Source organism: Mustela putorius, unplaced genomic scaffold (genome assembly GCF_011764305.1).
Source record: "Mustela putorius furo isolate JIRA1106 unplaced genomic scaffold, ASM1176430v1.1 tig00003836_pilon_pilon_pilon, whole genome shotgun sequence".
Classification (NCBI taxonomy): Eukaryota; Metazoa; Chordata; class Mammalia; order Carnivora; family Mustelidae; genus Mustela; species Mustela putorius.
In genome coordinates this window covers 28,811,317-28,883,405 of record NW_025421989.1, presented here as the reverse complement: position 1 = coordinate 28,883,405, position 72,089 = coordinate 28,811,317, and the positions used below count along the sequence as shown (strand labels likewise).

Sequence of the window (72,089 nt, the reverse complement as noted above, 5' to 3'; positions counted from 1 at the left end):
GAACTTTTTATTTGGGATTATGTTAAGTAATTTTGGACACAGATTTATTTATTACCATGAGTTATTTTGACTTCATAAAACTAAAATACATCGCTGTCTATTTGTAAAGTGATACTTGAGGATAAATTCAGTTTTCTGGCCACATTCTCCTTGATTCTGACTCTAAGACTTATTTATTTTCAGGGTCTATGCTTAGGGAATATTAACAATATTTTGTCCTCTTGAAGTTTAATTTTTTAAAATAATGCCTTAGACTGGCAAAAAAAAATCTGTCTAAAGTCATTATTTTTCTTGTGTATAGTAAATTATAATGAACCACACAATGCTTTTAAAGCTATGTGAGCAGTAACACAGTATAATCTCCTATTATTCGGTTCAAAATAATGTATGCAGCTAATGACATATATTTATGTAGGGATACAATAAATTAGGGCATGAATTTGTTGCCTAGCTCCAAAAACTGGAATGATTGGTAACTTGGTCATTTTCTATCCCTGTAACAGTGAGTTTTAGACAGTTGATGGACCTGTGTGTTTTTCAGTTAAAATGTTCTCTTCTCCACTTACAAGAGAATTCCAACAGGTAAAGTAACATACCTTTTCATAGGGGCATATGGTAACTTAAATGGTTTGGATTTTGTAATAAGGGCTATGCAGTATTCACTTGACCAGGAAGTAGCCAGCCAAGTGTCTAGAGCTCTAATCTAAGATGCTGTGGTTTCTTCTCACTCGCTACTCTCCCCCTAGCACTTTTGTTCATACTCCTAGTCTGTGGCTAGGGAATAGATGTACTACTATATTTTTAAAAAGGAGGATAATCCCCAAAGGTTAAGAACTATTGATTCATGGGTCCATTCAAACTTAATCTACTCACAAATAATGATAATAGACAGCGAGAAATATATTGAGCTATGCATATACAACTTACTAAAATTCTTAGATGTGCATAAATTAGTGAATGATATGCTTCAACTTTTTCTTAGTAATGCTCATAAAAGTCTTTGCTGTATAAAAGTAGATTGGTCTACATGAGCCCTAAATTGAAAACTAACTATACTGGAATTTTCCTTTCAGTTGTGAGGTATATGTACATAGTAAATGGCAGGTTGTTTACCATTTCACATTTGTTTCTTAAGATTAAGAAACACTGAAGCCAGACAGTTGAGTTATTTTAGATTAAGAGGTTACAAAGATGGAATGGGATTGTTATTAAGCAATGATTCACAAAGATACCAAATTGTATAAGCAGTGTGTCAAAACTCAAGTCTAATAGTTATGTTGGTCTGCTTCTAATTGTAAGAAAGAAGCCTAAAATGTGAAATGTAGAATTATTATGATATATTGACATTTTGGTATAATGAGACAGAAGTATTTTGAAAACAAAATTTTCTAGGAATATTGATAGATGGTCTATTTAGCTCTTATTTCAGTGCAATACATTGATAATAGCAAAACCTAAGCAGGATACAAAACCACTGAAGTGGTTAAGAAGGGTGTTCATGGGGGCGCCTGGGTGGCTCAGTGGGTTAAAGCCTCTGCCTTCGGCTCAGGTCATGATCCCAGGTCCTGAGATCGAGCCCCACATCAGGCTCTCTGCTCAGCAGGGAGCCTGCTTCCCTTCCTCTCTCTCTCTGGCTGCCTCTCTGCCTACCTGTGGCTCTCTGTCTGTCAAATAAATAAATAAAATCTTAAAAAAAAGGGTGTTTATGTTCTCTTTTAGTCGTGTAAGATTTCTCTCTTGGTTTATTGTTTTTGTACTCATTTAGCACTAAGATGCTATCTAAGTATTCCCACACCTTCAGATATTTATGTATTATTCTCTTGCATGATATGTAATGAGCATCTTTCAATAGTCTATACCAAGTTATTTTCCTTAATTTTTTCCCTTAATTTTTATGTGTCTGTGAACTAACTTTATTTCTTTAATTCTAATATAATTAACATACAGTTTTATATTAGTTTCAGGCATACAATGCAGTGATTGAACAATTCTATACATTGCTCAGTGCTCATCAAGATAAGTGTACTCTTAGTTCCCTTCACCTATTATATGTGCCCCCCACCCACTCCCCTCTGGCAACCACCAGTTTGTTATCTTTAACATTCTTTTTTTTTTGTTTCTGTTTTTCTTTGTTGATTTGTTTCTTAAATTAAATGTATGAATGAAATCACATGGTATTTGTCTTTTCTCCAGCTGACTGACTCCTTCTAGCATTATGCTTTCTAAATCCATCCATGCTCTTACAAATGGCAAAATGTCATTCTGTTTCCTGGCTTAGTAATATGCCATTGTGCAACTACAATACATCTTCTTTATCTGTTAACCCATTTGTGAACACTCAGGCTGCTTCCATATCTTGACTATTGTAAAGAATGCTGCAGTGAGCATCATGGGCATATGTCTTTTCAAATTAGTGTTTACTCACTTTAGACTGTAGGTTAGGATCAGGTTGGATTCCTCTGTCTTTCAGTTCCAGGCTACAGACTGAAGGGTGAGCTTCAATTCAGAACATAGAAATTTTATGCAGAGGACTAAGAGGAAGAAGATGGGTGGATATTGGTAAGGCCTCTAAAAGTTTCTCTTTGGGTGTTTCAGAACATTGTGTTTCCTTACCATCCCTTGGCCAAAATAAATCTCATTGGTCAAAACAAAGCCAAAGTCAAGAAAGTGAAAAATTGGAACTATTTCTACATGGAAGCAAAAAGTGAATAATTAAAAAAAATTATACCCTATCCTTCTGGTTTCCAGAATTGTTTTACTTATATCTACTTACTAAGATGGATCTTAAAATAGGCCATGCATCATTTTTTTTTCCTTGACTAATCTTCAATTAAGTAGTAGTAGCAGTAATATAAATCAGAGAAAAATAATGAGTAAGTTAAAAAAAGAAAAAGCAACATTGATAGTAAGAACGTTCCACTTATCTGGACCTAAGTTTCACATATCATCTCCTTTCCTGGTGTCACAAACCAAGCAATAAAAAAATGGATACCCTGGGTAGCCCCATATAGGTGCCACCAAGTTTATTCACTACACATGGTGGATTTTATTTTTAAGAAAACAGCAGTTGAGCCTCTGCCGAGAACCTGTCTATTCTTACTTCACATACATTTTTTGGATTTATTTTCCCAGCCTTAATTTTATTGGGAGTACATTAAAAGAAGTAACAAGGACACCAATTTGTATTGACAGCTGAGTTCCTAAAAATGAAGAAAAAACTTGTATTATTAGTCCTAGTGTTTCATCCTTTATTTCCATACCATTTTTATATGACTTTATGGTTCCTCCCTGAAGGCACATTCTCTTCCCTGCCCCCAAGACAGTGCACTTAGCCATATAACTTATGTTAGAAACAGAAGAAAGCAGTTATAAAAGTGTGCCACTTCCAAAAATAGGCTTTAACATGCCTTAGTATTTCTGTTTGTTCCATTTTGCCTCTTCCATCAATATGAAGTGAACTTGTCTCTGCTAACCCATTAGTCTAGAAAGGATAAGAGACTCAAGGAGCCTATCTGATGTATCTTATTCTGAACAAGATCAGTGCAAGCCTAACTAACCTATGTATGGTAATTATTCTATGCCAGTAAGTGTTGAGGTATACTTGTATTTTTTAACTTTTTTTTAAAGATTTTATTTATTTGAGAGAGAGACAGTGAGAGAGAGCATGAGCGAGGAGAAGGTCAGAGGGAGAAGCAGACTTCCCATGGAGCTGGGAGCCTGATGCGGGACTCGATCCCAGGATTCCAGGATCATGACCTGAGCTGAAGGCAGTCGTCCAACCAACTGAGCCACCCAGGTGCCCCTGTATTTTTTAACTTTAAATAATAGTTAATAATCTTCAGAACATGACATTAATTGAAAAAAAAAATACTCCTCAAAACTAGAGCCTCCCTAGTGTTTTAATAAAAGATAATAGTTATTTGGTAAAAGGGGAATCTAAGATCATACATGTTTGAGAATATGTGGGTAAAATAAAATTACATATTATTGACTACTGAGAGACTTTATTAGGTTCTGCTAACCTCAGAGAGTTAGCTTCATTTTTCAAATTGATTTGCTATCAGGAAACTAACATTAATAGAAATAATAGGTAACAAATAACATCATCCGAAATGTAGTTGAAGAACTAAAGATTATCCTGGGTCATTTAGCAGAGTAATTAAAAATCCCATTTGCCTTTGAAAGCATCTTTGTTGGATCCCTCCACATGAGGCTGTCTTGAGGAAAACTAAGAAAACTCAACAAGCTTCAAGATGTATAGTAATCAAATTTTTATAGACTGTTTTTCTTCATCCCTTTAATAAGAAACCAATGGGTAAAGGGGATAATAGGACACAATGAGAAGAAAACAGAACTGTTTTATGCACAAAATGGTGGCTGAAGTAGACTATAGAATATTTGCTTAGCTCTCTGCTGTTTCCACCATTAAATACCTCTTGTCTTCAACACAAGCCCTATCACTGTATTTGTCAGCCTTCCTGATAGACTTTGCAGGGTTTGCAACATCTCAGTTTGGATAAATAGCCAATGTAATTAATTGGTGAAGTCTACAAGTGTTCCAGAATCATATTATGTAAAAGTTATTTAGCAACTCATATTCATGAATAAATCATACAATTTTCAACAGTAACCTATTTACCAATTGGTTGAGTGTTTGAAATCAGTTTATTAGTAAAGATAATTAATGGCCATCTTATTCTAAGACTGAAAAATTTCTTTATTTCCTCTTCTGTAGTTAGTTAAAATAACAGGTTAAGAAAATGCTTAAAGGATGATAATCAATTGATTTCATTTGTATCTTTTTAACTATTGTAAACCTATGAATAATATTATTAGATGACATATTACAATAAAGAAAATTATAATTAATCCTAGAAGCATGGGAATGTAGAGATATCATGTGTGGGCAATTTAAACCTCTTCCCTGTAAGACACTCTCTGATTCGTGCAGAAGTATGAGGTAATTCATGTATTGAAATTAAATTTCATTCCATTGGAAAAGGTTAAAGTAGTATATTTTTATCCTTTGAGTCAATACAGCTCATGTCCTGGCCATTTACCTTTAATCATTTTTATCTCCTTGTACTAATAGTGAGAAAAAAATTAATCATCCCCTAAACTCATTGCTTCATATATTCAGTACTGTATGATATATTATATAAACTTATAACATTACATGAATTACTTACATGATCTTAAAATCTATGTAGAATTAACTTCCTCTTTGCTTACTCTGGTTAAACTCTTCTGAATTGGTAATTAACATATTTATCTCCATTCATGTATATTTACTCAGTGATTGAAGATGCTTTGGTTAGTCTACAGTATCCATGGATACCAGGCAGATCAGGGATTCCAACCTGAGTAACTCCAGAACTGAAAGTCAACACCTCTTATCCAAACTATCATCACTGAAGTGTTTGCAAAGACATGCCAATGTTAACTTAGCAGATTTAACCTAAAGTGTAGGGGAGAAGGTTCAAAAGCTAATTTAACATGCTTTCTAAGAAGTTGGTATTTTCTCACTTTTGGAGAGGTAATTTCATGACAACCTGGAAGAAATGAAAATAGATTTGTCATTATGCATGTATTTGACAAGATTGAATTGGCAAATCTGTCTTATAAAATATAATCCTGAAATCAAAATTTAGAAAAATTCTAAATATTGCAAGATATTATAGAGAAATTTTTCTACCTCAAAAGACCAATATATTTAACACTTTTTGCATAATTAATTGTAAGGCTTTGTGAATAGACACATAAATGTATATGTAAATCTCTATTATAACACTTTGATAAATAATAAATAAGTATCTAGGAAAAAGTACTTACATTTTCTTACACAGTCGAACCAATAAGGTATGAAGAAAGTGGAAAATTAAAGTCATGCACAGGTTGAAGGTAAGCTGGGAATATTTAAATTGAACTATGTTTTCAATAGACTATAGGTAAGGCACTTTAAGATTTCTCACACTGGATTAATAACCTCTGAGAGTTATTGTATTTTGTCCCATTTATTGACAATTGGTGATGACAAAAGCAAGTTAAGGTTTTTTCTCCTATTACAGAAGCTAAAATACTGCTTCACAGCATCCCTTTGAAGTCCAGCAAAGGGAGCAAATGGACTACAACTCTATGTACTGACATGGATGAACTGTACAAACAATACTAACCCAACTACAACAAACTAGATGCATTGTGATTGAATTTACATAAATTTTGGTTTCTTTTCTTAAGATTTATTTACTCATTTGCTTGAGAGAGCACATATATGCACACAAGTGGGGAGAGGGGCAGAGAGAGAGGGAGAAGGTGAGAAGCAGACTCCATGCTAAGTTCAGAACCAACCGGGGCTTGATCCTACCACCTGGAGATCATGACCTGAGCAGAAATAAAGAGCTGGGCACTCAGCCAAGTGAGCCACACAGGGGCCCCTTAAGTAAGTTTTAAGAAAAGCAACCATGATATTTTGGGGTAAAATATACATAATGGAAAATTCACTCATTTATTTTGAAGGGTACACTTCACTGCCAATAAGTAAATTCATCATGTTTTGTAATAGTCACCACTACCCATTTCCAGAACTCTGTACTCATGAAATAAAAACTCCCATGCAGCCCCTAGTAAACTCTATTCTGCTTTTTGGCTTTATGAATTCACCTGTTCTAGGGACCTCATATAAGTGATATCAAACAATATCTGACCTTTTGGGTCTAGCTTATTTCATTTAACATCATGTTCACAAGTTTTATCCGTGCATGGCATGTTATTGGAACTTAATTATTTTTATGGCTAAATAATATTTCATGTTGTCTCTGTATAAATTAAAGTTTTGAGACCTGGTAGGACAAGTTCTCAAACTTTATTTCTGTGGAGGCCTGAGAGCTTGAAGCCTCCTAGTCCACCAGTATCCTGGTATCACTCTACAAGGCAAATATGGTCTTAAATATCAGCCTTCTGATTAAATTTGCAGGAGTTGATGGTTGTTAAGTTTGAGATCCCCTATACTATTGGTATTTCTGTTGTCTTGGTAACAGACTACTTTTTTCCCCTTTGTGATGTTTATGTAGACCTGTAACCCTGCATTAAATTGTACACATTTGTGTGGTTTTGGGGTTTACTTCAATGAATTTTTTTTTCAATTAAATGTTCTGTTATTTCATTTTTATTTTCATTTTATTTCTTTTCTTTTCTTTGTTCCAGAATTCATTGTTTAGCACTACACCCAGTGCTCCATGCAATACGCACCTTCTACAATACCCACCACCAGGCTCACCCGACCCCCCCCAACCCCCTCCTCTCCAAAACCCGCAGTTTGTTTATCAGAGTACACAGTCTCTCATGGTTTGTCTCCCCCTCCAATTTCCACCAACTCCCTTCTCCTCTCCATCTCCCAATGTCCTCCCTGTTATTCCTTATGCTCCACAAGTAAGTGAAACCATATGATAATTGACTTTCTCCACATGGCTTATTTCACTCAGCATATCTCTTCCAGTCCTGTGCATGTTGATACAAAATGTGGGTAGTCATCCTTTCTGATGGAGGCTTAATACTCCATTGTATATATGCAATGTATCTTCTTTATCCATTTGTTCACTGAAGGGCATCTTGGTTCTTTCCATAGGTTGGTGACTGTGGCCATTGCTGCTATAAACACTGGAGTACAGGTGGCCCTTCTTTTCACTACTTCAGTATCTTTGGGGTAAATACCCAGTAGTGCAATTGCAGGGTCATAGGGAATCTCTATTTTTAATTTCTTTAGGAATCTCTGCACTGTTTTCCAAAGTGGCTGCACCAACTTGCATTCCCACCAACAGTGTAAGAGGGTTCCCCTTTATCCACATCCTCTCCAACACATGTTGTTTCCTGTCTTGCTAATTTTGGCCATTGTAACTGGTGTAAAGTGGTATCTTGATGTGGTTTTAATTTGAATCTCCCTCATGGCTAGTGATGATGAACATTTTTTCATGTGTCTGATAGCAATTTGTATGTCTTCATTGGAGAAGTGTCTGTTCATAGAGAAGAGAGAAGAATCACATGGTCCTCTCAATTGATGCAGAAAAAGCATTTGACAAAATCCAGCATCTGTTCCTGATTAAAACACTTCAAAGTATAGGGATAGAAGGAACATTCCTGAACTTCATAAAATCTATCTATGAAAGAACCACAGCAAATATCATCTTCAATGGGAAAAAGCTCGCAGCCTTCCTGTTGAGATCAGGAACATGACAAGGATGCTCACTCTCACCACTCTGTTCAACATAGTATTAGAAGTCAGACAACAGCAATCAGACAACAAAGAGAAATAAAAGGTATCCAAATTGGCAATGAAGAAGTCAAACTCTCTCTCTTCGCAGATGACATGATTCTTTATATGGAAAACCCAAAAGACTCCACCTCCCAAACTATTAGAACTCATACAGCAATTCAGATATGTGGCAGGATACAAGTTCAATGTACAGAAATCAGTTGCTTTCTTATACACTAACAATGAAAATGCAGAAAGGGAAATTAGAAAATCGATTCCATTTACTATAGCACCAAGAACCATAAGATACCTGGGAATAAACCTAACCAAAGAAGTAAAGGATCTGTACTCGAGGAACTACAGAACCCTCATGAAAGAAATTGAAGAAGACACAAAAAGATGGAAGACCATCCCATGCTCATGGATCAGAAGAATAAACATTGTTAAAATGTCTATACTGCCTAGAGTAATCTACACTTTTAATGCCATTCCGATCAAAATTCTACTGGTATTTTTCAAAGAGCTGGAGCAAATAATCCTAAAATGTGTATGGAATCAGAAGAGACCCTGAATCCCTAAGCGAATGTTGAAAAACAAAAATAAAATTGGGGGCATCACGTTACCTGATTTCAAGCTTTACTACAAGCTGTGATCACCAATACAGCATGGTACTGGCATAAAAACAGACACATAGACCAGTGGAACAGAGTAGAGAGCCCAGGTATGGACACTCAACTCTATGGTCAAATAAATTTTGACAAAACAGGAAAAAATATACAGTGGAGAAAAGACAGTCTCTTCAATAAATGGTGCTGGGAAAACTGGACAGCTATATGTAGAAGAATGAAACTCGACCATTCTTGCACCATACACAAAGATAAAACTCAAAATGGATAAAAGACCTCAACATGAGACAGGAATCCATCAGAATCCTAGAGGAGAACATAGGCAGTAACCTCTTCGATATCAGCCACAGCAACTTCTTTTGAGATACATCTCCAAAGGCAAAGGAATCAAAAGCGAAGATGAACTTTTGGGACTTCATCAAGATCAAAAGCTTCTGCACAGCAAAGGAAACAGTCAACAAAACAAAGAGGCAACCCACGGAATAGGAGAAGATATTTGCAAATGACACTACATACAGACAAAGAGCTGATATCCAAGATCTATAAAGAACTCCTCAAGCTCAACACACACAAAACAGATCATATAAAAAAAATGGGCAGAAGTGGTGTCTGGGTGCCTGGGTGGCTCAGGGTTAACCCTTTGCCTTCAGCTCAGGTCATGATCTCAAGGTCCTGTGATCGAGCCCTGCATCTGGCTCTCTGCTCAGACGGGAGCCTGCTTCCCCTCTCTCTCTGCCTATTTGTGATATCTCTCTTAAATAAGTAAATAAAATCTTTTAAACAATTTTTTTAAATGGGCAGAAGACATGAACAGACACTGCTCCAATGAAGACATACAAATGGCTAACACACACATGAAAAAATGTTCATCATCATTAGTTATCAGGGAGATTCAAATCAAAACCACATTGATATATGATTATCTGTTTTGTGTGTGTTGAGTTTGAGGAGTTCGTTATAGATCCTGGATACCAACCTTTTGTCTGTATTGTCATTTGCAAATGTCTTCTCCCATTCCGTGGGTTGCCTCTTTGTTTTGTTGACTGTTTCCTTTGCTGTGCAGAAGCTTTTGATCTTGATGAAGTCCCAAAAGTTCATCTTCGCTTTTGATTCCTTTGCCTTTGGAGATGTATCTCAAAAGAAGTTGCTGTGGCTGATATCGAAGAGGTTACTGCCTATGTTCTCCTCTAGGATTCTGATGGATTCCTGTCTCATGTTGAGGTCTTTTATCCATTTTGAGTTTTATCTTTGTGTATGGTGCAAGAATGGTCGAGTTTCATTCTTCTACATATAGCTGTCCAGTTTTCCCAGCACCATTTATTGAAGAGACTGTCTTTTCTCCACTGTATATTTTTTCCTGTTTTGTCAAAATTTATTTGACCATAGAGTTGAGGGTCCATACCTGGGCTCTCTACTCTGTTCCACTGGTCTATGTGTCTGTTTTTGTGCTAATACCATTCTGTCTTGGTGATCAGAGCTTTGTAGTAAAGCTTGAAATCAGGCAATGTGATTCCCCTAGTTTTGTTTTTATTTTCAGCATTTCATTAGCAATTCGAGGTCTCTTCTGGTTCCATGACCAGGTGGGATTTATGCATGGGATGCAAGGGTGGTTAAACCTTCACAAATCAATCAATGTGATAGAATGAATCAGTAAGAGAAGAGAGAAGAAACACCTGGTCCTCTCAATTGACGCAGAAAAAGCATTTGACAAGATACAGCATTTGTTTCGTATTGATATGCTTCAAAGTATAGGGATAGAGGGAACATTCCTCAACTTCATAAAATCCATCTATGAAAAACCCACAGTGAATATCTTCCTCCATGGTTAAAAGCTGACAACCTTCGCTTTGAGATCAGGAACATGACAAGGATGCACAATCTTACCACTCTTGTTCAACATAGTACTACAAGTCCTATGAACAGCATCAGACAACAAAAAGAAATTAAAAAAAAAACTAGCAAAGAAGTCAATCTCTCCCTCTTTTGGAGATGACATGATGCCTTATATGGAAAACCCAAAAGACTCTATCCCCAAACTACCAGAACTCATACAGCAATTCAGTAATGTGGCAGGATACAAAACCAATGTACAAAAATCACTGGCTTACTTATACACTAACAATGAAAATATAGAAAGGGAAATGAGAGAATTCATTCCATTTACTATAGCACCAAGAACCATAAGATACTTGGGAATAAACCCAACCAAAGAGGTAAAAGATCTGTACTCGAGGAACTATAGAACACTTATGAAAGAAATTGAAGAAGACACAAAAAGATGGAAGACCATTCCATGCTCATGGATCAGAATAATAAAAATTGTTAAAATTTCTATACTGCTGGGGTGCCTGAGTGGCTCAGTGGGTTAAGTCTCTGCCTTTGGCTCAGGTCCTGATCTCAGGGTCTTGGGCTCTCTGCTCAGCAGGGAGCCTTCTCCCCCCCCCCCACCCCGCGTGCCTTTCTCCTACTTGTGATCTGTCAAATAAATAAATAAAATTAAAAAAAATTAAAAATGTCTAAGTTGCCTAGAGCAATATATACTTTCTATACCATCCCAATCAAAATTCCACTGGCATTTTTCAAAGAGCTGGAATAAGCAATCAAACTTTTTAATTTTTAATTTTTTTAAGTAGGCTCCATGCCAGTGTGGGGCCCAATATGAGGCCTGAACTCATGACCCTAAGATCATGAACTCAGCCAAAAAAAAAAAAAAAAAAAGAGTTGGATGACCAACAGACTGAGTCATCCAGGTGACCCAAATGAAACTTCTTTAAAAAGAATTTACCTATGAAGCAATAAAAGAAAGAACAAACTAATGATGATGATTACAATAACATAGATTAATCTGAAAGCATTAGGCTAAATGAAAGGATGTAGATAAAGAAGGATACATAGTATGATTCAATTTATAGAACATTCTTGAAAAGACAAACTTGAAGGAGTAAAGACCAGATCTGTGTCCCTCAAATGTTTAGTATTGTCAAGTGGCATATCATCTGTAATCATCAACAAACTGAGGAGTTTCAGGGCATCAGGTACCAAACTTTAAGAAGAGTAGTGAACCCTTGCTTTTATGACTTGTTTTCTATTTCTTTTACCTGTGTATTTGTTGACCACCTTCTCATAGTAACATCTCATGGATTCTTCAAGATAGAAGTCTCTTCTTTCTCTGTGACACTGCCCCTCCCGGTCAGGGTCCTGAGTCAAGCAGTACTCACATGCCAGGATCTCAGTCTCTCTGGCTAATTCCTACCCCCTTGAACCTACATTGCTCTGTTCACAAATGCAAGAAGCCATAGAGCTGCGGAATTAAAACTCTGGGCAACCTCAACCCAGGATTCTTGTGAGTTCCCTAACAATTCCAGGGCAAATAGAGATGCAAGTTTCACAGGTTTTTCAGAATTTCACACAAGATTAATTTCCATTCTGCGGACATCTTGCTTATTGTCCAGTACTTCTTCTTTCCCTTTTCTCTAACCATTGCCACCCTGGCATTCCCTGTATTTTTCAAATAAACTATGTACACACATTCTTGTTTTAGGTCCACTTAAACCAAGATAGTACTTAGCTCACATATCCCGTTAAGGCCAAGTTCTTCTGAGTTAGTGTCAACTGAAATTGTGATATGTATAGACCAACATCCATTGTAAGATCATAGTGTCTTTTGTCCTTCCTTTTTTACCTTCTAAGCCCCAGAAGCAATTGGCATATGATGGGCACTTGATTAAAAAGTCCTAATCAGTTAATCTCATGTACTTGAAACTGGTTTTCTTGTTTGTTTTTTTAAGAGCCATACTACTTTATGGAGAGGACATTTGATGGTCAAAAGACCAGATGAGAAAGAAGCAAACTTGTTTAAAAGGGCATGCAGAATCTAGGGAGAAGGATAGAAAACAGAAAAGAGGATATTCATTCTAGAGACTGATTTCAACGTGAATTCAGATTTTTAGGAACTTCAAAATGCAATTTCAGATATCTGGATTACACCATTCCCTGAACTGGAGTTTTGATATGGCTATAGTCTAAATGGTTAGTAGCCAGATAAAATGCTTAAGTTATCAGGCATCATCTAGATAGTCATTTCCTGTCAGGGACAATTATCTTCGGAGGTATTCTAACACCATGTTCATGTGATTAACTGGTTGGGAGTATTTACAATTTGTAATAAACTGGGCAACTTAAACATGTTAAGGCAGAAAAATGATGCCATATAGTTTTTTTTTTAATTGCACTGAGAACAAAGAAAATGAACATTTCTCGTTTTTGTTTTTAAAGATTTTATTTATTTATTTGACAGAGGGAGAGAGAGATCACAAGTAGGCAGAGAGGCAGGCAGAGAGAGAGGAGGAAGTAGGCTCCCTGCTGAGCAGAGAACCCAATGCGGGGCTCCATCCCAGGACTCTGGGATCATGACCTGAGCCAAAGGCAGAGGTTTTAACCCACTGAGCCATGCAGGTGCCCCAAATATGAACATTTCTTTAAACACTGTTCTTAAAGGACAATTCACTTTGTTTGAATGAGATTAGGTCAAAGATACAGGAGATGTAAATACCAAGAGACTCAGTGAGGCAAAATACTGGTATGAGAGGCTCTAAAATGAAGGAGTCGTCTTTTAGGATTCAACTGTTTTATCTTGAGAAAATCAGTGGATATTGGATAAGTCTGGTGATCTAGGAGTGGGACAGTGGGAATCCATACTTGTTCAATCTGTTCCACATAACACTTCTTAAAATTGGATCCTGGTTTTAGAGCTAGAAAACAACCACATGTGTTTTGTATCACATGTAGGTACAACTTCCAACTGTTTTTGTCTTCTTAAATGTATGAACTGCTGAGCAGGCCTATGGAAACAAAAAAGCAAAGTCAAAAGATGCATACTTAATTTTTACAATAAAGATGACCAGCTAAATTCTGCTTGTCCAAGCAGTAGAGTTGATACTCTTAAGTTTTGTATTAAATACAGTTCCAGAGAAAAGTCATTTTATGAATCACCCTCTGTACTCCATACCACCCCTCATCCCTACTGCACTCACACACAAGAACTTAATATTTTAAATAATGTGTTCCTAGTGTAACATAGAAAAAGTGATCCTTTTACTATGTTACACCTAGGAACATATTAATTCTGGAACACTGAAAAGAAATTAAAAAAAACAAACATTTTAAAAAAGTGATTTATATTCAAACACGTTTGAGAATGTTATATATTTTTAAAACAGAAATATTTCCCTGCATAACTTTCTGCCCCTTTAGTAAGATTATATCAGGAGCTGGCACACCCTGGCTGGGATGGGCTAAATCCAGCAAATCATCTGTTTTTATAAATGAAGGTTTAGTGTAACAGAGCAATATGTATTTGTCGATAGATTATCTGTAGCTATATTGTTAGAATGACAGAGCTTGTGACACAGACTCTATGGCCTTCAAAGCTGAAAAGATTTACTACCTGATCTCTTTCCAAAAAAAAAAAAATGTATCTGACCCCTGGGCTTAGAGACAGTATGTAATACACACTGTAATATATAGTATACAATTCTCATAATTACTTGAGCAGAGAACCCATTGCTCACATTTTGTAGCTTTAATGTTTTGTGGAATAGCGTATAGAATATAATATTCTAGTATTTGTTCATCTGTTTGTTTTACTCTTTATTTTTAAGTGAGATTTGTCCAACCATAAACATGAAGTTTCAAAGTTATTTTGAAGTGGGAAGAACATAATGCAGCACTTGTAATAGAAAATACCCTTGGAGATCTCACTAGCTTTTCAACAGTAATATAAAATAATAGCTGGTGGTGATTTCTTAGAGAAGAACTCATCAAAAATATCTTTTAAAAATATATTTTATACATTCAGTTTATTTGGTTCTCTTGTAGATTTGCATTGTGATTTTTCATGAGCTGAGCAAAAACCCCTGTTTCATAGGTAATAGTTACATCCATGTGCTTAAATTACTATTTTTATGTTAAAAGATATACTTGAAGAATACATGCTTATCTTGATACTTGATCAATTTTACATTACGTTTTATTTTTATGCCAAACATTCTGTAAAATGAATTACACAAGTAGAAATAAAAATTTGAATTTTACTATTGTTTTGTCTAATAAAATTTATCATTTTGAAGAAATAGCTTATTAAGATTGTTTTCCCTTTTTGAAAACAGAAGAAAAATACATTATGATTGCTTAATATTGGGGGAGGAGTCAAGATGGCGGAGAAGCAGCAGGCTGAGACTACTTCAGCTAGCAGGAGATCAGCTAGATCGCTTATCTAAAGATTGCAAACACCTGAAATTCCATCGGCAGATCGAAGAGAAGAACAGCAATTCTGGAAACAGAAAAATAACCACTTTCTGAAAGGTAGGACCAGCAGAGACGTGAATCCAAAGCCACGGGAAGATAGACCCCGGGGGGAGGGGCCGGAACCCGGCAAGCGGGGGAGCAACGGTGCACAAAATCAGGACTTTTAAAAGTCTGTTCCACTGAGGGACATCGCTCCAGAGGCTAAACCGGGGAAAAGCCCACGCGGGGTCAGCGTGGCCTCAGGTCCCGCAGGGTCACAGAAGGATCAGGGGTGTCTGAGTGTCGCAGAGCTTGCGGGTATTGGAACGGGAAAGCTGGCTACAGAGACAGAGCCGACAGTGAGCTCACAGCTCGGTGTTACCTTGAAGCGGTCGCAGGCTCGGTGAGCTCGGAGCGCGGGCGGAGGTCAGGCAGACGGGAGTAACTGGGCGCTGTTCTCTGAGGGCGCACTGAGGAGTGGGGCCCTTGGCTCTCGGCTCCTCCAGGCTGGAGACCAGGAGGCCGCCATTTGTAGTCCCGTCCTCTGGAACTCTACGGAAAGCACTCAGGGAACAAAAGCGCCTGAAAGCAAACCCAAGCGGATTACTCAGCACGGCCCCTGGTAAGGGTGGTGCAATTCCTCCTGGGGCAAAGACACTTGAGAATCACTACAAGAGGCCCCTCCCCCAGAAGATCAACAAAATCCAGCCTAGACCAAGTTCACCTACCAAGGAGTGCGGTTTCAATACCAAGGAGAGCAGCAGAATTCCAGAGGAGGAGAAAGCAAAGCACGGAACTCATGGCTTTTTCCCTGTGATTTTTTTTAGTCTTGCAGTTAATTTGATTTTTTTCTTTCTCATTTTTTGTTTTTTTTCTCGCCTTCTGGTAATTTTTTTTTAACTTTTACCTTTTTCTTTTTTAACGTTTTTAAACTAGATTATCTAATATATATATTTTTTCTTTTTTATATTATTCTTTATTTGTTTACTTTTTTAAAAATTCTTTTCTTTTCTTGTTTTTTTCTTTTTTCTTTTTTTTTCTTTCTTCCTTTTTGAACCTCTTTTTATCCCCTTTATCCCCCCTCACGATTTGGGATCCCTTCTGATTTAGTTAAAGCATATTTTCCTGGGGTTGTTGCCACCCTTTTAGTATTTTACTTGCTCCTTCATATACTCTTATCTGGACAAAATGAGAAGATGGAAAAATTCAACACAAAAAAAAAGAACATGAGGCAGTACCGAAAGCTAGGGGACTAATCAATACAGACATTGGTAATATGTCAGATCTAGAGTTCAGAATGACAATTCTCAAGGTTCTAGACGGGCTCGAAAAAGGCATGGAAGATATTAGAGAAACCCTCTCCGGAGATATAAAAGCCCTTTCTGGAGAAATAAAAGAACTAAAATCTAACCAAGTTGAAATTGAAAAAGCTATTAATGAGGTGCAATCAAAAATGGAGGCTCTCACTGCTAGGATAAATGAGGCAGAAAAAAGAATTAGTGATATAGAAGACCAAATGACGGAGAATAAAGAAGCTGAACAAAAGAGGGACAAACAGCTACTGGACCATGAGGGGAGAATTCGAGAGATTAGTGACACCATAAGATGAAACAACATTAGAATAATTGGGATTCAAGAAGAAGAAGAAAGAGAGAGGGGAGCAGAAGGTATACTGGAGAGAATTATTGGGGAGAATTTCCCAAATATGGCAAAGGGAATGAGCATCAAAATTCAGGAGGTTCAGAGAATGCCCCTCAAAATCAATAAGAATAGGCCCACAGCCCGTCACCTAATAGTAAAATTGACAAGTCTCAGTGACAAAGAGAAAATCCTGAAAGCAGCCCGGGAAAAGAAGTCTGTAACATACAATGGTAAAAATATTAGATTGGCAGCTGACTTATCCACAGAGACCTGGCAGGCCAGAAAGAGCTGGCATGATATTTTCAGAGCACTAAACGAGAAAAACATGCAGCCAAGAATACTATATCCAGCTAGGCTATCATTGAAAATAGAAGGAGAGATTAAAAGCTTCCAGGACAAACAACAACTGAAAGAATATGCAAACACCAAACCAGCTCTACAGGAAATATTGAAAGGGGTCCTCTAAGCAAAGAAAGAGCCTACAAGTGGTAGATCAGAAAGGAACAGAGACCATATACAGTAACAGTCACCTTACAGGCAATGCAATGGCACTAAATTCATCTCTCTCAATAGTTACCCTGAATGTTAATGGGCTAAATGCCCCTGTCAAAAGAAACAGGGTATCAGACTGAATAAAAATACAAAACCCATCTATATGTTGCCTCCAAGAAACTCATTTTAAGCCCGAAGACACCTCTAGATTTAAAGTGAGGGGGTGGAAAAGAATTTACCATGCTAATGGACATCAGAAGAAAGCAGGAATGGCTATCCTTATATCAGATCAATTAGATTTTAAGCCAAAGACTATAATAAGAGATGAGGAAGGACACTATATCATACTCAAAGGGTCTGTCCAACAAGAAGATTTAACAATTTTAAATATCTATGCCCCCAACGTGGGAGCAGCCAACTATATAAACCAATTAAAAACCAAATCAAAGAAACACATCAACAATAATACAATAATAGTAGGGGACTTTAACACTCCCCTCATTGAAATGGACAGATCATCCGAGCAAAAGATCAGCAAGGAAATAAAGGCCTCAAAGGACACACTGGACCAGATCGACATCACAGATATATTCAGAACATTTCATCCCAAAGCAACAGAATACACATTCTTCTCTAGTGCTCATGGAACATTCTCCAGAATAGATCACATCCTTGGTCCTAAATCAGGACTCAACCAGTATCAAGATTGGGATCATTCCCTGCCTATTTTCAGACCACAATGCTCTAAAGCTAGAACTCAACCACAAAAGGAAGTTTGAAAAGAACCCAAATACATGGAGACTAAACAGCATCCTTCTAAAGAATGAATGGTTCAACCGGGAAATTAAAGTAGAATTGAAAAAAATCATGGAAACAAATAATAATGAAAATACAACGGGTCAAAATCTGTGGGACACAACAAAGGCAGTCCTGAGAGGAAAATATATAGCGGTACAAGCCTTTCTCAAGAAACAAGAAAGGTCTCAGGTACACAACCTAACCCTACACCTAAAGGAGCAGGAGAAAGAACAAGAAAGAAACCCTAAGCCCAGAAGGAGAAGAGAAATCATAAAGATCAGAGCAGAAATCAATGAAATAGAAACAAAAAAACAATAGAACAAATCAACGAAACTAGGAGCTGGTTCTTTGAAAGAATTCATAAAATTGATAAACCCCTGGCCAGACTTATCAAAAAGAAAAGAGAAAGGACCCAAATAAATAAAATCATGAATGAAAGAGGAGAGATCACAACTAACACCAAAGAAATACAAACTATTATAAGAACATACTATGAGCAACTCTACGCCAATAAATTTGACAATCTGGAGGAAATGGATGCATTCCTAGAAACATATAAACTACCACAACTGAACCAGGAAGAAATAGAAAGCCTGAACAGACCCATAACCAGTAAGGAGATTGAAACAGTCATTAAAAATCTCCAAACAAACAAAAGCCCAGGGCCAGATGGCTTCCCGGGGGAATTCTACAAACATTTAAAGAAGAACTAATTCCCATTCTCCTGAAACTTTTCCAAAAAATAGAAATGGAAGGAAAACTTCCAAACTCATTTTATGAGGCCAGCATCACCTTGATCCCAAAACCAGACAAGGATCCCATCAAAAAAGAGAGCTATAGACCAATATCTTTGATGAACCCAGATGCGAAAATACTCAACAAAATACTAGCCAGTAGAATTCAACAGTACATTAAAAGGATTATTCACCACGACCAAGTGGGATTTATTCCAGGGCTGCAAGGTTGGTTCAACATCCGCAAATCAGTCAATGTCCTACAACACATCAATAAAAGAAAGAACAAGAACCATATGATACTCTCAATCGATGCTGAAAAAGCATTTGACAAAGTACAGCATCCCTTCCTGATCAAAACTCTTCAAAGTGTAGGGATAGAGGGCACATACCTCAATATCATCAAAGCCATGTATGAAAAACCCACCGCAAACCTCATTCTCAATGGAGAAAAAGTGAAAGCTTTTCTGCTAAGGTCAGGAACACGGCAGGGATGTCCATTATCACCACTGCTATTCAACATAGTACTAGAGGTCCTAGCCTCAGCAATAAGACAACAAAAGGAAATTAAAGGCATCCAATTCGGCAAAGAACAGGTCAAATTATCACTCTTCGCAGATGATATGATACTATATGTGGAAAACCCAAAAGACTCCACTCCAAAACTGCTAGAACTTGTACAGGAATTCAGTAAAGTGTCAGGATATAAAATCAATGCACAGAAATCAGTTGCATTTCTCTACACCTACAGCAAGACGGAAGAAAGAGAAATTAAGGAGTCAATCCCATTTACAATTGCACCCAAAACCATAAGATACCTAGGACTAAACCTAACCAAAGAGGCACAGTTTCTATACTCAGAAAACTATAAAGTACTCATGAAAGAAATTGAGGAAGACACAAAGAAATGGAAAAATGTTCCATGCTCCTGGATTGGAAGAATAACTATTGTGAAAATGTCTATGCTACCTAAAGCAATCTATACATTTAATGCAATTCCTATCAAAGTACCATCCATCTTTTTCAAAGAAATGGAACAAATAATTCTAAAATTTATATGGAAACAGAAAAGACCTCGAGCAGCCAAAGGGATATTGAAAAAGAAAGCCAACGTTGGTGGCATCACAATTCCGGACTTCAAGCTCTATTACAAAGCTGTCATCATCAAGACAGCATTGTACTGGCACAAAAACAGACACATAGATCAATGGAACAGGATATAGAGCCCAGAAATAGACCATCAACTCTATGGTCAACTAATCTTCGACAAAGCAGGAAAGAATGTCCAATGAAAAAAAAGACAGCCTCTTCAATAACTGGTGCTGGGAAAACTGGACAGCCACATGCAGAAAAATGAAATTGGACCATTTCCTTACACCACACACAAAAATAGACTCAAAATGGATGAAGGACCTCAAAGTGTGAAATGAATCCATCAAAATCCTTGAGGAGAACACAGGAAGTAACCTCTTCGACTTCAGCTGCAGCATCATCTTTCTAGGAACAACGCCAAAGGCAAGGGAAGCAAGGGCAAAAATGAACTATTGAGATTTCATCAGGATCAAAAGCTTTTGCACAGCAAAGGAAACAGTTAACAAAATCAAAAGACAACTGACAGACTGGGAGAAGATATTTGCAAACGACATATCAGTTAAAGGACTAGTGTCCAGAATCTATAAAGAACTTAGCAAACTCAACACCCAAAGAACAAATAATCCAATCAAGAAACGGGCAGAGGACATGAACAGACATTTCTGCAAAGAAGACATCCAGATGGCCAACAGACCCATGAAAAAGTGCTCCATATCACTTGGCATCAGGGAAATACAAATCAAAACCACAATGAGGTATCACCTCACACCAGTCAGAATGGCTAAAATCCACAAGTCAGGAAATGACAGATGCTGGCGAGGATGCAGAGAAAGGGGAACCCTCCTACACTGTTGGTGGGAATGCAAGCTGGTGCAGCCACTCTGGAAAACAGCATGGAGGTTCCTCAAAATGTTGAAAATAGAACTGCCCTATGACCCAGCAATTGCACTATTGGGTATTAACCCTAAAGATACAAACGTAGTGTTCCAAAGGGGCACGTGCACCTGAATGTTTATAGCAGCAATGTCCACAATAGCCAAAGTATGGAAAGAACCTAGATGTCCCTCAACAGATGAATGGATCAAGAAGATGTGGTATATTATACACAATGGAATACTATGCAGCTATCAAAAGAAATGAAATCTTGCCATTTGCGACAACATGGATGGAACTAGAGCGTATCATGCTTAACGAAATAATTCAAGCAGAGAAAGACAACTATCATATGATCTCCCTGATATGAGGAAGTGGTGATGCAACATGGGGGCTTTAGTGGGTAGGAGAAGAATAAATGAAACAAGATGGGAATGGGAGGGACACAAACCATAAGTGACTCTTAATCTCACAAAACAAACTGAGGGTTGCTGGGGGGAGGGGTTTTGGGAGAAGGGGGTGGGATTATGGACATTGGGGTGGGTATGTGCTTTGGTGCGTGCTGTGAAGTGTGTAAACCTGGTGATTCACAGACCTTTACCCCTGGGGACTAAAAATATATGTTTATAAAAAATAAAAAATTTTAAAAAAAGATTGCTTAATATTTTCCTTAAAATATTGTTGAAAAATATAACATTTTAGATAATTAAGAAAAAAACAATCTTACAGGTTTTATGACCTATATATCATCCCCCTCCTTTTTTAATGGACGTAGAATTGAAATAACATGGTTTCAGGTCTATGATGGAAGAATTCAACATGTATATGTATGGCAAAAATGATCACAAAATGTCCAAGTTAACATCCATCATCATAACAGTTAGAGTTTTTTTTTTTCTTGTGATAAGGACTTTCAAGAGCCACTCTCCTACTTTCAAGTATGAAATAGAGTATTATTAACTACAGTTACTCTGCTGCATATTACATTCCCTTGACTTAGTCATTTTATGACTATAAGCTTATAACTTTTGACCCCCTTCACCCATTTTACCCCTCCACCATCAGGCAGCCATCAATCTATTCTATCCATGAGCTCAGTTTTTGTTGGGTTATTTACATTCCATACATAATTGTGATGCTATGGTATTTATCTTTGAGTTGCTTGTAGAATAATGCTCTCAAGGTCTATCCGTGCATCCATGTTTTTGCACATCTCAAGGTTTAATTCTTTATAATGGCTGAATAATAATCAAATGGAGATATGTACATATACACACATATTTATTTTATTCCTCAATCAATGGGTATTTAGGTTGTTTCTGTGTCTTTTCGTTTCCAATGAAATGTGTGTTTCATAAGGCTCTTCCCTATATTAAATTGTAAATATCTTTCTAGATCGAAATATATTCTTCAGTGTTTTTAATAGGATTATTTAGTAGTGCTTATTATGCATTGAACACTGTGTTGTGTGGCTTGTATTGACGTAAAAATCGAGTATTAGTGTTTCATAGATGGGACTATTAAAGGTGAGAAGTTAAGGAAAATATATATCCCTTAGACCTGCTATGTGGTATGGCTGGAAATCAGACATAAGTCTGTGGAACTCTCAGCCACAGTTTTATACTCCCTCTTTATTAATACTCCACTGGGAGTATATATTATAATCTAACAAATGCAGTAAAATTGGGCAATTCAGTTGTTTAAAATTGTCCGTATTATAAATATGAGTGTGTTAAACTTTTGTGATCTCAGCTCATGCATAAGCTAAGATAAATCTGGGATTCATAGAAAATGCATACTTTGATGCCTTGATAAATACTACCAATTGTATTCTGAGCACCTTCTACCAGTTTTTATAACCTCTTCCTCCATATTATGCACAGAATTAGATATGTTTGATAGACAAAAACAGACCTCTCATTATATCTGCATGTTCTTGATAAGTAATTAGGGTGAGCATACTTTTGATATTACCATTAATACTTAAAAATCTCTCTTCATTTTATTTTCTACTGAGTTATTTTTTTAACTTTATTAGTATGAGGTCTTTGTATTAATAAGATTGTTGTGCTTTTCCTTCATGTATATATATTTATAGAGCTTTTTTAATATTTTGTATGTGAGACTTCTGTTCTTATTTTTTGATGTGCACAAGTTTTATGTAGTTAAATTCATTCATCACTTTGTTTTATGGAATTTCCTTTTGTTGTCATTATCATGAAATAGTTCCCTATTGTTAAGATTTTTTTAAAAATTTCTCATTCACAGTTTACTTTAACATTTTCATGGATTTATTATTTACCTTAAAACCTTTAATTAATATGTACTTTATCCCCACAATTGGTTTATGTTGGGCTTTTTTTCCCTAATTGGATAATAATTGTTAAATAATTACTATGTTCCCCACTAATAGGAGATGCCATATTTATCATGTACTAACTCTATTTTGTTATCCTGAATATATGTATCTTGTTATTCAATAGTGAATCCTTTTACTTCAGTTTTTACTCATTTAACAAACATGGTAAACTAATCTCTGTATCTCAGGCATTGTAGTTGGAATGGTGAATTTGAAAGAAAAGGAAGCATGTGACTAAAAGAGAGCATATATAGTATGTCAGACAAATTAGTTCAGAACAGTAATTATTATTTTTTAATGATTGTATTTATTTATTTGAGAGAGAGTGAGTGAGACAGAGAATATGAGCTGGGGCAGAGGCAGAGGGAAAGGGAGAAGCAAACTCCCTGCTAAGCAGGGAGCACGATGTGGGGCTGGGATCATGACCTGATCTGTAGACAGATGCTTAATTACCTGAGCCAAAGTGCCCCAAGAACAGTAATTAATGCTACAATAGAGGTAAACTATGATACAGGTAAGAGGATGCCATCTTACTGGTAGTGTTTGAGGTGTTCTAAAGACTTAGAAGGAGAATTGATGAACCATATGGCAAGTTGAAAATGTCATTTCTGGAAGAAGGAATGGCATATGTGAAGACAGGGATGTTTGAAATACCAGTGTTTACCCGTGGAGCTACAAATAACTATATATCTAGAGTGATGTCCATGTGAGTGTGGAATCTTTAAGGGAGAGATAGAGAACAGGAGCAGGACACTGAATAATTGCCTTTGGTAAGTGCTTTATCCTGAAATTTTTAGGAAACCATTGAGGTTTTTTTCCCCAAAGGATTTATATAATAATACCATTTTAGAAAGGTTAATTTGGGAAAGGGGGGCAGGGGTCTCACCACATGGCTTATCATGGGCTCATTGGCATTTTCTGTTTCTGTGCTCTCCCCGTCTTATGTCTGGAGCTCTGGCATGGAATCCCCAATCTAGGAGTTAAAGATCTAATGTTGTGTAGCCAGATTTTCTTACTTCTTGCTCTTCCTACTTTAATTATTTCTGTGACTGCCTCATGGCTCAATTCATTTAAATTGTCCCAAGTGTATCTGAAAGAAGAGAAGAATGAGAAATGACAAAATCTTGTCAGAAAAAATAAATAAAGAGGCACAGGATGAAAAAGCCAGCAGATACATAGAGAATGTTCTAAAACCTCACCAGGAAATGAAATTGAGAAAACTTAGAGTGTGTGTTTCAGGTTACAGGTAAAACCTGGAAGTTAAGTGGTGTCCATAAACTTAAGGCTGATGAAGATTTGGTGCTTGAAAATAAAAGCCAGACATCTTTTAAAATATCAAACAGAGAAGCAGCAAAGAAAAGGAACTTGCCTCAGCCTTTAACCAAAATTTCACTGTCTGCTGAGAAACCCACTCAGGAGATTTTTTTTTTTTGTATATGTACAAGTTAATTTATTACCACATTGTTTATAATTGTAAAAAAAAATAGAAACAACCTAAATTCCTCTACATAGTATAGTGGTTGAATATGCTATTCTTGATTCACCTGAAGAGCCTCCTGAAACAGCTGAATGAATAGTACTGTTTCTCTCCAATGTCTAAGGGGGAGTGTCCTGAAAAGAATATTTTTTTAAGTATTGAAGATCATAGCTCTTATTTGACTGGGTGATGAAAATCAGGTACTGCACATCCCTATACAGCTTTTCTTCTTCCTTTCCCAGAAGGCCCCTGGAAGTGGTTGGAGGCTGGTCACTGAAGAACATAAGAATAACTGTGGATACTCTACTCAATGTAAAGAAAAAGAGCAGAGCAACTAATTAAGAAAGGAGAACTACCTGTTCTCCATAAAATCAGTTATGCCATGACCTTACAGGACAGTAAATGATTCACTTTAAAATTATGTCATACCTTGGTGAGCTCAAGGCAGTAAACCTTATAATGTTGAGATCCTTAGGAACATATGGATATAAATGGTTAGAAAAGAATTGCTCTCTGCATACAATAATTTGTGGAATGTGCCATTTTATAATGTACCAAATGAAAACTAGATAAAACATATAAAGAAAGACACTCAATGATTTGTACTTTATCCTAGCTGATATCATTTATCACTATGCTGAAAAGTATTAGGACTTTGTTTACTGCCTTTTCAGTCAGCCTTGCCACACTGAACATTTCACAATTCAAACTCTTTAAAGTCTATTAAGTAGGATTTTTTTTTCTGTATTTCTGGAAATTAAACTGTGAAGATATTTCAAAGGATTTTAATATTTTAAAGTTCTTTTTTATACCTGATAAAGGGCAGGTATCCAAAATACATAAAGAACTTAAAAAACTCAACACCCCCCCCCAAATAATCCAATTTAAAATGGGCAGAAGACATGAACAGACATTTCTTCAAAGACCTACAGGTGAAAAACAGTCACATGAAATGATGCTCACCATCACTCATCATTGGAAAAATGCATATAAAAACTACAATGATATATCACCTCACAGCTATCAGAATGGCTAGAATCGAAAACACACACAGATGTTCTTGAGAATGTGGAGAAAAAGAAACACTCTTGCACTGTTGGTGGGAATGCACACTGGTGCAGCCACTGTAAATAACAGTATGGAGGTTCCTCAAAATGTTAAAAATAGAATTATCCTCTGATCTAGCAATTGCACTGCTAGGTATTTATCCAAACAGTACAAGAATATTAATTCAAAATGGCACATGCACTCTTGTATTTAAAGCAACTTTATTTGCAATATCTAAGGTATGGAAATGGCCCAAGTGTCCATCAATTGATGAATGGATAAAAGAGATGTGGATATATATATATATATATATATATATATATATATATATATGAAATCTCCATGCAGTGGAACATTATTCAGCTCTAAAAAAGAATGAAATCTTGTCATTTGCAAATTACATGGATAGAGCTAGAGAGTATAAAGCTAACTGAAATAAGTTGGAGAAAGACAAACACCATACGATTTCACTCATGTGGAATTTAAGAAACAAAACACACTAGCAGAGAAAAAAATGACAAACCAAGAAGAAGACTATTAATTATAGAGAACGAACTGATGGTTGCTAGAGAGAGGGTGGGGGAGGCGATGTGGAAATAGGTGATGGGGATTAAGGAGTGTACTTGTCGTGATGGGCATTGGGTGATTAAAATAAAAATTTTAAAAAGGTTAATTTGGCAGTAGAATAGAGGTTGGATTAGAAGGGCCTAGCTTGTATGTATTGTCCTAAGTATACTAGGATTCTCCAGAGAAACAACCAATAATATATTTTATATGTGTTTATTAGTGCTTCACTCATGAAACTGTTCTTCCCTGCTTGCTTGTTTTCCTATCACCTTCATTTCTGTGGGAAAAAATACACTTAGAGTCTACAGTAGAGACCTGGCACTGTTCTAGGTTTGATGGATCAGTAGTAAACAACATCAGAAGCCAGAAATCCATGTTGGTAGGAAGCTTGCATTCATACAGACATTTGCCAATAAAGAGTGAGCATATCTCGTGTTAATAAGTACTTCAGAGAGGGCTTGGGGTGAAAAGCACATGAGGTGAAAAAGGAATCCAGGGTGATGATGGTCCTATAAATTTTAGAGAAGCTCCATTTCACAAAGGTTTTGTTCAGATACTGACATGAGCAAGTACCTGATGGCAGGGAAATAGAGAATTGTGCAGAGATCAGATGGGAGAAGTTTCTGTGTAGAGGGAACAGCAAGTGAAAGAAAACTCTAATGGAGGAGCTAGCTTGCTGGGTTCAAGGAACAACAATAACGTCTTTGTGCTTTACAGTGAGGCAAGGGAAAGGGAAGAAATGACACTGGGAAGGAATAGGTGAAGTTCTTCATGGCTTTGGGTGGACACTAAAAGATTTTGACTTTTGTTCTGATTCAGTGGATAAATAATTGGAGAGTTAAAGGAGTGACATGATCAGCTTTGGTTTTTCATGAATAACCCTGGACCAGGTTAAGAAAAGATGAAAAGGGACAAGGGAAGAATCAGGAAGTATATTTAGATGGCTGTTGTAGACACTAGACACTCCCTGATGGTAGCTTAGAAGAGGGTAGTAATGATGGAGTTGGGGAAAAATTCTTTGTAGAATTGAGATAGGCTTTTCTAATGTGTGAATAGTTAGTAGTAGCTGAATGCAGCTTTTCCTGTAAAATCCAGGGCCCATGATTTAAAATACCAGTTTGGCATTGGGTAGGTTTTTGGCTGATTTTCTCAGTTCCATCAATATATTATCTATCTTTTAGAATGTTGTAGGTCTTCCAACCATGTGAATCATAATAATAAACATTTGCCTTTTCAGTACATCTAAAATCTTTGAAGATAAGCAGTTACCTGAAAAAAGTATAAAGCTAAGGCATCTTGTATTTGCCAAATGGTTCAATTAAAATTTCTAGCTCTTATTAGAGTAGATTGACAAGTAAATGCATAGGTAGTTCCTTTTCATGTTTGAGTTCCTGGGTAGGAATTGGTGAGGATCAAGGAGTTCTTAGGAGAAGAAAGCACTCACTATCCAATCAAGACCTCTCATTGTGAGTAGGACCCAACGTCCTACCTCCACTTGGATAATTTTACAGATGCACTATTGATCTCTCAAGTAGTTATGTCTCAACACTTTTCTCTATTCCATCTTTTTTCTGACTTTATTGAGATACAGTTGGAATGTAACATTGTCCATTGTTTAAATTATACAGTGTGTTGACTGGAAGCATTTATATGTTGCAAAGTCTAGCCTGGTATGTTCTTTCTTACTGAAAGTCTTCCTCTGCATCACATTTTATTCCCCAAGCTTGCTTTGAATTATCCATCATTTTGCTTCCTTTCTTAGAGTATTCAACAGTAATATAAAAAGTAATTATTATGTGCCGGATGTGAAAGATATATAGAGGTCATGTTTCCTTCCCTTCCGATGCTATTGGAGTGTGATAGAAATACTTGCAAGGACATAAACTTCAAAAAAAATTATAAACACGATGATGAAGATACCCAGAGTGTTCTATTGGGAAATCAAAGGCAGAAACCTAGCCTGACCTGAGGAGGAGTGGTAGAGCATCAGATTGTTGCTGGTAGTATTATAATCTAATCAGAGATAAGAGTGATAAAGAGGAGGTAGGCGTATTGTAGTTGAGATGATTGCAGTGTCCCTTGGGAATTCCATAACCACCCCCCCCCAGGATCTCTTCTAAGAAAAATATATTTAAATGCATAAAATAAAATACAAAGGACTATAAAAGAAGTTGCACAAGAACAGAATATTTTTTAAAGATTTTGTTTATTTATTTGACAGAGAGAAATGCAGCAAGAGGGGAACATAAGCAGGGGGAGTGGGAGAGGGAGACTGATGTGGGGCTCAATCCCAATTCTGGGATCATGCCTGAAGCCAAAGGCAGACCCATAGTGACTGAGCCACCCTGGTGCCCCCACTAATAAAATGTTAAAGCAAACCCTAAAACAGTGGTATATGTGCTTTTGTTGTGTTATATACCTGTATCTTACCAGTCAGATTTACTGACTCATAGTTTTGTGGCCTATAATATGTATTGTATCTATGTTGTTGATAATGATAAAATTGCAATCACTGCTACTACAAAAGTATGTTGTCTGCATTCATAATTTAAGGAAGGGTTAGAGGTTAATATAAACAAAGATACAAATTTTTATCTCCATCTAAGTTTATAGATCCTCCCTTGCAACTTTATCCAGCTTTACGTAGAATTTATGTGATGGATTTAAGGTAAGGAAGGCTGCAGGTGGACAGAGAGAAACTAATCTGTACTTAGTCCTGCAGTGTGATGATGAAACCTTAAAGGTTTTCCAGCAACTCTAGCATATGATGCCCTTTCCTGTCATTGAGTTCATTTTTTTTTTTATTTTACTTGCCCTGAAGGATTTAAGATTTAGTTCATAATGGACTTTCTAATTTTTCATCTAATTTTTAGGACTTACCTTGTTAATAAGATGGTAAACGTTAGTCCTTGCTTGCTATTCAAAGTGTAGTTTAGGGACTGGTAGTTTTGGCATCACTGGGAATGTATTTGAGTACAGAATCTCAGATTTTGATCCCAATCTATGGAATTGGAATATGAAAGTCAATAAGATCACTAGGTGATTTTTATGAACATTGAGGATTGAGAAGCACTGCTCTAAGGGACAGGGTTTCTGAATTAGAATCCATTTGCTTCCTCATAAGACTCTTTTAGAAAATTTAGTCACATAATCTTTCAGTACACACTTAGTTTGACAATTAAACCAAAATTACAGTCATTTTATGTTAAAAGTGCAAACTTTCCTCTCAGATTTAGAAGTAAAGGACATATAAATCTTATTAACAATCCTAAAGTGATCTTTAAAGTAGTGGATGATTTTTCTGGGTCAGTGTATCACTGTGAGCAAATAGACTTACCACAAATGGCCTGCCATTTGAACGGACACCTAAAAACCATGCATCTATCACCTGGCATGAAATCTTACTGCAAATGTGTATATCCTACCTACATTATGATAACAGATCATAAATTAAGAGAGTGCAGTTTCTCATTTCTTTATGGTTGTGAGGCATATCGTTCATATAACCTTTTTTTTTTAAAGATTTTATTTATTTATTTGACAGAGAGAAATCACAAGTAGATGGAGAGGCAGGCAGAGAGAGACAGAGGGAAGCAGGCTCCCTGCAGAGCAGAGAGCCCCATGCGGGGCTCGATCCCAGGACCCTGAGATCATGACCTGAGCCGAAGGCAGCGGCTTAACCCACTGAGCCACCCAGGCGCCCCGTTCATATAACCTTTTAATCATTCAATAAAATGAGTGGCTAGAAAAGGCATACTCAATAATACTTCATCATGGCATTCAGTCCTTGGCATTGGCTTTGAATTCTTTTGAAATGTTTTATTAGGTGTTTAAGTGGTAATGAAGTAAAGAGGAACTTGGAATTGTGGGTTTTAAGAACTGCTGAATACTTCTAATAATACATCTCATGAAGCTTGTGATTCCTGACTCCTAAACTATAAGGTCAAGTAAAGTGAACTAAGTTTTGTACAAAATAATGTAATTTAATGTCACCTACTTTATGTAATAAAGTCACTGGAGCCAAACTGATTGGGAAGGGGCTTTGAGTATGTAGGAAAGAGTCAGAAGTTGGACTGATTAAAGTTTAAGAACTAGAGGTTGCTTAGAGCTAAATCTCTCCCTTGTAAAATGTAGCTTTTTTAATCTTCAAGTTGTATGGAATTGATTTTTTAAAGATAAAAGTCTATTGATATTTATTCTCTACAACAGTGTACTTGAAATTTTCTCTTATATTTAAAGTATCCAGTGACTGTCAAAAACCCTTCAGATAGTTGCAATAGTTAATATTACTTTGGTTAAGAAATTTCTTTTTTAAAAAGGTGGGAAAACAATTTATAATAAGTGACAAGTGGCATTCTTAGGAAAATAATGTATACCAAAAAAGAAATGTATTCATCTCTTCCTGATTAAAATATGTATGTGTGTATATACACACATATGAATGGTGAAAAATCTGTACATTTCACTTACAGGCTTTAAAAAATCATATCTACAAAAGCTTGTGGTCTTAGTACATTAACTTAAAACTATTTTATGTTATCCCTTGTCATTTCAATTAAAAAACCTAGTTTTCAGATTAGTTCTTTCCATATATGTGAAGAATTTCATTGCACACATAAATCATGTGGGGTTTTTTCATTTTATGTGTATTTAGGAAAGTAATATTAAACTTTCAAGTACTTAATTCCTTATAGCATTATAAATATTCCTGAGTAACCATGGATGGATATACTATTATCTATCTATCTATCTATCTATCTATATGTATTTTTGGTACTGAATTTTAGTGAATTCCATGGATAACCCTTCTTTTTTAAAAATTTTTATTTATTTTTTAATTTCTTTTCAGTGTTCCAGAATTCATTATTTATGCACCACACCCAGTTCTCCATGCAATACGTGCCCTCCATAATACTGACCACCCAGGCTCACCCAACCTTCCACCCTCTTCCCCTCTAAAATCCCCAGTTTCTTTCTCAGAGTCCACAGTCTCTCATGGTTCCGCTCCCCCTCCAATTTCCCCTAACACCCTTCTCCTCTCTAACTCCCCATGTCCTCCATGCTATTTGTTATGCTCCACAAATAAGTGAAGCCATATAATAATTGACTCTCTCTGCTTGACTTACTTCACTCAGCATGATCTCTTCCAGTCCCGTCCATGTTGCTACAAAAGTTGGGTATTCATCCTTTCTGATGGAGGCATAATACTCCATAGTATATATGGACAATATCTTCCTTATCCATTCATCTGTTGAAGGGCATCTTGATTCTTTCCAGTTTGGTGACGGTGGCCATTGGTATGAACACTGGGGTACAGATGGCCCTTCTTGTCACTACATCTTTATCTTTGGGGTAAATACCCAGTAGTGCAATTGCAGGGTCATAGGGAAGCTCTATTTTTAATTTCTTAAGGAATCTCCACACTGTTTTCCAAAGTGGCTGCACCAACTTGCATTCCCACCAACAGTGTAAGCAGGTTCCCCTTTCTCCACATCCTTTCCAACACATGTTGTTTAGTGCCTTGTTAATTTTGGCCATTCTAACTGGTGTAAGGTGGTACCTCAATGTGGTTTTGATTTGAATATCCCTGATGGCTAATGATGATGAACATTTTTTCATGTGTCTGTTAGCTATTTGTGTGTCTTCATTGGAGAAGTGTCTGTTCGTGTCTTCTGCCCATTTTTGATGTGATTTTCTGTTTTGTGTGTGTTGAGTTTGAGGAGTTCTTTATCAATCTTGGATATCAGCCCTTTGTCTGTATTGTCATTTGCGAATATCTTCTCCCATTCCATGGGTTGGCTCTCTGTTTTGTTGACTGTTTCCTTCATTGTGCCGACACTTTTGATCTTGATGAAGTCTCAAAAGAGACTTTTGAAGTCTCAAAAGAGGCTTTTGTTTCCTTTGCCTTTGGAGACATATCTTGAAAGAAGGTGCTGTGGCCAATGTCAAAGAGGTTAGTGCCTATGTTCTCCTCTAGGATTCTGTTGGATAATATCAGTCTCAGCTCTATAATATAATGATTAAGCACTTCCATACAACCCCTGGTACTCAACACAAGTGCTCTCCTTAATCCCCATCAGCTATTTCACTCATTTCCCCCATCCACCTCCCCTCTGGTAACCATCAGTTTGTTCTCTTAAGAGTCTGTTTTTTTGTTTGCCTCCCTCTCTCTTTTTCGTTTGCTCATTTGTTTTCTCTCTTAAATTTCACATGTATGAAATCATATGGTATTTATCTTTCCCTGACTGAATTATTTCACTTAGCAGAATACTCTCTAGCTTCACCCATGTCCTTGAAAATGACAAGATTTTATTCTTGTTTATAATTGACTAAAGCTCCATCTATGTGTGTGTAGACACCACATCTTCTTTATCCATTCCTCAGTTGATGGACACTTGGGCTTTTTCCATAACTTTGCTGATGTAGATAATGTAATTGTAAACATTGGAGTGCATGTATCCCTTTGAACTAGTATTTTTGTATTTGCATACTCAGCAGTACAATTGCTGAGACATAGGGAAATTCTATTTTTAATTTTTGAGGAACTTCCATACTATTCCCTAAAGTGGCTTCACCAGTGTGTATCCCCACCAAAAAGAAGAAGAAAGAAGTAGCTATGGTCAGTGTCAGAGAGATTACTGCATTTATTCTTCTCCAGGATTTTGATGGTTTCAAGGTCTCACATTTAGGTCTTTCATACATTTTGAATTTACTTTTGTGTATTCTGTAAGAAAGTGGTCCAGTTCATTCTTTTGTATGTACCTGTCCAGGTTTTCCAGCACCATTTGTTGAAGACACTGTCTTTTTTCCATTGGCTATTCTTTCCTACTTTTTTGAAGCTGACTTAGCCATATAGCTGCAGATTAATTTCTGGGTTTCCTATTCTGTTCCATGGATCTGTGTATCTGTTTTCTTGCCAGTACTATAACTTTTTGTTCACTATAGCTTTATATTATACCTTTAAGTCTGAAGTTGGGATGCCTCTAGCTTTTCTTTATCAAGGTTGCTTTGGCTATTCGGGATCTTTTGTGGTTTCATACACATTTTAGGGTTGTTCATTCTAGGTCTGTAAAAAATGTTGATGGTATTTTGATAAGCATTGCATTAAATGTGTAGATTGCTTTGAATAGTATGGGTATTTTGACAGTATTCTTCCAATCCATGAGCATTGGAATGTCTTTCAACGTGTGTGTGTGTGTGTGTGTGTGTGTGTGTGTGTGTGAGATCAGTTTATTTCATCAGTGTTTTTTAGCCTTTATAGTACAGGTGTTTGACCTCTTTGATTAGGTTTAATCTAGATGTCTTAATATTTTTGGTGCAATTGTAAATAGAATCATTTCCTTGATTTCTCTTTCTGCTGCTTCATTGGTGTATAGAAATGCAATAGATTTCTGTTTGTTGATTTTGTGTCCTGCAACTTAACTGAACTCATTTATCAGCTCTGGCAGGTTTTTGGTGGAGTCTTACAGTTGTGTGTGTGTGTGTGTGTGTGTGTAATATCATCTAGAAATAGTGACAGTTTTACTTCTTTCTTAAGATTCAGATGCCTTTTGTTTCTGTTGTCATATTGCTGTGGCTAGGACTTCCAGTACTATGTTGAATATATGTGCTGAGAGTAAACATCCTTGTCTTGTTTGTGATCTTAAGGGAAAGACTCTCAGTGTTTCCCTATTGAAGATGATGTTAACTGTGGGTTTCTTTTTAGGGTAAAGAAATCAAAATTAAAAAAAGAGATTAGTCCATTGGAATTCCATCAGCTATGCTGAAAATGAAATGTCTATCTCTTGATGGTAAAAGCATATTAACTAAATGAGTGCTTCTAAAATAGTTACTATAATAATAATAATAATGTCGAATTCCAAAGTGAATACATCTGTAAAAAAAGAAGTTACATTAAACAAAGTTATGTTAGCCTGTGAGCTGCTGCTGATGGGAATAATCCTCATTTTGAACAAGTACAGTAGTGGTATTCATTCTTATTTTTAAACTTTTATTGAGGTGTGATTCACATGCCATAAAATTTATTCACATTTGTAAAATTCAGTGATTTTTTGGGGGGGGAAGTTGACCAAGTTATATAGCCATCAACACTATAAAGTGTTAAAATGCTTCCATCATTAGTGGTACACTGTATGTTAGCTAAATGGAAATGAAATAAAAAATATTCAAAATGTAAATAAAGAAAAACTTCCATTACCACATTAAGATCATCTCTCATGTCAATTTATTGTTAATCCCCTCTTCTACCCTAAGTTGTAGACAGTCATGTACTTACTGTCTCTACAGACTTGCCTTTTTTGTGAACATGTCATATAAGTGGATTCATAAACTATGTGATTTTTGGGGTGGCTTTTTTCACTTAGCATGATGTTTTCAAGTTTCCTTAAGTTGTAGTGTGTGCCTGTCCTTCATTCTTGCTATGGTGGACAGTATCTCACTACCTGGATATATCTCAGCTTTGCTTATCCACTCACCAGTCAATGGATGCTTAGGTTGGTTTGATTTCTTGGCTGTTAGGAAGAGTGCTATTGTTACTAGTATTTAATTAGATGTGGCTCTGGTGATGATGACTGGCAGAAACTGAGAACATCTATTAATCATGCTACTGAATGTAAAGAGGGACAAATCACTTTGGTAAGCATTAAGAGGTATGGAAGTTGAGGACCAGGTAGTGTGAATAAAAAAGAATATACTTGGTTAATAGTTAGTGAAGGTTTACTTTGGTACAAGAAAAGATACAAATTAATACATTATTTCCAAAAATCTTTATTAGGTATCTACTCTGTATCAGAGACTGAGCTTAGAAATTATGGTAGGATAATCAGATGCAGGGAAATGATCAAACTACCAAAACCAAATCTGAACTCTGTATCTAGGAACCAGAGGAGATTTTTTTTAAAAAAATATTTTATTTGACAGACAGAGATCATAAGTAGGCAGAGAGGCAGGCAGAGAGAGAGGGGGAAGCAGGTTCCTCGCCAAGCAGAGAGTGTGACACGGGGCTTGATCCCAGGACCCTGGGATCATGACCTGAGCCGAAGGCAGAGGCTTTAACCCACTGAACTACCCAGGCACCCCAAGGAGTTTTTTTTAAGTGAAATACTGTTGAGAAGTTTTAAAAAAAAATAATGGGAGCAAATAATTCATACTTCATTTATAAAATAGAAGCTGCTGATAGGTTTTCTCCTCTTTCTGAAAAGGTGTGCTCCTCTGTATTTGGGTAAGTATCTACTTGAGGTCCTCTAGGGAGTTACTTTTACAGGAATGGTTCATGTAGCTCCTATAATACAGTTGTCAGTTATGTTATTTACAATAAAGCAACCCTAAAATGTGCTCTAATGCTTATTTAATCAATTTATCAGGAAGCTTGTGTTATCTTGTAGGCTTTAAATATGACTCTTTCTTCCTAATATGAAAAAAGCTAAAGACTATCTCAATAATAGAACGTGATAATGTACTTTATTAATAATTTGATTTTCAGATGATTCATTAAGCTCTTCAGGTTACTTTGTAGCTAAGCAACAGGCCTATAGAAAGACACTTGATTTACTCAAGAAAGAGAAATATGAATTCATTCTCTGATCTTGATGATATTCTGAAATTAAATTGAACTTTCCAGAATAGTTTCCTTAAAATGCATCCCATAGAACACCAGGTCCATTAAATGTCCATGAAGAAATAGAAATTCCTTGGTTAAGTAAGTTGGGAATGTGTTGTATAGTATACCATGTCTATAGGAAATTCACAAAGTGTATTAAAGATTCTGAGAAATACTGCTGGGAGGAAGCTTGTGAAACTGATCATTTTTCAGTATTTTCCAAACGTGTTTTATAACACATCTCTATTTTCACATATCCCAATAAATATCCCTTGGAAGTAGTAAGTTGTGGAAGACTCATGGTAAATGCTAGTCTAGGTGATAAGGTATTAGAGGAACATAATGCGGCCTGAATGTTTTTCCTAGATCTGTTAAAAGGTCTGTCGAGATGAAAGGAGGAGAAATGGGAAAAGCCATATCCCTTCTCTCTCTTGTTGGACAAGCAGGGCAAGACATGGCAGTCTGGATTCCCTGTGTAATCAGCTCTGAGCTCAGAAAGCATAGCTTTTGGGATCTGCTTAATTTCTTAAATTTATATTCCCCTGTTTTGGAAAAGATTCTCTGTTGACTAGAGTATTAATCTCATAGTGCTGGAATTGTACTCTGTGATTTTTTAATTCCTGACTCCTTAATCTTCAAGTTGTGAGACTTTGAGCAAGTTATTTGATCAGCTAAGCCTGTTTACTTGTTTGTAACATGAACGTGCTGGGGATACCTCATAGGGCTGTTGTAAGAATCCAGTGAGATAATTACTGACTCAGAAAGGTACCTGGTACATAGTGAGTTCTCAAATATTTATAGGTATCATCCTGTGCTCTCATAGAAATGGCCACATGTTCTGTTTAAAGCCATTAATTGTATCACCTGTGGTCCTCGTTGAAATTCATGTAAGACCTGCCCTGCCTTTAAAACAGAAAACCAAATAAAATCAAATTCATTCATATCCATTAATATGGCATAGAGATATCTTTCTCTGAGTAAACTAAATTGTTTTTTCTTTGCTCCTGTCATATTCACTATATACTTTCTTTCCTTCCCTGTCTTTCCACCTAAATAGTGAGCTATTTAGGTCCTGGGAACAAGTCTTAGGGAACTTTGAAACAGTATGTAGCATAATACCCAGTACATAAAATGTACTCACCATGGATCTTTTTTTTTTAAAGATTTTATTTATTTAAGAGAGAGAGAGTTTGATATCAAGAGTAGCAGGTAGGGGCAGAGGGAATGGGAGAAGTAGGCTCGCCGCTGAGCAGAGAACCCCATGTGGGGCTCAATCCGGGGACCCTGGGATCATGACCTTAACTGAAGGCAACCACTTAACCGACTGAGCCACCCAGGTGGCCCTCATCATGTATCTTAAATAAAACAGAGTTGGTTGGGGTGGGCAGGAGATACCATATGCTAATCTACAGCTTTTCATTACATTTTTATGCTGGTGTTCTTATCAATAGTTGCCAAAAGAATGAAAGTACCCCCACTTCTGTGGGTTTGTTGTTTTGGAAAAAAAGCAATAGATATTATCCTGAAATCAGTATAACTATAATATGTAGAATGCCACCTTTAGGCTGGCATCTCATCAGAGTACGATAATTGAGGGAGAGTGGCAAGGTACCTAATGATACAAACTGGGAAGCTAACAAACCAAAGTGACTTTTCTTCTGTTTTCTTGAAGTATTAAATTAGAGGCCGTGCACTGTACAGCTTGTGATCTTAATATCCATAGTGCTTTTCTTAGATACAAGCTATCCATAATTTTTCTGGTATATAATAATAGCAATAAAAGTGATAATATAACATTTACAGTTTATCATAACTAAACCAGAGTACCTGGCTAGCCACTTGAGAACACATTAATCCAATGAAGAATATTGGTGCATTGGGTAATAATACTTTACTTTGCAGACTAAGCAACTCTTCTTTTTCAACAAATCTATTAGTGTTCTTCCTTAGAGATAAAATTTATGTTAGAACACTTGCATAAGAATAATAAATAGATTATGAGGAGTTCTTCCTGTGTGCCAATAGTTTGCCAAGTGCTTTATATGCATAGGCTTAATCAATACCTAAATACCTTAAAAGGCAAATATTACTCCATTTTCAGATTAGGGAAGTTTAGAGAAGTAACTCCTCCAGAGTCATCCAGATAATAAGTGGCAAAGCTACAATATGAACTTGAATCTGCCTAAACAAATACCAGTGATACACTCAAATGTATTTCAATTAATGTTTAAATGGGTGAAATTCTGACATGGAGTGAATGCGGGGTAGAACAATACACAGAAGGCATAGGGTCTTTGCCTGGCTTCAAAACCTGCTGTCTTTGTAACCCTGGAATAGTAGCCTAGGTGTTCTAAGCTTCAATTCCTGTACTCCTGAGTTGGAGGTAATACAACCTGACATATATCAAATGGGGCTGTTAGAAAGGAAGTTAATAATTCTATGTATATGGATGTGCATTATATATTATGAAATTGTCAAAATTGTTTTTAAACCTTCTTTTACTGCTATAATTTTGCTTTCTGCCAAATGAAGGAAATTTAAAAGAAGATTAGCACTATTAGTAATAAATGCATAATATTTAATGAGCAGTTAGTATGGTCCTGGAACTATCATAATGATCTCAACAACCAATTTAAGTTGATCTATTTACCAGGTAAGACAAAAAAGTGGGACATGCAGAGATAAGATATTAAATCCTAAGTTACAAGATAGTAAGGATATGCTAGTAAAGGATATGCTGATAAACCAGGCAATACAGCCCTGTGTTTGAGCAGACCCTCCACAGTCAGTCTAGATAAATAATGCTAGCTGTTGGGTTGAAATGATGTTTGTCATTAAGGGACAGTTACGTAAGTCTTACCATATAGATTCTGCTGTTCTTGACCTCTGTGGAAGGCCAAACTTTCTTGGGGAAGAAGAGGTTCTTTTTATTCTCATGTACTTACCTCAAAAACTATTTGTGGAAATTAATTTCAGGAAGATAATAAATGTATACTGAATAAAAATGGATGCTCTCTAACATGGAGACACACAAATAGGAGTGAGAAAAATTGAAACACTTATCCAATAAACTTTGTGGCCACTGTAACTGAAACTTTACAACCACTATTCCTGTTGTGTAAATATACTATACTGTCCCTCTATTTTCCTTCAGGTAATTGTAGTACTGTCTACTTGGTAAACCAAATGGGGAAATTCAAAATCCTCTTAAGCTTACTTTTCTCTTCCCTTAGCTTTGCTGCTCCAATTGCCAACAAATTTTATTAAGCTATTAATGAAATGACTCCCAAATCTAGTTTCTTGGTACTACATCCTCTGTAGCTGTCACTCAGAAAGCAGTATAAACTTCCCAATTGAATTCCAGCTTACAGCTGGTTCTCACTTCATCTTCAGTGCCATGGGGGTTATTATCTCTGAAGCACACAAACCTTCCACCTCTGTTTCAGTCTCTCTCTCTAGTCTACTGTTGTCAGGATAAGATCCAAACTCCTTATCATGGCATGCAAAGTTTTTTTGTACTCTAGTCACGCATTTTTTTCTCGACCTCATTTACAGCAGCCTTCACAAATCTGGTGGTTGTGAAGATGTCCTCCTCGTCTGAACACTGTCCCTCTGAACACCTGCCTCTCAGCATCTATTCCTGCTCTTCTTTCTGCCTATAATTCCCCTCTTTCTATGGCAAGCCTCAGTTTATCTTTTAAAACCAAACTTAAGGGGGCGCCTGGGTGGCTCAGTGGGTTAAAGCCTCTGCCTTCAGCTCAGGTCATGATCCCAGAGTCCTGGGATCGAGCCCCGCATCAGGCTGTCTGCTCCGTGGAGAGCCTGCTTTCTCCTCTCTCTCTCTCTCTCTGCCTGCCTCTCTGCCTACTTGTGATCTCTGTCTGTCAAATAAATAAATAAAATCTTAAAAAAACAAAAAAACAAAAAAACTTAAGGTGCCTGGTTGGCTCAGTGGTTGCAGCTGCTGCCTTCGGCTCAGGTCATGGTCTCGGGGTCCTGGGATTGAGTCCCACATCGGGCTCTCTGCTCAGCGGGGAGCCTGTTCCCTCCTCTCTCTCTGCCTGCCTCTCTGCCTACTTGTGATCTCTCTCTCTCTGTCAAATAAATATATAAAATCTTAAAAAAAAAAAACTTAAATTTTACCACTTCTGAAAGCTTTACCTAGGGTACAAGAAAAAGCTTTACCTTGACTCGATGCCTCTGTTGGCAGATAGTCCCACTCTCTTCTGAGCTTCTATGACATTGTATTTTTATATATATTTTTTTATTTTAGGGACATTTTAGATGTTTAGAAGACTTGTAAAGCTAGTACAGAGAGTTCCCATAAACCTCATAATCACTTTCCCATGTTAACTTCTTTTAGTAGTGGGGTACATTTGTCACACATAATGAGGTACTATACATTATCATCACCATCATCATCATCATCAACTAAAGTCTATATTTTGTTCATATTTTCTCAGTTGTGGCACTTTTATTATTTTGTTTTTGTTCCAGGATTCTATACATGATATCACATCACATTTAATTCTTACATGTCCTTAGACTTCTTTTGGTTGTGGCAGTTTCTCAGACTTTGCTTATCTTTCATTATCATGAAAACTTTGAAAAGTACTGGTCAGGTAGGTGTTGTATAGAATTTTCCTAAGTTGGGGTTTGTCTGATGCTTTTCTCACAGTTATACTAGGATCATAGATTTTGGGAGTATATCACAGAGGTAAGTGCCATTCTTATCACATGATACCAAGGGTACCTTCTGTCATCATGACCTACCTTGTTGATGTTGACTTTGATCACCTCGCTGAGATAATGTTTGTCTGGTTTCTCCACTGCAAAGTTACTCTTTTTATCTTTTTCTATACTGGCCTCTTTGAGAGGAAGTTATTGTGAGCACCCTATACTAACAGAGTGAAGAATTATATTCCACCCCTTTAAAGATGAAGAATTATATTCCACCTCCTTAAAGATGAAATATGCACATAAATTTTTGGAATTCTTCTGTATGGGATACTACTCTATTCTTCCTCATTTGTTCATTTATTTATATAATTTTGGAGCCATGGGTATATGTTACGTATTTATTTATACAGTTGACCCTTGAATGACATGGATGTGGGCTGTGTGGTTCACTTTTAGGGACATATTTTTATATATGTCCTTTCCTTATAATTTTCTAAATATTTTATTTAGTTTATTATACTATTACAGTGTATAATACAAGCAGTATACAAAATATTTGTTAACCTTTTACGTTATTGTGAAGGCTTCCTTTCAACAGGAGGCTATGTGTAGTAAAGTTTTAGGGGAGTCAAAAGTTACATGTGGATTTTCTACTGTGGGAGGAGTCATTAAACAATGGTCAACTGTGATCTAGTATCTGTTTTTATTGCCAAAATTATTCAAGTTCAGGCTGTTGGAAGTTATTTTTTTTAATTTTTTAAATTTATTTCTTTTCAGTGTAACAGAATTCATTGTTTATGCATCACACCCAGTGCTCCATGCAATACGTGCCCTCCATAATACCCACAACCTGGCTTCCCTGACCTCCCACCCCCCACCCCTTCAAAGCCCTCAGATTGTTTTTCAGAGTCCATAGTCTCTCATGGTTCACCTCCCCTTCCAATTTCCCTCAATTCCCTTCTCCTCTCTAACTCCCCTTGTCCGCCATGCTATTTGTTATGCTCCACAAATAAGTGAAACCATATGATAATTGACTCTCTCTGCTTGACTGATTTCACTCAGCATAATCTCTTCCAGTCCCGTCCATGTTGCTACAAAAGTTGGGTATTCATCCTTTCTGATGGAGGCATAATACTCCATAGTGTATATGGACTACATCTTCCTTATCCATTTGTCCATTGAAGGGCATCGTGATTCTTTCCACAGTTTAGTGACTGTAGCCATTGCTGCTATAAACACTGGGATAGAGATGGCCGTTCTTTTCATGACATCTGTATCTTTGGGGTAAATACCCAGGAGTGCAATTGCAGGGTAATAGGGAAGTTCTATTTTTAATTTCTTGAGGAATCTCCACACTGTTCTCCAAAGTGGCTGCACCAACTTGCATTCCCACCAACAGTGTAAGAGGGTTCCCCTTTCTCCCCATCCTCTCGAACACACGTTGTTTCCTGTCTTGCTAATTTTGGCCATTCTAACTGGTGTGAGGTGGTATCTCAATCTGGTTTTAATTTGAATTTCCCTGATGGCTAGTGATGATGAATAATTTTTTCATTTTACTTGGTTTCTGTATCCCTTTGGCATGCCCACCTCTGTGTGGGTGTGCACACACATGTGTGTGAACGTGCACATATGTGTCTTTGAGGGGGTAACACTTATTTACTTTTTGTTTCCAGTCTCATCTTCAATATTCCCTACCTCAGACATATCTAGAATAAGTCACTTCTTCAAGAGACCCTTGTTCACAGACCTGTACCCCTGGGACTAATAATACATCATATATTAATAAAAAAATAAAAAATTAAAGAGACCCTTGTTCCCTTTATTGAAGAAAGGCTTGAGAAGTCAAGTTCTGGGTACTGGGACCCAGTATTATATGTCTATTGTGTAACCGGCAAAAACTTAGTTTTATTTTTCTGTTAGACTGATATCTACAATGTTAATATTCTCTTCCACAAGAATGAATCATTTAAAGTATGTAACCTTGCATTCTTATTTGGTTATTTGATGGATTTATAGTGTTTCTTTGTACAATTATATTATGAAATCATTGTGTTGAAGTATTTCATATATGTCTTAGTGGGCTCTGCATCAGTCAGTTATGTTTTATGATTCTGGGGCTGAATTCTGTGTTTTTACATTTCCCTAATTCATTTCTTGCAGTAAAATTTATCTTTTTTGTACTTACGTCTTCTAATCACAGATGTAAAGGGTTGAAGCTAAAACTTTAGCAAGGGACTAGTTCTTTGAAGTATAGCCTGGCGCATGATATACTGTCACCTTGTTATGGTGTAAAGAATATAGAATAGGACTGCAATTCACTTTACGAAAATTACCCATTTGTTCAGTAATACCCATCATTTAAGAACTTGATCATGAAGAGAAGGGGATGTATTCATTCACAAAATGGAAAACAATTCAGTCAAGGCTGGACCCCATGCTTCAAATGATAGGAAAGGTCTTTCTGTGTGGCTCTCAACTTTACTTACACTGATTATCTTTGCACATTGTCATTTCTCCTCTTGCCTCCCATTATATTCTATAATTCTAATACATCATATTCCCTCTTGTACTATAGCCATATTTATACTAATACTATTTAATAACTGAACAGTTCTCTGAGGGCATATTTAGTATCTCTGATTGACTGGTGTATATTCTTTGAAGTGGTAAAAATTACTTTGAGCATCTATATACTACCCATTTTCTCGAAATTTGAAAGAAAAAAGTAACTCTTAAAACAAACCCTGACCCTTATTATTTACCATGCCCCCACCCAGAAATCAGTGAATATATCCAAGGTGTTGAGTACCCTGATCAGAGTGGGGCATTTGGATATCCCTGTAGTTGAATGTGCCTGAGCCATACTGTATAGAGTACTGACAACTGATTCAAATTACAATCTCATGCAAATTTTTGGTTAGGTTTGGTGGCTTATTTTAGTTAGTGCATCCATGTTTTTTTCTATGACGAATTTCCAAATTAAGTATTTGTCGTTCTTTTTTTTTTTTTTTTTTTAAGCGTGGACTATTTACAACATAAACTAAAATACATCTTTTCTAGGCTTTAAAACAAACCATTCTAACACTTGGCTTCCAGGCAACATTTATTTCTCATACCCCTGCAGGGTTTAGCTTCTCTAAGTTGGAATTATTTGGAAACTTCTGCACCTTCTAAGTTGGCTTCTTCACACTTCTGAAGCTCATCTGGCTATTATTTAAACTAGGCTGGCCTTGATGATTTGGATGCTCTAGTTCTGCTCTCATCTTCCAGCAAGTAAGCCTGGCCATGTTTCAAGTCAATGGTAGAGACACAAGAGAGAGCAAGTCCCATATGCAAGTTTGTTTTAAGCCTCCACTTATACCATGCTTGATACTATCCAGGTTGTCAAAGTAAGTCTCATAGTTGAGTGGAAGGTTAATTGACAGGGCATGTTATTCTATTCATGATCGCAGGGAAATGCAGAGTTACATAGCAAATGATGTGGGCACAGGAAAGAGGTAATGAGTCTTTGGTACTCCTGGAATATGCTACAACCAGGAGATGTAGAAATGGAATAAAGATCAGATCCATGACATCCCTTCAGGAAGCTGAAGTTGGGCAGGGGAATAATACAAATATTTCAGGAGAGAATATGATGTATCATTAAAGTTACAAAGTAAAATCAGAGGAAGAAAGAGAAATCATGCCTAATTGGAAATGAAGACTGGAGAAAATTACAATTGAGTTTATTAGTAGTTATGTAAAGGAGTTGGATGACTAATATAAAAAATATATCCATCTTTAGAATACCAATCCATTTAAATGCAAAAACTTGATTATTTGGCTTGATATATTTTACTTAGGTATCTGTAAAAAGTGAATTGAATAACCTAAATGCTAGTAGAATTTCTTTAGTAACTAAAATATAGTTAGAAAAATAATCTTTGATTTCCTAGTTTATTACTTGTTGGTAACATTAGTAAGAAATCAAGAGTACTTATAGTCAGTGGGTAATCTTTATGAATTTTGACACAGTGAATTCTTTTTTGGGGAAAAAGTATGTGTACATTTTAGACTTTTATCTATTTGCCCTTTTGTGTGTCAGAAACCTCTATTTTACAGTTTCATGGAATTATAAAGCTTTTTTGTGCACATTCTGTGGGCATTTATGGAGACTTTTTGGTACTCAACAACCTAGTAGAAATCAAATATCAAAGAAGTGGGAAATATGTTCACATTCTTTTAAGTCTGAGTGCTTTTAGTTGAAGGAGTTAAGATGAAAACACCCATTAAAATGTCCGAAAAACTAAGTAATATTTCACTCTGAGCTCTCCCTCTGAACATTTCCTTTTTTGTTTGTGATTTTCTGTCTTATTTCTAGATATCTAAAGACTGAGGTGTAGCCTTAATGGAGATAAATTTCTTATCCCCCTCCTCAACATATAGTTTCTTTCTTAAATTAGGTGAGACTATTTCTAGTCAGAGACTTTTGTCTTGATTCTGAAGGTAGAATTTCATGTATGTGTTCTGCAAAGAATACATTTTAAGGGAGACCTGAAGAGGAAAGCCTTTCTTAAGTGGAGTTACCTATGGGGGGAATCCCCAGAGGAAAGTATTGTTACCATAACATTTAGTACCACTGTGGAGATATCCTAAATGAAATGTTTCTCAAAAAAAAAAAAAAAATCCAACCCCCCCCAAAACAAAAACAACACCAAATAACAGAATAGGAAGCCTGATGTATATCTTTATTGTTTATGAAACTATATTTTTAATGTTTCTTGACCTATAGAAAAATAACAAAACTTTCCAGAAATGATTAGATTATAGATGGTGCACTTCAAAAGGTACAGAAAATAACATGTAAAGTGACCTTTTGCCCCATTTTAAGACTCCTGTTCACTTTGAGAGAAATAACCATACCAGGCATACATAGATGGTTAAATTTTTTTTTCTGTAATTTCTTTCTTCCCATTTGATAAATGTTAAATCGTGTTAGTTTTAAATAAACATGATTCTTTCATAGATACAGGTGACATCTTTAATATGTATTTTGTTCTAAATATCTTACATGTTCAGAACAGCTATAAGAATTTGGAGAAGGTGTTACTGATTACTACCTTCAAAAGGAAGACTAGCCACAATAGCCAAAATATGGAAAGAGGCCAGATGCCCATCAACAATGAATGAATGAATAAATAAAGATGTTTGTTATACACACACACACACACACACACACACAAGAATATTACTCAGTCATCAAAAAGAATGACATCTTGCCATTTGCAATGACATGGATAGAACTAGAGGGTATTAATGCTAAGCAAAATAAGTCAGTCAGAGAAAGACAAAGACCATATGCTTTTCACTCATGTGGCATTTAAGAAACAGAAAAGGTGAACATAGGGAAAGGGAAGGAAAAATAAGAGGGAAACAGAGAGGGAGACAATCATAAGTAACCTTAACTATAAGAGACAAACTGAGGGTTGCTGGAGGGGAGGTGGGTGGGGGCATAGGGTCATTGGGTTATGGGTATTAAGGAGAGCACTTGATGTAATGAACACTGGGTGTCATATGCTACTGATGAATTGTGAAATTCTACCTCTGAAACTAAAAAAAATAATTTTTATGCATCATTTTTTTTAAAGAAGGCTAGATTCACCTTTATCATTTCTTTCTACCTTGTCTCTCACACATCACTTAAGGAAAACTGAAGGTGAACCTGAACTCAATTAAATGTGAAGATAATAAGTATTTTCTGTCCTTTATTTTCATTGCAAGAGGTCATTATTTATTACCTCAGAAATACTTCTCTAGTCTCCATCCCTTCAACTTCTGGCAAGAAATAACAGAATTTCAGGAAAATCTGAAGTCATGATAAATGCCTTCCTTACTTTTGTGGGAGGGAAAAAATGTCAGAAAATACATAAGAGATGTTGAGGAAAAAATTTTTAAAAATTTAAATTTTTTTTGCATTTTTTTTCAAGCTAAAGCTAATTGGTTATTTTTCAAAGCACAAAATGAAGTACTTATTATTTGGTTTGCTAAATTTCTATGGTATGCATTTTATATATAAAATCATTACAAATGTAGTTGTTATAGGAACATTGTTACAGGTAGAGTTGGAGTCTGCTGATTTTTCAACAATCTACTTTATAATTTACCAATTTAAGAGAAGCACACTAGAACTGGAATTGAAGAACCCATCAATATTATTGCAAAACAAAGAACATTACTATGTTTCCTGGATTTGCTGCACTTAACAATTCAGAATGCCTCTTTTTCAGAAAAAGAATGCATTATAGAGTGGCAGACAGACTAAACTGATTTCACAGGAAATTTATGTATGGAAATATATCTAATTATTTTCCTTCTTTTTAAATAGCATAAGCAGTTTCTTATACTTCTCATGTTTTTATTTTTAATCATCTTTCACAGACTGCTGATAACTAAGCCTTGGGAAAGACTTCTTCATTTGCTAATAGTGTCCTTCCCTTGCTCATGAAATCAGTATGTCTTCTAATACAAAATGTATTTTTATATTATAGTAGATATTTATTGCTCAATAGAGAAAAATTTAAAAATATATTTCTCTGGGGGAAGACTGTATTGGTCATGACTGTTAGTTTCTAAAATAGAAATCATGCTAGCTAGTTAAAATGGAAGAGGGATTAATGAAAACACACTATATATTCCCTGGGTTGTTCCTGGGTGGGATCGTTCAATGTGAGTAGAACAGGGCTGAGAGGCTTTGGGGATGTATAGTATGGGACATTATCCAAATTACGATTCTGTTTGTTTCATTGCAAAACTTTCTAACTTCAGAATAAAGCCCAGATGTTTTTCCACACTTGCTAATGCATACATGCTACCTCAATCTTGAACATCTACCATGTGTGCTCCTGAATATGCTTCAAAGAGCTGGAGCAAATAATCCAAAAATTTGTATGGAATCAGAAGAGACCCCGAATCGCTAAGGAAATGTTGAAAAACAAAAATAAAACTGGTGGCATAAGTAACCTGATTTACTACAAAGCTGTGTTCACCAAGACAGCGTGGTACTGGCATAAAAACAGACACATAGGCCAGTGGAACAGAGTAGAGAGCCCAGATATGGACCCTCAACTCTATGGTCAAATAATCTTCGACAAAACAGGAAAAAATATACAGTGGAAAAGAGTCTCTTCAATAAATGGTGCTGGGAAAACTGGACAGCTATATGTAGAAGAATGAAACTCAACCATTCTCTTACCCGTACACAAAAATGAACTCAAAATGGATAAAAGACCTGAAAGCAATTGCTAACCAGGAAGTGGCTTCCATGCCTTCACATTAAAATGTTAAGAAAAAGACTCTTGCTACAGTGTATCTGAATGGGGTTCTAACACATGGACATTGATGCTATAGTTTCAGAGGAGGCTACAAAGTAATTTGCTTCATCCTTGACAGGATGGGATTCATGTATGAAGTACCTTAATTTGAGAAGTTTGTTTAAGGGGTGATACACGGCTACTATTGTGACAAATCACTGCAAAAAGACAAATTAAAAACATTCAGTACCAGTAAGGAATGACATAGGATTCTAAAATTTGGGTTGTAATGCATTGCATTCTAACAACACATAGTTCCTCATAGAAAACAATGTTAATGGAGATGCAAAGATGTCTGGGAAGAGTATATCTTGGCATATGTAGTGTTTGATATGTAAAACCAGTGAAAGCAGAGCTGAAATTACTCAAATACTCTTACCCCACTCAGTGACTTAAAGTCAAGTTACAGAAATGTTGCATTGTTGTCACTCAGGAACTTATTAGAAACCTGGAATTCTAACCTCTGTCTGAGGTACACACGAGAACCTGAATTTTAAAAAGCTAACTAGGAGATTGATTGAGATTTGGGGCAGCACTGCTCCATTAGATACTACTGTTCAGTAGCAGAACGTTTTCATCAAATACTACATGTAAATCACATACTTCAACCAGAGATGCTCTATGTCTATGGTTTAAGTTGAGGCAGGATTACCAGAACCATACTCCTCAGTGCCTCTGCTTGTTTCTTGGGGTGGCATCCCAGAGCATCGTTAAGAACTCCTATAGTTTCACAATGCACAGCGTCAAAACAGACAAACAAACAAACAAACAAACAAACAAAACCACTTTTCCTAATGTTAGACTTTTCAGATTAAGTCTACCTTAGGCCTACAAAATCATGGTAAACCTTTGATTGAGACCCTCATTGATCTAGAAGATGTGTACCTCCACCTACATTTTAGCTTTCAGTTACAGACAGGGTAATACCAACATTCCGTTGGGCAGTGAGTGGGACTGAGGGCATTCCTAAAGTTGCTGAAAAGCATTTCTGGATGTCTTCTACTGTTCCATAGAGAAAGATGGATAGAGAATATATATATATATAAAAAAAAGCAGTTTTGTGTCTATGGAAAAGTCTCAAAGGTTTAGGAAATTAAAACACCTTAAATATTCAAAAATAAAACTTGTAAAAAGAACAGTCTTTTCAAATGATACATAAACCTGGGTTTCATGAGTAGATTTTAAAATGTTATATAGACTGAAAAAAATAAAGTGAAATTAAGATGTTAAAAAAATAAGATGTTATATAGAGGTCCTGTATTGAAAACATAATTGTGCAAAATGTAAGCATAGACTAGGAGAAATTTCCATAAGATTAAGTAAAGACTGGAAAGAAGCAAACAACATAATAGTGAAATTAAGAACTATGTCGAGTGCTTATAACAATAATAACACCAGAGAAAAATTGAATCTGTAGAGGAGAGAATTGAGAGACTAACCCTTTAGGAATGCAAACAAGAAACCTGAAAGAGAGATGGAGGAGAAAAATAAAAGTCAAAATATTTCCTTGTGTATTTGTGCCTGCCCCAGACAAAACTACAACCAGCTGAAGAAAGGGAAACTATATTCAGCTCGGGAAAAAAAAAATGTTCCATAATGTTTTGAGGAATTACGCTGGTATTTAAAAATTTTTAATTTCCACAAACATCTAACTAGAACAAATAAATCAACAATAAATGTGTATTTGAGGACAAAAATCAGCAAGTCTTAGACTTCTCCATAACAGTAACAACAGAAAACACTGAAGCAGTGTGTGAAGTTTAATTGGTAAATAATGATGAAATTAGTCAGTTATCTGTAAAGGCTGTAACCTTTTTCAGATACTAGTGACTCAACCACTATAGAATCAATCCAGAAAAGTCAAAATTCACTGAAGCCGATTACCAGATAAGTCAAAATGAGTGTCCTTTATTTGTTAAAAAAACACTAATTAATTTATTTATAATACAATATTCTGAATCCATCAGAAAGTAAAGTATTATGCAGCAGTGATGCTAAAAAATTCGTTTAGCTAACTGGTAAAATAGCATACCTTTTCTATCAGTTGCTTGAGCTGTTGAGCATCTGATTCTTGATTTTGGCTTAGGTCATGATGTATCCATCCCCATGGGGCTTGGCACTCAGCAGAGATTTGCTTGTCTCCCTCCCACCCTGTCTGTTCCTCCCCTCCCCACCCCACCTGAACTCATTCTCTCTCTCTCTCTCTCTCTCTCTCTCTCTGTAAAACATGTAAATAAAATCTCCTAAAAATTGAGGCCAAGAAAATGGAATTTATTCCAGGAAAAGGATTTTAAAAGTCAAAAAGTAACAAAATTTTGAAAAACTATTTTTAAATGCTAAGTACATGATGTGGATATAGATACATATAATCAGTAAGAAAAATCAATGTCTAATAAAGCAATCAGATACCAATTTTCTATTATAAAGAATGTTAATAGGTGCCACCTTTACAGAAAAAAAAATTGAATAATAGATGTAAAATGCCCAAGAATTCAAATTACAGAAGCAACATAGACAGCAAAGTGTTCGTTTCATTAACACAAATGAAAATTAGAAAGAGTTCAAATAGGGGAATGTTTTAGAGCTAAAGTTTTTAAAGTGTCTCAATGTTTCTTAAGCTCTTAGTTATAAAAAATTGACTTAAAATAGTGAAACTAATTGCATTTGGCTAGTCATTTCTGAATTCCTAAACAGGAAGATATTTTGACGTTTCATTATTGAAAAATGCTTTAGAATTATAAATTACTTTCCCAAATATATCATTTTGGTTCCAAATCTCCTTTGTAAGACAGAAAACTCAAGGAATGATTATTTTTACTTTTCAGATAATGGATTTAATTTATTAGGCCAGATTTTTTTTTTTTTTTTGCTTCCTCTTCCAATTTTAAATTCTGCCTTTCCCCATCTGGTCTGCTAAATACTGGAGAGCCTGATCTCTGTAGGCTCTGTCAACAAGTGTCTCTATATTCTGATATCTAGATGTGTGGACTTGTTGGAAATCACTGGCAAGAAAGGAGAGGATTGGAGGAGAAAGATGTATTTATTGCTCTGGCTCACTCTGTTCTCTTACAGGGTAACAGTGGCTGAATTTTCTCTCTGTGGCCAAAATTGCTGTTACACAGTTTCTCTTCCAAAGCTCAGCTTTCACTGGGTCTGGTATTAACGTTCCTTCCCATTATCCCTTTAGGCCTGGGAGCCAGAGAAGGACTTTCTGGTATAATTAGACTCTGTGTGCTTCACAATCCTTATTGGTTAATTTAACCCTTCTCAGCTTACTTCACTTATTCCATTGTGTGGTGTGCCAGCTGTGTACTGTCAGGACCGTGATATACATGGATACCCAGGGAGTTAATGGCTCTTTCAGTTATATCATAGAAGAATATGTCACAGCCAGGTTAGAGACTCTAATGTTTCTATGCTCTATTTCAGGGGAAATCTTTTTTTTAGACACTAAAGATAGGGTATCTTTTTATGAGACAAAAATACGGTTTGGCTGTTTAAAATATCTGTGTACAGGCAGGGTTTATTATACACACCTACTAGCATAGAAGTTCTTCTTTACAAGCAGGCAACTCAAATTATGTTGTCATGTCACTAGTTCTTTTATAATGAAATACTATCTCAGTTGAGTGCAGTGGAAAGACTTTGTGAAGGTGGACAACGTGAAAAGCAGGGAAATCAATGACAGAAGACTTTGTTACAATACCAATAAAGATGAACCCATCTGTAGAAAAGTACCAGAACAAAACAAAAACTGTTAATGACAGAATTCCTAAAAAATAAGAAAAAATGGGCACTACCTCTAGTAGGAGGCAAATCTTTGAGAAGAGCCCATGGAAATTATCTATGATTATTCTTATTTTTAAGCTTTGTATTTAGTACATTTTGTTGATCCTGTGAGATATGTCCTTGGTGGAGAGATTGTGGGGGTATGTTTTATGAAATAATTTAGTTTTTGACAGAGCTGGTAAGCTGGCAGACCCATTGGATTGCTCAGTAAAAATGATTTTTAATTAGCACCATAATCACAGACAGCTTATCAGTCAGAATTCAATTTAATATTTCTTTTACTTAGGAGGAACCAACATGGAAGTAACTGGTAGGGGTGCCAAGCATAAAGTGAAGAGTTGTTGCATTTCATTTGGCTGGCCCCCCTCTTTCCCAGAGAGAGCATCTGGGATTCCCAAGCTGCTTCTGCAAGCCATATCAAGTCCTGTAAATCATGGCTTTACACTGCAAACACCACAAACTCTGGTACATAGTAAGTGTTGAATACATTATTATTATTTTAGTGATTTATTTATTATTTATTTTATTTTATTATTTTTAATTTATTTATTAACCAAATAAAAGCAGGATGAGAAAATATAATTATATATGCAGGCCTGTTCATTGCATATGTCAAATTTATCACAAGCCAAGCAAAGGAATATGCAGTCAGATATGTCTTAGTTATTAAAGATGTGCAAACATTCTAGACCTAAAGGGCACAGAAAACATTTCTTCTAAACTTTATACCTCAGTCTTCAAGTCAGAGTAATGTAGACAAACAAGACCTCAACACTATCTGTCTGGCATGCCCAATAGTGTATTTCTTGAGGATATATCTTATATTTTTACAAAACCAATGGGAGGACATAACACCTGAACACTACTTGTTATGTACAATTGTGTAGAAGAGTGATTTTTTTTTTTAACACGCTCTCCTTATGAAGGCTAAAGTTGTATTATGGTCTTTTCTTGACTAAAGTGTATTTGTACTGAGAGCTGTGGCTTGCCATTGTGTTCACAAAAATTAAGGTCTTCTGGAGAGACTTGGGAGCTACCACCAGGGGTAGAGGAGTGGTATAGCCAGCAGAGTCCAATGTTTTGTCCCCCAGCATGAAAGTTTGATTTTCAACTTGCACAAATATCTCACAGAAAGAGGGATGAATGTATAATACTTCATAAATACAACTTTCAACTGAGCTGAGCAACCAGTTTGAGGTTGTGTTCCTTGTCAAGTTCAAGTGTAGGATACTGGTGAATAAGTAAACCACATAGGATGATAGGAATTAGCATTACTGTGTGAAAGTTAAGATAATTCTAAGAATATGTTTTCAATGCATGAACTTCTCATCAGTACACAGATGAATGGTGGGAGCCCCTGAATGCAAAGACAAGGCTTTGATCAAAAACATCATAAGAGAAAATAAGCCTGGAGAGAAATATTATGGCAAGAAAATGAAGAGCAGATAGAATTAGGAATTGTGGTGATAAAAAATTACTGCTGTAAGAGATTGAGACCCAGAATGCAAATAATTTTCACCTTACATGCTAAGCGGAATGTGGTATGGATTTGGAAACAGAAACTTGTGAAAGATGCTGTTTTTATCTAGTGTTTCCAGAAAATGTTTCAATTCACCAATGGTGGAAGCTCTGAGCATGTAAGACATGAGTGCCAGCAAATATGCACTAGCTTTTCTGATTTTTCTCTTTCAAGTTTCTCTTTCTTTTTCTCTTTCAAGTTTCAGTCCAAATGCTTTGTCATTTTTTCAGTGAGGGCTTCCAAAACGACCTTACTTAAAGTATGCCTGCCTTTAGCTTTTCTTCATTATCATATAAGTTTGATTATTATTTTTTTAATTTATGTTTTATTTATTTTCAGCATAACAGTATTCATTGTTTTTGTACCACACCCAGTGCTCCATGCAATCCGTGCCCTCCCCAATACCCACCACCTAGTTCCCCCAACCTTCCACCCCCCACCACTTCAAACCCCTCAGATTGTTTTTCAGAGTCCATAGTCTCTCATGGTTCACCTCCCCTTCCAATTTCCACCAACTCCCTTCTCATTTTGTTCTTACCTTTTACTAAAATTACTAAATATATTAAAATTACTTTGTCTACTTGTTTGCATGTTTGTTTACTGCCTACCTCTTCTTGAGTAAAGATGTTACATCAGTCCTTTTCTCTTAGATCTCTGACACCAACTGGACGGGAGGAGCTTAACAGTATTTCTTGAATAAAAGAATGAATGAATGAATGAATGAATGAATGTTGTATGTTTACCAACACTGTTTCATGGCTACCATGGTGTCCCTCACTTTGGCTAATTCTATTATTTCTCATGAAGCTCGAATGAAACCTTGTCCGGTATATTCTCTCACAAGCTGCTATTAGTTAAAGTAGGGGCTCAAAAGTCACAGGGAGCTTTCCTCCTGAAGATATTCTCTCATTTGTAGAAAGTCCTCACCATCTTTATTGCTGTTTATATCCTTTGATATTATGTGTGACTCAAAATACCATGTATGATTTCTGCATTATTAATACAATGGACCATTTACCTCCATATTCTGCTTTTTATATGACTGGCATTAAATTTTTTGATGATTATGAAGGGGTGACTTTTAACTTGGGGATAATTTATAGTAGTATCTTGAGAAGAGCTTTACTTAATAACCTGGGAATTCTTTATAAGACCCAGAAACTACCATTTTAAAGGCAAAAACATCAAACATTACTATTCCTAAAACTGTCCTTTATAAGGTTTTAACAAGATTGAAAATTCAGTAATATGTCTGTATAATGAACTAAAGTTTTCATTAATGCATGAGTTATAGATCTGGTAGTAAAAGATGGATAGAGAGATAAGGTTTAAAAAAACTAATTCCCAATTATGATTCTGATTTTTTTAGGATGGAGATTATTTACTAGTAATCTTAACAGCACTATCTTAACTCTTAATTCGGTAAGACTGCTGGTTTATATTGGCTGTAGAAATGGGTGGTAATATCAGTGATAGAACCCATCCACATATTAGGCAGTACACTTAAAGTAAGTAGTGTAAGTAGTGTAAAGTAAGTAGTGTAACTGACATTCTTATAACATTTTCTATTAACAGGGTCTTTTCCCAGCACTTGATACATTTAACATACATAACACTTTAAGAGTTAGTGAGGGGGACCTTGGGTGGCTCAGTAAATTAAGTGTCTGTTTAAAGATCTAACTTTGGCTAACTTTGGTCATGATCTGTGGTCATGGGATCAAGCCCCACTTGGGCTCTACTCTCAGTGGGAGCCTGCTTGTTCCTTTTCCTCTGCCCTTCTCCGTGCTTGTGTGCATTCTCTCTCTCTCTCTCCCTCCCCCATAAATAAATAAAATCAATAAAAAAGAGTTCTGGGAAGATACTGTTGTTATTTTAATAGAGAAGGAAACTGAGGTACACAGAGGTGCTATGCCCAGAATCACAGCCATTAACTGAAAGATCTGTAATTCACACCCAGGCACTCTGTCAACCGTGTATATGGTCTTTAACCCTGGGATATTACAAGTCACTGGAGCTTTTTGAATATTTTGAAGTTATTTTTATTCACCAAAGGTTTTTAAAAGATGGGACCAAGTTAGAACTTGACAAAAATCACTTAGTAATTATTCAGTCCCATTCAGCTAATAGGATTGATAGTAGAGAACTTCATAAATTGGTTCCTTGTTTCCAGTGTTACCCAAGGAGGTTGTAGGAATTGAATGTATCCAGATATTCATTCTTTCAAAATGGAAAAGCATTGTTATCCCTGCTTGCTGACTTTTATCATTTGATATAGCTGGCTATCTTAAAACCATACATCCTTGGTTTTTGATATGTTTTAAATACTTAGTAATGTACAACATTAATAATTTAAGGAAACCATATGATTATCTCAAAAGATAACAGTAACAATTTAATAAAATTCATTCATGGTAAAATTGTTTAGTAAACTGGGATGAGAAGATATTTTTATCTGAATGATTATTGCAAAACTGATAGCTTTTTCCTGAGATGGGGGATACAAGGAAGATGACTATTATGGCTACCCCTCTTCATCATGGTACTACAAGTACTAATCAGTACAATAGGCTGAAGAAAAAAGAAATAAAATTATCTAATTGGAAAGAGAATAGCAATCATCTTTGTAAATTCTAGCATTGTATTCCTATAAAAATAAAATAATCTTCAAAAAACAACTTGAGTTTAAAAGACTTAGCAAGTTTTCTGGACTTAAAAATATCAATATATTAAAATTTGGTTGTGATTTGAGCACAAATTTCAGATTTCAGATTAAGCAATTCCATAAATCCCCTTCTCCATAAAAGCAATGAGAACTTGGAAAACATTCTCAGCATCAATTTTTTTCCAAACTCTGGAAATTAAGCAAAGGCCTTCAGCAATCCAGATAGTTTTTATTGGGAAACATTGACTGGACTTTTTGTTTCTGCTCAGGTCATGATCTCATCAAGGTCACAAGATCAACTTCTACATTGGGCTCCATGCTCAGCATGGATTCTGCTTGAGATTTTCTCTCTCTCTCATGTGTGTGTGCTTGCTTGCTCTCTCTCTCGAATAAATAAATAGATCTTAAAAACAAACAGTGACTGAATTCTAGCAAGTACAAGGACCATAACTCAAAACTAGAAACTTGGGGCAGGAATAAGCTTGGAGCTCCTTCAAAGTCCCAATCCCAGAAAATTGTTATTATTTTCCCTGTCTCTTTGGTCTTTGGAAGACCTTATGCTCAGTGCTGTCTTTATTTGACCTGATTCAGAGTTCATATAATATTAATAGCCTTTTGTGGTGATGAGTCTTGAAAACAATAAAAGGCAATTATTTAACATTGCAGTTGCCTATAGTTGAAGCTGAAATTTGAAGAAGATAATAGGCTAATCCAAAAGCCTCAATGTAAAATCCAGGAAACAAAATGTATATATGATGCTTTGAAAGGCTACAATATCTTTTTCAGGGTCAAAAATGCCATGCACATGCATAGAACTTTGTACATACCCAGAATTGTACACAGTATAGGAGATCCCTGAGAATATTCTAGTCTCTAGTCTGAATTTAAGGTTTTGCCAACCCAGGAAGTAATGATAAGAGTTATACAGTACCTTGCTAAGTTTTGGTATCACCAACCTGCACACACAGCCCCTTAGGAAAGACTGGAAGATTTATTGGTTCCAAGAATTTAAGGAAATCTCTCTCTAATTGTTAGCCAGTCTGTAAGATGCTGAAGAGAGATTTCAGTGGCCACATATGACAAAAACTATGGCCTGTCTTGAATTCGTTTAGAAAAGTCACTAAACACAGAAAATAATAACAAATAGGTGTGAAAACAAACTATGGGGAGTAAGTACAATCTAATCTCCAGAATTTCCACATTATGTTAGTTAAAATGCCCAGTTTAAAAAGAATACAAGTACTTGATTTGACAGCACATATACTAAAACTGGAATGATAAGAAGATTAGCATGACTCCAGCACAATGATGACCTGCAAATTTGCTAGGCATTCCATAAAGCAGAAACTAGATGTGCAAAAAAAAAAAAAAAAAAAAAAAAAAAAAAAAAAAAAAAAAAAAAAAAAAAAAAAGAAAAAAAGAAGAAGATTGAACGGTCCATGCTCAAAGAAGAAAAAATAAAAGCCAACAATTGTCTTTAAAGCCCATGTGGAAGAAGTTTAAATCAGCTATTTCAAATATGTTCAAAGAAGTGAAAAAAAACATGTTTAAGGGATGAAAAGAAAGTATGAGAATGTTTCTCAGCAAAAGAAAATATTAAAGAAGAGATAGAAAAAAAAGAGGTAGAAATCACATGAAAGTGAATAAAACTTGGGATTTCTGGGATGGAAAAATAATATAAGAATATTAAATATTGGGTTCTATGTATAAGGAACTTGGAAGTTACCATTCTGTCCTAATATCCTGGGAGATGAAAAATGAACAGACTTAAAAATGAACAGTTCTCCTAATATCTGTAAAAGAGGTAAGGACACAAATAAACCTATAATTCTCAACACCAAAGAAACATAGACAAATACTGGGAGTCAAAGCGCACCAGAGTAGAGACTCATGAGTGGAAACGATCATGGGAACCAGTAGAGGGGTAGGAAAAGTTGACCTATAATTATTAGTGGCTTGGTAGGACACACCACCCCCCAAATTTAGTGGGATTTACCTCCAGGAGCTTTACAGGCTTCCCACAATAAACATCACAGAAAATTGCCTTCCTGCTTTTGGCAGGGGAATGGAAAAGTAACACTTTTGATATTTGCCAGAGACACACTGTTCTTTTTAATAGCACCTGTCTTCAGGAGAAACTATTTAACCAGAGCCTAACTGACCTGAAGGAAGAGAAATACCTAATCCTGTCAGTTACAGACTTGCATATCAGAGAAGGGAAATACTCAGCTACATCCTCCTAGAGACATTCTTCCCTACCTAAAGAAGCCTAAATACTATATAATTTCAACTATATAACATTCTGCAAATGGCAAAACTATAAAGACAGTAAAGACACCAGCAGCTGCCAGGGGTTGGAGATGAATACAGAGCACAGAGAATTTTTAGGGCAGTGAAAATAGTCTGTATGATACTAAAACGATGGATACGTATCATTATACATTTGTCAAAACTCCAAGTGTCCAGCAGGAAGAGTGAACATTAAGATAAACCATGGACTTTGGATGATAATGGTCTATCAATATAGGGCCATTACTTGTAACAGATGTACCACTCTGGTGGGAAACTTGGTAATCAGAGAGTCTATACATGTGTAAAGACAGGAGGTACATGAGAAAAGTCTGTATATTCCACACAATTTTCCTGTGATCCTAAAACTTAAAATGTCTTAAAAATACTAACTATAGATCATCAACAGGTTTTTTGAGTGGGCAGATATTTTTAGGCAACTTGAAAAGAGATCAGTTGAGATAATCCAGTCTGAACAACAGAAAGAAAAAAAAGTGAAGAAAATTGAAATGAGTCTCAGAACCCTGAGACTTCCTCAGGTGTATTGACATATGCATAATGGACATTCCAGAAGAAGAGATGAAGAAAAGGGCAACAAAAAATATGGAGAGAGATAATGGCTGAAAACTTTTGAAATACAATGAAAACACTAATCTCTGTATCCCAGAAACTCAACAAATTCCAAGTAAGATAGACTGAGTGACATATATACATGGACACATCTTGATAGCAGCTAGAGAGAGGCTCTCACATAACCTCACATAAGAAGGTACTCAATCTGATTAAAAGCTGTTTACTCATCAAAAACCATGGTGGTCAGAAGTCACTGGGATAACATAGTAAAAATGGCGATGGAAAAGAAAAAAAAGTCAACCAAGAAGTCTATATCCAACAAAACTGCTGCACTTCAAAAACGTGAGAAAAATTAATACATTGACAGATAAACACCTAGAGAATTCATGGCTAGTAGATCAGCCCTACAAAATATATTATAGGAAGCCTCCCAGGATAAAACGAAAGGGAAATTAGACCATAACCTGCAAGGAACAGTGGTGTTCAATGTACCTAAATGGATAAATATAAATGACAGTATAAAGATTTTGAGAAAATCCACATAAAGCACTAGTAAAGTATAGGACACAACCTATAAAAGGGAATTATAGACCATGTTCAAGTAGAATTTATTCCAGGAATACAAAGTTGATTCAAAATATGAGAACCAATGATCTAATTTACTTTATTAATAGAACAAAGGTTCAGAAAACATATGCCAAAACAAATGCCAACAAAGCGTTTAACAAAATCCAACTTTTCATGATTAAAAAAAATAGCAAACTGAGAATAGAAAGTATATTACCTTTCTATAGCTGCTGGAACAAATTATTACAACATTAGTGGCTTTTACAATATATATTTTTCTTACTTTACAGTTTCATAGTATAGAACTCCAAAATGGGCCTCACTAATAAAGATAACACTTAGCCTGCATTCATTTCTGGAGGCTCTAGAGGAGAATCTCCTTTCCAGACCTAAGTAGTTGTAAAGATATCCCATAATCATGAATTGGAAGACTTAATCATTTTAAAATGATACTATCTCCAAAATGTATCTACTGAGTCAACATATTGTCTATCAAAACTCTAGCTGTCTCTTTTTTTGTTGCAGGAATTAAAAAACTGATCCTAAATATCATATGGAAATTCAAGTGATGCAGTATAAGCAAAATAATGTTGAAAAAGAGTAGCAAAGTTGGAGGATTGATTTTCAATTTTCAAAAGTTATAAAGTTGGAGTTATAAAGAATATTGTACAGTTATGAGGATTGGCATATATAAGAAGAGAATTGAGAGTTCACAAGTAAACTTATAAATTCATGATTGACTTTTTATCATAGTTCCAAGATTTTGTGGGGGAAAATAATTAGTATTTTCAATAAATTTGGTAGAAAAACAACTAGATATGAAATTGAGATGCCATCTCCCACCATTTACAAAAATTAATGAAATTACATATGATTTCACTCATATATGGAATTTAACAAACAAAAGAGGTGAACATAGGGGAAGGGAAGGACAAATAAAATAAGATGAAAACTGAGAGGGCAGCAAACCTTAAGAGATGCTGAACTCTAAGAAATAAACTTGAGAGTTGCTGGAGGGGAGGTGGGTGGGGGAAAGGGATATTTGGATGATGGCCATTAAGGAGGGCACTTGACATAATGAGCACTGGATGTTACATGCAACAGATAAATCACTAAATTCTACCTCTGAAATTAATAAAAAATAATTAAAATGAGCTTGATAATATACTGATGCAAAATAAGTTTAATTCTCTCCCCATTAAAATGACAGTTTGTTAGATTATTGGTCTGCTTTTAATAAGAGATTATAAAAGATTTTTCTTCACTTTATGTATTATTTGCCAAGGAAATCAAGATTCTATGTTTTATCAAAATAAAAAAAAGTAGTGGGTAAAAAACTTAAGTGTAAGAACTGAAATGATTATATGTTCATAAGAAAACAAAGACCCATATCTTCCTCATGCTGGATTAAGCAATGGTTTCTTAAATGTGACCACAAAACCACAAAGAGCCAAAGAAAAATTACATAGATAAATTATACTGAAATTACATAGATAAATTACACTGAAACTACACTGAAATTGAAAACACTTTTGATTCAATGTAAGCTATCAAGAAAAGTGAACATAGAAAATACAGAATGGGAGATTATAGTAAATTATATATTTGATTAGAGTCTAGGATCTAGAATTCATAAATAAGTCTTAGAACTTAAACAAAGGCAATACAAATAAAATACAAAATAATTTGTATTATTATACCAATACAAAGGCAATTAACCCAATCAAAAATGGGAAGATGAGAAGGGGGTGGTATTAACGGCATTGGGGAGGGTATGTGCTTTGGTGAGTGCTGTGAAGTGTGTAAACCTGGTGATTCACAGACCTGTACCCCTGGGGATAAAAATATATGTTTATAAAAAATAAAAAATTATATTAAAAAAATGGGAAGATGCTTTGAATAAATATTTTTCTAAAGAAGATATAAAAAGAGCCAATACAGGTGGTGGGTATTATAGAGGGCATGGATTGCATGGAGCACTGGGTGTGGTGAAAAAATAATGAATACTGTTTTTCTGAAAATAAATAAATTGAAAAAATTGAAAAAAAAAAAAAGAGCCAATACAGGTGGTGAGTATTATAGAGGGCACGGATTGCATGGAGCACTGGGTGTGGTGAAAAAATAATGGTACTGTTATGCTGAAAATAAATAAATAAAAGAGCCAAAAAGCACATGAAAAGATCCTCAAGATCATTAACTCTTAGGGAAAAGTAATCAAAATAAGAGAGACCACCTCACACCCACTACAGTGGATAGAAAAACATAGACACATTAGTAAATTTGGTGTGGATATGGAGAAATTGAAACCCTCATAAATTGTTGGTAGGGATATAAAATGGTATAACTCTTGTAGAAAGTAGTTCAGTCATTCCTGAAAAAATTCATTGTGTGGTTTCAATATGGCTCAGAAATTTCATTCCTAGGTACTGAAAAGAATTGAAAGCACAAAATTATTGTACATGAATGTTCCTGGGAGTGTTGCTCGTAATAGCCAGAAACTGGAAACCATCCATATGTCCATCAGTTGATAAATAATTTGACAAAATGGTATATCCATACAATGAAATATTTCATCATAAAAAGTGAAGAAATAGTGGTACATGCTACAATATGGATGAATCTTAACATGCTAGGCGAAAGAAGCCAACACTAAAGTATACATATAATTTCAATTATATCCATGATAGAGAAATTTATGGAGGCAGAAAGTAAGTTATTGGTTTCCAGAAGTTGTGGATGGGCATGGGAAGTCAGTGTCAATGAGCATGTGATTTCTTTTTGAAGTGATCAAAATGATCTGGAATTATATAATGGTGACAGTTACCCAACTTTATGGATATACTAAAAACCACTCATTGTACATTTGAAAGGGGTAAATTTAATGGTATGTGAATAATAGCTCAATAAAAATTGAAATTATATTAATAATGAATATTTAGAAAATGAAGTTTCTAAGAAAGGAGCTATTTATAATAACATCAAATATTTAGAATCAAACATAAGATGTAGACAACCATCACAGAGGATATAATAAAGCTTTATAGAGAGATAAAATAATTTTAAAAAAGGACAAACCTCCCTTGTTCATGAATTGGAATGTTCAGTTTTAAAAAGGTGAAAATTCCCTGAATACTGACTGTAAAACAGTCAAAATAAAAATCACAACAGGTGTTTTATTTTATCATGTTTTGCTTTGCGATTCAGCTAGCCAGTTCTAAAATTTATAGTGAGCTGTAAATGGCTTAGGAAAGCAAAGACATTCTTGAAGTGAAACAAAAAGGCAGAGCTTCTGTAACATAACATGGCATATAAAACTGTGGTGAACAAAACCGTGTATTATATGAAGGAGGATAGACAAGTAGACCGATGGAGCAGAATAGAGAGCATGGAAATAGATCTTGGCATGATACTAGAGGTGAAAAAATAAACTTTGTTCACAGCAAGGTTTAGAATCATATATATATACATATATATGTGTGTGTGTGTATATATATATACACACACACACATACACACACATACATATATATATATATATATATATATATATATATATATATATAAAACAGAAGACAGCAAGTGTTGGTGAGCATGTGGAGAAATTGGAACCCTTGCTCATTGATGGTGGCATTGGAAAACACTGTGGCTTCTGTGATAAACAATATGGGGATCCTGAAAAAAATGAAAACAAGAACTAACATATGATTTGGCAATCCCTCCTCTGGGTATTTATCCAAAAGAATTAAGATCAGGATTTCAAAGAGCTTTTAACACCCTTATGTTCATAGCAGCACTATTTACAATAGGAAAATGTGGCAACAACACAAATCCCCATGGACAGGTGAGTGGATGAAGAATGCCGTATATGTAAATATGGAGTAGTATTCAGCCTTTAAAAAGAAATTCTGCCATAAGCGACAACGTGGATGGATGTTGAGGACATTATGTTAAGTGAAATAAGGCAGTCACACAGAGACAAATAATACATGATTCTACTTACATGAGGTACATGTAATAATAAAATTCAGAGAATCAGAGAGTGACTGGTGGTTGCCAGGGGCTAGGGGAAGGTGGGGAGTTAATCAACAGGCACAAAATTTCAGTTAAGCATGATGAATAAGCTCTAGAGATCTACTTATAACGCTGTACCTTCTATCAATCAATTTTGTTTAAAATTCATTATGACGGTAGATGTCACATTAAGTGTTCTTACAACAATTAATTTTTAAAGAAACCAATACATGAAATGTTTCCATTTGTTACTTATGAGTATGAAGATAAAAACGTTATGACATTAGATGGACTGAAATGTTACTGTAATTCATTTTTTCTGATCATTCATTTTACAACTATGCTCTCCTGAAACCCAGTGTATCAGTGGATTTCTATTCATAAACTTATACTATTTACATATAGTAATTAATACTTTTGTGAAATTATAATTTTCTTTATCATATCATTATATGCTACCAAAAGGTATTTTTATATAGCTCCATAGCACACTCAATTCTGCTATTACATGACATATGTGTTCCTAAAAATCACTGCATTGTGCAAAACAGTGGAATAAAAGTGATAGGGTTTACAGAAAATTGAGATAAAGAAAAAGCACTAAAAAATGTTTTGTCATTGTCACATAAAATATATAGATATCTAATGAGAATATCACAGTTTTATATATGTTAGACAGAATTTTTTTTTCCAGTAAGTCAGGTACTTTACCTTGTAAAAGGCCTGAAATTTGCTTGTGGACATGGATGTGGGGAGAGTTAGTATTTGTGAGTTATTGTGAAGTGATAGAAGGTGAGCTATATGACATCAGAAATGAAGTTGTAATAGGAGACCTGATGGTGACAAACTAAGGTACCCAGTAAATGCTTGAGGTGTGTGCATGTGCTTTATATGCTTCTGCATTGTTACATTCAGTGAGATGCAATTTTCTGAGTTTACCTAGTAGCTCTCATGGAAAAGAACTGCACAAATGCAGCATGTAATATGTGTTACACTTATAGTGTATGTGTTACGCTTATATTGTTCCCTAACGTTACAATTGCACTGACACAAATTCATGTTCTCGGAACAAGTGCTATAGCAGAATGGATTTTAACTCCCTTTTTCTCTCATGAATATTGAGAGATTTCAAATGTAATTCTCCAAGTATGCTTTACTTACATTTATATTTTCAGTGGAATACTACATGTAAACTTGTATCAAATCTAAATAACATGAATTTAATACATGGTATTTGAAATAGCTCTGCAGGATCTGTATAGGTTGTTGTACTTTATTTTGCTTGCAGATAATTCATTTTAACTACATCTGGCAACTTCCAAAGAAAGTAGTAGAAGTAAATGTGTACATTGAATTACAAGTTAATTCTTTTTTTAAGTGGTAAGTTTCCTAAAGTGAAATATATAGTATGTATGTTAATTCCCATGAAGGTAATAAACAATTCCTAGAGTGCATTTACAGAGTTCATCTTTGGGTATAATTTTTCCCTTGCCTGTATGAACAGAGTTTTCCATAAAATCATTTCACTGGGAACAGCATATGCATCTAAGAGTAGGATAGAGTCATAATGCTGGTAAGAGGCTTAATGTTCTGGGGATCAATAAGGTACCTAAATGCATTCTTAAGATGCAGGTTATGCAGTATTTATTGCTTTTGATTGATTACTGAAATATGAAATACCACATTTCCATAAGTAGTTCTTTTTCTCATAAACAAAAGACAGAAATCAAAGGGGAAAGTCAATCTCTCAAAGACGACTTGGGCCATTTTCCTCCATAAGAAATTACTGTGAAATAACTACAACACAGAAACCAAAACTAAGTATGAAAATTTAATGTGGAAATGTCAAAAGCCAACATGATGTCAATGTGCCAAAGGCCACATATATAATTAAAAATGCAAAAAATATCTATTAGAAATACTTAGTATAAGGCATTTAAAAATATTTTTAAAAATTGGTAACAGTTTATATGATAATTGCTTGACTTTTAATCTGATTGGGGTATATTTTTAGGGTATTTCAGTGTAAAAATACATTTGAATCCTTGAAATTTCTGACACATTTTGAGAATTAGAGCCATTAAATAGTTCAAGCCACTCATAAGTGCATATTGCAAATGAATTTATTCTTTTATTTATTAGAACTGTATCACAATTATTAGTTCATTATGTCTTTATAATATTTTTTATGAAAGTCTCTTTATTTTTACCTCACTTGAACTGCCAATTAATCCTGAGAATTTGGCTCTGAATGTTGGAAGTACAAATGTTTTTAGAGTTAAGCTCATTTACCAACAAGGAACCTGAGGCCTAGAGGGGAAAAATGAGCTTTTATCACCCTATGGTTTAGAACTAATTCTATATAAATTCTTACATCCATTTTTTTTTCTTGATAAATTGCTGAATTTTGTTACTGGTGGCATCAGAGAAGTAAGCAGAATAATAAAAGATTTACCAACTCAGTATGTTCTTTTTAAAAGTTTATGGTTCAGTTATTTTTAAAAACACTTTCCATGCTCTCAGAACCATGATTAAAAATGTTAGAAAATTCCTATCATTGATCAAAGTGTAGCTGTGAGAGATTGCTCTTGTAAAATAAATTAATAACAAAGCAAATTGGACAAATCACAGTGGAAGGGGCAGGTTGGGAGTGAGACTTTGTGTTATATATGGAAAGGATATACTTTCAGGGCCAAAGTATTCTTGGGTCATGTCAAGGCTCCTCTATACCAGTGCTTCTTGACCTTGAGTAAGTTTCTTAACTTCTTGACCTTGAGTAAGTTTCTCATGCATTGGCATGAGAAAATTCATCTTTACATTTCACTGTTTTAAGGACTAAGTAAAATAATATATAAAACATATCTGGTTCTAACTGGAATATAGAGGGTTTTTTTTAAAAGATTTTGTTTATTTGACAGAGGGAGAGAGAGAGAGAGAGAAGGAACAAGCAGGGAGTGTGAAAGAGAGAGAGGGAGAAGCAGATGCTCTGTTGAGCAGGGAGACTGATGAAGGACTCCATCACAGGATCCTGAGATCATAACTGGAGGCAAAGGCAGATTCTAAACTGACTGATCCACCTGGTTGCGCTTGAAATATAGATTCTTAATAAAAGAAAGGGCCAGGGGCAACTGGGTTGCTCAATTGATTAAGTGTCTGACTATTGACTTCCACTGGAATCATAATCTCAGGGTCCTGGGATGGAGTCCCACATGGGACTCCATGCTCAGAGGTGAGTCCACTTGAGGATTCTCTCCCTCTGCAACTCTTCCTGCTTGTGCACTTTCTCTCTCTCCTACATAAATAAATAAATCTGGGGGGGAAAGGAAGGGCCATTAATAGTTGTTATCATATGAGCTAAGAAAAGGGAAGTATTGTGGTACAATTATAGAACATATGACTTCCCTTCCTTATAACAGAGTAGGCATGCACTAGATGGGAAATTATTGATGGGAAGACAATTAAGGATCAAAGACACAAGATAAGCACACTGTGAAGATGCAAGAAATTATACTTTTTGGTGAATAAGTCAAGATGAACTATTGCATATATAGAAGTAATGGTATTTATGGTTAAAAGTAAGCTACATTAGAATATGGAAGGCAAAAAGCTAGAAGGCCTAGTTTAGAAGTGAACTCATGGGTAGTAGAGATCATATAAAAGTTACTGGAAAACCATGAAAGACTATGGACCCCAGGAACCAAACTGAGGGCTACAGAAGGGAGGGGGTTCAGGGGACAGAATAACCGAGTGATGGGTATTAAGGAGGGCATGTGTGGTGATGAGCACTGGGTGTCATATACTACTAATTAATCCTTGAACACTACATCAAAAACTAATGATGTACATATATGTGGCTAATTGTACACAATAAGAAGAAAAATTACTAGATAATAGAGGTGGTTAGAGGAAGATTTATAGGGTACACAGATTAGAAGTCAGGGAAAAAATAAATTTGTGATTGACCCTATAGATTTAGGGTTCTTGTGTTGTATAATCTTGTGATAAATTAGTTGGTGTACTTTATGAAACCTTTATTAAGGTTTTATTAGTGTACTTTATTTAACCTTTATTAAAAGGTTAAAATCTGGGGCACCTGGGTGGCTCAGTGGTTTAAGCCTCTGCCTTCAGCTCAGGTCATGATCTCAGGGTCCTGGGATCGAGCCCCACATCGGGCTCTCTGCTCAGCGGGGAGCCTGCTTCCCCCTCTCTCTCTGTCTGCCTTCTGCCTACTTGTGATCTCTCTCTATCAAATTAAATAAATAAATAAAATCTTTAAAAGGTTAAAATCCTAAAACTTAGAGTAGACTCTAACCTTGGTAAATTATTCGTAGTTTGCCAATTTAGTTTTAAATTGGAAGATATAAGTGAACATAAAGTCATTTTTGTGACTCTAGAGTCAGGTTAAACATGAATTAATTTTAAAAAAAGTTTCCATAGAGCAAAGCCAGAGATAAAATATCTTTATGGGCCCTGTATACTCTTCTCATTTTTTAGTATATATCCTAAACGAACCTGAGGCAAGAGATGTGCATCTGCTGTTTGCTCAGAACACTGAATTTCCATGTGCCTCTCAGAAGGGAAGTACTTGGCTTTCCTGAGTGTGAGGCATATGCAGCATGACCCCTAAGACCAAAACTAATGACTATTTCTTCTGGAACCCCACTGAGTAAATAGCTGTCTGTACCCATTGTGAAGGAATACTAGGCTGGTGGCACTTAATGTGATATGTTTTTCCCCAGTACAGTGCCATACGTGAGCAACATTGGTTCCCAAGGTGATACATTCCTAAGGAAATTTTAATGGTAATTTTTAGTATATATGTTTTTTCTTTTAATTTAAGAAAACAGCTCTTTTTAAAATTTACTTTTTATTTATTTTCATCATAACAGTATTCATTATTTTTGCACCACACCCAGTGCTCTATGCAATCTGCGCCCTCTATAATACCCACCACCTGGTACCCCAACCTCCTACCCCCCGCCACTTCAAACCCCTCAGATTGTTTTTCAGAGTCCATAGTCTTTTAAGATCAAGCTGCATTTCAACAGTAAAAATAATTATAGCAAAGCAGTGTACATGTTTTTTTCATAGACCTATCTAGCACAATATGGATTGCAGCTAAAAGTGTGTTTGATAATCAAATAGGTTTCCTTAGACCGAATTACTTAATGTTTTGCTTTCCAAAGGGCATTACATCCTTGTTGAGTTATGTCATAGATCATTTTTTGGTAGTTAGCATACCTTAACTGAAAAATAGCATTTAGGAGAGAAATGTTAAAGCATTGAATAAGGAAAGAAAAAAAAATGATTTCTGACTTTTGTCTTCTTTTCTTCATTACCATACCTAACTCAGAGAAACACACCCAGAAAATATTAGTAAGTGCTTTAATTTCAGGAAATCATCCTTTTAAAGGTTGGTATTAAGTGTATATAGTAAAATATGTGATTTCTAGGTTGGATCCAAGAATGCTGCATGTAACCTTTATAAAAACTGTGTCTTGTCTCATTGGAAGTGATCATCTTATTGTGAATACCAACCAAGTCTAAGAACAAGTGAATTTCTTACAGGTATACAGGACTTAGGGGAATAGTTTGAGTGGATGCATTCAAATAAGTCACAACTATTATATCCACAATTAACTTAATTATAATGTACCCAGGAACACAACTCCAGAACACTGAGTCCTATGTGATGAATTAAAGATAGGGTGCTAAATTTGTTCTTATCATAACACAGTCTTTTGGTTTAAGCCATTTGAATTTTTATTAATATTTTTATGGACATTAGTTGAGTTTCTATTTTGAATTAAAAGAACAGAGATATATAAAGGCATAATTCCCTTGGACTATAATATCAATCTTTTGTTTAGTGGTTAAATGTTTAAAGTTGTTGAACACTGGCAAGACCAGCTACTAATTTTAGTAGCCCAAACTTAATCTCTGTATGCATTCATGTAGAATATAAGTTTCAGCTTATTACTTTAAAATCAGATTGAGCCAAGGAATATGCAGGAATTCAGTCTAATATTTTACCTTTATCATCCTTAGCACTTTATAGGTCCTCTTTCAAGTAGAGGTAATTTGAAAGGGGGAAATAATGTTAAATTGTTTATTTTTTTTTACATCTTATATCTCACTTTTAGAAATGCTTAGCTTCTTGAAAAGTACTTGAAGCAGAGTTAAATTAGCTTCTTTTTGTGTATTTAATAATGTATATTTACCTTGGTATTTGAAAGCTTTTAAAATAAATTATTAGATGTGTTTTTCATGGCTCTTGTCTTTTGGTAAAACCTTTTTTCACTTTCTGCTATAAAAATATTTTCATGGCCTAACATTTATCATTTAAAAATATTTACTAAGTACCCACTAAAACCTGGCACTGTTTGGCATAGAGGTAAAATGGTGATCAAAAACAAATGTCAGTATTTTCATAGAGTTAATGGTTTTGCAGCTCTACCTTAATCCAGTATATACTAGTGTGTCTGGAGTCATTATGATTGTCAAAACCTGATTGCAGGAGAGGCATTGTGCTATCGGAATCTGAAGGATAGAGACCAGAGATGTTTCTACACAGCCTATGTTGCACAGAATAGCCACCGACAGCAAAGCATTATGGAGCCCAAATGCTAATGATGTCACAGTTGAGAGAGGTTGCTGGTGTATAAAAATGGCATAGATTAAACAATTCTGCTATCGAATGCATGAGTAACTTGCAAGATAAGTACTTTGAAGAAAGGAGGCGTGAGGACACCTGGGTGGCTAAGTCAGTTAATCGGCTGCCCTCAACCCAGGTCATTTTCCTAGGGTCCTGTGTTAGAGTCCCCGCATCGGGCTCCCTCCTCAGTAGGGCGTCTGCTTCTCCCTCTGCCTGCTCTCTCCCTGCTTATGCTCTCTTTCTCTCTCTCTCCCTCTCTCTCTCTCTGACAAATAAATAAATAAATAACATCTAAAAAGAAAAAAAGGCATGGTTTTATGCAAAGAAATTTGACCTAAGCCGGAGCCAGCATAGTCCTCTTTGAGGAAGTTATCTGAAATTTCTCTCAAGGATTAAGTGTTTTTGTGTAGATAATGGGGAGGAGGAGGTTCAAAATAGAAGGGCTACTTATTGGAGGAAATATTAATTCATATCAATATGGATGATGTGCAGATGTTGCTATGAGATAAGACTGTTGGGGTAGGTAAAGGCATGACTGTGTGGATCCTTTGAGGAATGCAAAGCTACTGACACATGTTGAGCAAGGTGGAATTGGATTAGATCCACAGGTCTGAAAATAGCACTATGGCTCAGTAAATAAAGAGAGAGATTAGAAGAGGACTGAGTTGCTGGAAGGAAACTAAAATGTTTTGGCAGCTACTATAGTTATGAATTTTCTGAATCAACAGTAAAGATCACTGTGACAATATTCATGTTTGTTTAACTCACACATGACAAAAGAAGGCCTTTTTGAGTCATATAGTAAGAGAACAAATTTTTAGTTTTAGCCCAAGAAAGGGGGGAGTGACAGAGCTATACACTGGCAAAGTATACACAATCAAAGACCTAGGGTCTTTCTTTTTCTAAAATGAATTTTTGCTCTTCCCAAAGCCATTGAAATGCAAGGTATGCTGAATTAGCAAAGAAAAATACTGTGAAAAACAAAACCAGAACTTTCTGTCCAGTACACAGGGCAAGGAGTACTATATTTAAGAACCTGACTAAGGATTAAAGTTAAGGAAAGCCACAAAATGGTTAATGTTTTGGTAAAGTGGGGCTGTAACTTTGTTCAGAGTCTGTAATGATTGAGTAAGCCATTTCTGCCTTAGTGCAGAGGAAACGGATTAAATGGGTAGCTTTCTCTGAGTATTCTGTTTTGTCCATAGGTACTGAAGAAATATTGGAATTGCTGGTAAGGTGAATGACTAGTGGTAGAGGTACTTCTTCCTGTTTTAGGAGCTATTATTTTTCTACCGTTCCCAATAAAGTGAGGGAATTACCAAATCCTGATTTCGGGGCTCTTAGATGTTTTAAAGTATTGAGGGAATCTGGAGGTGATAGGGAAAAAAAAAAAAAGTAAAGTATCATGAATTTTAGCTAACATTTAGTTCAAACGAAATTATTTTCTAATCTTAAAGCTTTTTTTAAAAATCTCTGGAAAATGTTTAGTTAAGCCTATTTTGTTTAAATTTGGTAGGAAGTAGTGTAGTAAAATGATATTGATTCATATGTGAAATTGAAACATAATCTCTGTTTTTGAGATGGCATTAAAGCCATTTAGTCCAGCTCATACAGAGAAAGTCAAATTCTTCCATAGTGAGCTTTGAACATGATAACTAGCCTCTACTTGAACAATCTCAGAGAGAATTTAGGAGATGAGGCAGATCATGGCAATGTAAAAGGCAATATGCTGTGTGGAAGAATTGTTTCTGATAAAATATTATTGTAATCTATCCCTGCCCTTAAAGTTATCCTTAGGATCCCCATTCTTCATTAAGAAGCAAAATAAAGCCCCCCTTCCAATATTTAAGATTTTTTTATTTGAAAAATCAAATACTTACATGCTAAGCTATTCATCACTCTATCCACATTTCTTAAATGGCAGCCAAAACAAATATGAAGATACTTTTGTAGATATAGGATGATTGGTTCTGGGAATGAGAATACTATAGTTGTTTGTGATATAGACATATTTTTTATATTTAATTAAGTGAAGTATAACTTTTTTAGTCAAGATCTGTAATGTTTTTACTGATGAGGGTCAACATTTACCTAATTGCTTTTACTTATAATGGACTTGCTAATTTGTTGATTAAGAATTATGTGCTCATAACAGTGC

The 72,089-nt window shown here is 35.6% G+C and overlaps 1 non-coding gene and 1 pseudogene across 1 annotated transcript; both read left to right on the top strand.

Moving 5' to 3' along the window:
* The first annotated feature begins 24,037 nt into the window (after positions 1 to 24,037).
* LOC101689446 lies at positions 24,038 to 24,967 on the top strand (annotated as a pseudogene).
* A 32,108-nt stretch (positions 24,968 to 57,075) lies between these two features.
* Positions 57,076 to 57,179, top strand: LOC123394782. Its single transcript, XR_006609531.1, has one exon. It is a non-coding gene; the product is annotated as a U6 spliceosomal RNA (small nuclear RNA).
* Positions 57,180 to 72,089: the final 14,910 nt, after the last annotated feature.